The 57,199-nt window shown below is 34.6% G+C and overlaps 1 protein-coding gene across 2 annotated transcripts; it reads left to right on the top strand.

The window, feature by feature from the left end:
• Nucleotides 1-5,712: 5,712 nt before the first annotated feature.
• ARL6 (ADP ribosylation factor like GTPase 6) lies at nt 5,713-49,120 on the top strand. Of its 2 annotated transcripts, XR_008957310.1 has the most exons (9): nt 6,098-6,541; nt 9,220-9,369; nt 16,045-16,106; nt 16,549-16,617; nt 20,331-20,425; nt 33,595-33,724; nt 37,344-37,399; nt 45,180-45,374; nt 48,349-49,120. XR_008957310.1 is itself a non-coding variant. In XM_026491649.4 (8 exons), exons 2-8 carry the CDS (start codon nt 9,247-9,249, stop codon nt 45,203-45,205), a joined length of 561 nt encoding a protein of 186 aa, XP_026347434.1. In that variant the 5' UTR covers nt 5,713-6,541; nt 9,220-9,246; the 3' UTR covers nt 45,206-47,859. The 2 variants fall into 2 exon arrangements, 1 of the variants encoding a protein (XP_026347434.1); XM_026491649.4 differs by lacking the exon at nt 48,349-49,120 and having other exon boundaries at nt 5,713-6,541; nt 45,180-47,859.
• Nucleotides 49,121-57,199: the final 8,079 nt, after the last annotated feature.

Below are 57,199 nucleotides of genomic sequence, written 5' to 3'. Positions count from 1 at the left end.
TTGGGTATCTGTAGTTTAATATGAAGAACAACAACAGAGCATGATTTCTCCAAAGCTCTGACACTATGGGAAACAGATATAATAAACAAAAGAAAAAAAATTAAAGGAAGTTCTGTTTGCTGGTCCAAAATTGTATAATTCCTAAATTTTAAAATTAGTATATACACATACTGATTAAATATGTTTATCCATAAGTTTATTTGTTCCATTAACTAGTGTTTATTGAACACTGTCATGTACCAGTATCCTGTTCTAAGCACTAAAAATACAGAGTGACCAAGATAAGCAAAAGCCTGCCTCATGGAATTGATCTTCTAGTGGTAAAGGTACACAATAAAGAAATGTTGTGTTGATAATTAAAAGCAATAACATTACATAGCATGACTGTGGTTTTACATTAAATGGTAAAAGAAATTTTCTATGAGGATGTGACATTTAAACTGTTATCTGAAAAGCATGAAGGAACCAGTCAAGAGATGATCGGAGGCAAGAACATTCCAGGCAGAAAGACCAATTTAATGTGTGGACGTTTGGAGTGTTTACAGATAGAGAGAATGGTGTGCTTAGTACACAGTAGAAGAACTGAAGAGAGGCAAAAGGAGATAGGAGTGAAAGAACATTTATGAGGCTACCGCAGTAGTTTAAGCAGAAAAAACATGTTGGCTTTTGTTAAAGTGGAAGTAGTCAAGAGAGAAGTGGGGGAATTTGGGCTATGTTTGAACCCAGGGCTTCCTAATGAATTGGGTATGAGGGGTGAAAAAGAAAGAAAAATCAAAGATAAATTCTATTATTTGGGGAATGAGAGACTAAGCAGTGGTGGGGAGCAGGTTTGAAGGGAAAAATCAAGGGTTAAGTTTTAGCTACATAATGCTTGAGATGCCTGTTAGATATTCAAATGGAGGGTGAAGTGTATATGAGAGTCCCAAGGAGCAATTAGAGATAGACATCAAGATTTGTAAGTCATCAGCATATAAATAGTGTTTAAAATTTTGAAATCACCTGGGAAAAGGCTGTAAGAGAAGTAGGCTGCAATTGAGGTCTAAGGCATTCCCATGTGTAGAAGTTAGGCAGGGAAATGGAAGCCAATATAGGGACACTAAGGAGTATAAGGTAAGGTAGAGAAAAAAAAAACCCAACTGGTCATTTGGATTAAATGCTTATAAGAAGCCAAGATGAGAACGTACAAATGGCCACTGGATTTGGCACGTGGAAGTTATTAGTGACCTTGACAAAGACAGCCTCTATGAAGTAATGTAGTCAAAGCCTGATTGAAGTGGATTAAGAAGAAATTGTAGGAAAGCTGGTGGAGTCAATATCTATAAACAACTCTTTCAAGAAGTTTTACTCTAAAGGAAGCAAGAGAAACAGGGCAGTAGCTGGAGGGAGATATGGGGCAAGGGAGATTTTTGGTTGTGTGTGTGTGTGTGTGTGTTTTTAGAGAAAAGATGCTAGAGTATATTTATATACCAATGAGAATGGTCTAGTAGAAAGGGGAAAACTGATTATGATTATGTAATATAATTACAAAAAAGGTCTTGAGAGGTAGAAGGGTTAGGATCCATCGTGTAGGTAGGGAGATTAGCTTTTGATAGGAGGAGACACAGAACTGCAATGGGAGGAAAGGCAGAATTACAGATAGGTTGGTAGATTTGTGGTAGAAAGGTAAAGATGTTACTATGTGAATAGTCCTATTTACCACTGACATAAAAGTCAATACACAGAGTGGAAAGGGAGTATATATTGGAGGAGAGAGGTATAAGTAGTTGGAAAGGAGAAAAGTGAACTATATAACACACACATATATATTATACACACACACATACGCATACATGCATATATACATAAACACATAGTCAGTGGGTATTTGTGTATATGTAATACGCCATGGAAAAAAGATGTATAAAATATTTGAAAGCCATTCTTACTAAATATTTTTGAGACATCTTATTTGAAGGACCTGAAACAATTCTGTCCTTTCCAAGGACTCTAGTAAGTGTTCTCTTTTCCATAATGTAGAGATTAAGTGAGGACTTCTCAATGCCATAGATACTTCTCATGTTTTGTTATTTATTTTTGTCTATTACAGATTAAAAGGCAGAAATATTTTGTAGCTATTCTGTTATAATTCAAATCCTATGAACATTAAAATTAGTATAATCTTGAAAGGTATGTATTATATACTCAAGCTGGCAGTTTTCTCAAAATACTGTTTTGGAGGGTTTTGGGCCCCCATCTGAATTAAAAAAAAAAAAGGCAAACAGGCTCTAATCATTTAGCAAAACAATACTTTCGTTTTGTTTTCATATGAAAAAATCAGTACCATCTGTCATTTAGGAGAAACACATGGGTAATATCATTTTGTTCATTGTGCCCTCCCTATTGGAAGGATGTGATCTTTTGATTGGGCTTGGATCTTTATTTCTGGATAGGATGTATGTAATTCAATGTGTTGAATTTATAGGTGCATATGGATTGGATGTAAAATTAGATTGTGAATAATGGAATAAGATTGCTCTCCATTTTTTTGCTGTTTTAGCATAGACAAAAATAGAAAGATGTATGTGTACATATGAATATGTATTTGATTAAACACTTAATATTTAAATGGCCATGTCAAATATTAAATAGTAGATGTTGACAGTTGCAGTGTATTCAAATAAGTTATAAAAATCCTTGTAGCACAAATCCTAAAAAGTTTAATACTTAACAGTACATTTATATAAAATACCTAGATGACATCTGTCTAGGTTGAGGCATTTAATCCCTCATAGAGCAATATTTGACTAATGAAAAACTGCAGCTGAAAACATTTCTCCTTCCTATAAGTATGAATATGGTTTTTAAAATATATCTCTCTGTAACCTGTCATAAAGTTACTTATCATTAATTATGGATTTAGCAGTGTACCCATCTACTATTACAAAAGGGGGAAAAGATCTGTTTGTGAGAATAAGGAAGTGCAGCACGGTATTTTTTCTCTTTGTTATTACTGTTTCTCTTTGGGATCTACTTAGAGCTTCAATATATTGCCTTCCACTCAGGTTCCTTACACAGACTATGTTCTCTTTTCTGGTTGTATAACAAGATTGTAGAGAGATAAACACAGTAAAAGGGTGTTAGCAATTGAACTGCAATCCTACCTATTATCTACTTTGCTATAACAGCAAAGTAGTCCAGATTTACTTAAAGGCGGTATTGTTTTCATCTTATAAAAATCTACTGTAATATTATGATGTTCCATGTAAATTTTCATGTGCTGGCATGCTTACAAGTTAATAGTGTTATAGAATGCTCAGCTCTCAATGAGGGATTGTTTGTGGTTAACTGCATTACATATGTCATCTATCTATTTGCTGAAAGAATATGGTGTTTAGCAAAACTACCTGCTGAGCAACATAATAAGATTTTTGTACAAAGTACAAATTACTAATTATTGTATTTTATTTTTCTATGATTTCCTAAGAGGCATTACCAGGGTCTTACAGATGGAGTAAGCCTGTTTATTAAAATATCTATTAGCAAATAAAAGTTACAGTTCTGGTGGTTAAATCTGTGACTTTTTTGTACTGTTGTATTGATGAATATTTAATATAATTTATTTTTCAGTCTCTTAAATCTAGACGCTCTTTAGAAACATAATTCCGGATGCAAAATCATAGCTGTAATTTTTCAAAATAATTAATGTCATTAGCGTCAAGGCATAAAATCACATAAATCACTATAAATAGATGCACATATTTTGTAGTGATTTAATATTGGCAAACTATTTTGTGAGCTTAAGTAAATTAAATTGTTCATTGCAGAGGTAATACTGTACATAAATTGCAGATGACCAAAAGATATACATAATGTCCAGCTATTCAAATGGCTTTCGACTGTCAGCATTCATTCCAAAAATGTGCAATAAATTATGAATCAGGGATTTTCTATATTTTTTTTAATGTTGATGGTAAGAAAATACATAAAAAGTTCCTCAGTTAATCAAAATAGTGTTGTAGTCATCATATTTTAGACTTAACTCTTTTATAATTCTTCTACTACAGTTCCAAAAGCCAGTATGAAATTAAATCTGGTTATAACTGAAACTTCCTTCTCTTCTACAGAATATCGTAAGTAGCCTTCAGAAAATCACATGCCATTTTTAAAGCTTCCCACCCTCATAATAAAAATGAAGACAGCCAAACTAACTTATTAAATCAAGTGGAATAATTTTTATGCTGGGCCTGTCAGTACTGAAAAGGAGTTTCAGTTGGCAAAGTACCAAAACACAGATTCAACCATATGAAATATTTACATTTTTTAACTTTTACATATTTTTAAAACTGGCATTTTTTCTTGTTATTGAGTATACTGTGGGTTTCACTAATCTCTAATGATAAGCCATCACATCAACTACACTTATCTAAGATAACGATTTACTTAGCTATTTTTTTGTCAAAGAATTATGTATATGCCTAAATTTACTGAAAAGTTGGATATCTAATCTCCCTGTCCTATTTCCAGTTTTCACCAAATGTTTTATACTAAGCGAAAATAGAACTCAACGTAAGGGCAGAAACTATCAACCCCAAACAGGAAAAAATTGTTTGTGCACTAACATTTTCTGAAACAAAAGATTTCTGCTTAACACTATGAAAAAAGTCATATTCAGGCTGGAAGGAAATTAGCTTCCATGTCTCATCAAGATGAATCACAAATGCCCAGACACAAAGTAAAGGAATTAATACCTTCCTGTAAATGCATTTACACTCAGAAGTTAATGAACCGGAATATTTAGGAATTGGGTCACATCCTATCCACATAATAAAAATTTCAGGACAAAGGAAGACAGGAAGTTATTTACTGAACACCTACTATGTGCCAAGCAATATACTTTTTAAAACTATTCAATCCTCAGAACTACCAAATGAGATAGTGTAGTTTTGAAAGTGAGGAAACTAAAGCATGGAGAAGGGTTAATTGGCCTAAGGCCATAGTTAGAAAGAATATATCCGGTACTCCGTTTTCTTTTTTTTCAAGGACCTATGTAAATATTTTGGAATATACAACTATGGGTTGTTGTTAGTTTTAGCCTTTCAGGAGTCACTCACTCAGAACCACACTTTTTCATTGTAAAACAACCACATTTGCAAATTCGGAAACGGGACAACAAAAACAACACCCTATAATCATCCACATAAACACCCCCATCATTAATTTTATATAATTCTTCTGGTCTCTTTTTTCACCCTCCTAGTCCGCTTAATAGGTAAAATTAATTAATAGGCCAAAGATCAGGCTGGGTGGTAAACATAACCCTAGCTAGTGCGTTTGTTGGGGGTCGGGGGTCCCATACTCATGGCCAAAAAGGAAACTATAGATGAAAACTTAAGAGGAAGGGTTTCATCCATGAAAAGCATTCATTGGTGTGGGGGGTGGAAGGGCTGAGGCTTGGTAGGTTGAAAGATTACTCCAACTGTAGTCTGTCCATTGGAAAGCGTGGTTATAAAAATGTGGAGAAATGAGTATATCTAAGTATTTTCAACTAGAGTACCATTGTTACTATAAAATCCCAGTGCAATTTTAGAAGGTGGTTAACGTTAAGCATTCAGATTACTCCTTTCCTGACCACGTACTGATTTGATTCTGGGGACAGTAATCTAATTACAGATTATGGCTAGTGGAAATCTCTTCAGGAGATCAGACAGCTAAGAGTACAGGCATATTTCCTCTGCCGAGTCACGCTTCCGACTTTTCACACCAGTTTTATCTCCACGCCCCACCTACACTAACAGTTTTACTTCAGCACTCCTGGGTCTGAGGCCTATAAGACCCCGAAAAGCCTCCGTGGGAGGGGCAGCAGGACTCCAGCGCACGCCTTGCCAGAGTGGGCACAGCTGTGTTCTTCGGTCGTTGCCACCAAGCTGCGCGCGTGCCGCGTAAAGACGCAGAACTTCCTCGTCGCTCTGGGAGCCACACGGCGCACCCTCCCCGGCGTGCGGGAATTGCTGATATTCTCCCGAGACGCTTGGAGAGACGGGGCGAAAGAAGCGCACGCAGCAAACGCAACGCCAACTGTTTCCCAGCAGGCTCTGCGTACGCCTACAACTCCCATCATGCTCCATCCTGGACAACACTGCTCCTCGCAGAAAGGCGGCAGTTCACCCCGCCGCCTGTCTTCACACCTTCTTTAATACTCCTCGGTGTGCCTCTAGCGTTTTCGGGAGCTCTTCAATGCCATAAACAAGAGCACCAAGGCTACTTCCTAAGACCTCCATGGAGGCGTGGCCTCGGGACCGGAAGAGGTTCCGGTTGCCAAGGGAACGCCAAGCGCCTAGGCGCCTGCCCAGCCACTGATGCTCTGGCTGAGGCACGGACTGCTACCAGTTCGTCCAGCTTGTAGAAGCGGCTTTGCTCAGGAGCAGGGATTCTTAAAATGGAGGCATAGAGACGAAGGCTGAGAGACGACCGATATTTATCCCCCCAGAGACGGATACGAGCGAGTGGTCCATTCCTGTTCCTCTTCAGCTCCTGGGCCCGCAGGACTAACTTCAAAGACCAGGTATCTCCCCGCCCCCCCCCACCTTGTTTGTAGCCCGCGCCGCCGCCGCCAGCCACCACGACCACTCCCGTAGCGTTTTAGAAATGCTCTTTACTCTTTTCTATGGTTTTCACTCCTTACCGTTGTTTCTAAAGTGTAAGAGGGGGGAAAGGAGAGAGGATTTATGCGGTTAGTACTAGCGACCCCAGAAGACCCATCGTTTGGGTGAATTTGTTCGGTTGGTTTTATCACCGCCCAGCTTGTGTTTTTATTTGGTGTGTGGGAAATGTTATTGAAATTCTATCATCAAAAACTGAAAGCCGAATAAAAATGTTTGAAGTACTGAAAGTCTGCTATAATTCACTCTAGGAACTTTTTTTTTTTTTTTAAGTTTACAAAGTACCATTCGTGGTGTTTCTCTCTGCCCCACCACTATCTGCAACTTACCACCTTCCAAGCTCTTTACTGTGGATAACATCCTAATTCTTCAAGACTTTTCTGGCAACAAGTGATCCTTTAGAAAACAGCTTCTCAGATAATAACCAAGAGGTTTGATTGGCTGGTAGAAAAGAAAGAAACTGGAAAGGTAGATCAGAACCAGATTGAACCTTAAAAGCCACGCGTGAACATTTGGACTTTATTCTGAAATCCAGCAGTTTTCAATAGTAACTATACATCAGAAACACCGGTTAGCTTTTTAAAATAATGGATGCCCTAATCCTATCACCAGAAATACTAATTCAGTGGTTGATTCCAGTGTATACCCAAAGTTGAGAATCATGGCTTTAGGCATAGGGAGCTACAGAAAACTTTGTATCTCCCACTGTGCACATAGGGCATGGTAAATATATGATGAGTGGCTTAAATTGTTATCTTTCCTTCTTTCATACATGGAAAAAGTAAACTTAAAGAAATGTATGATTACTAAGAAATAGAAACATAGATGTATAGGCTATAATTACATCTTTTAGAATAACTGACTTCTAAATTGTACATCCCAAAATATTTCATTAACAAGCATTAGTTTTAATAATCCATGAAAAAGTGTTGGAAAATCACAATCCAGAGTTCTTTGGAAAATGAATATTCAAGCATCACGTTTTTGACTATCGATGCTTTATAGTGGATGCCCAGAGGATGATGATGTGAGAAGTGGTCATATTTTTTTTAAAATTTGTTCAAAATTGTATGGAAAATGGAAAACAAGATATTGTCTATTTTTTAATTAACATAATGTATTATTTGCTTAAAAGTAAGGTACTGTCTTTATCAATATGTTTAGTACAATAAATAACAAAGTGAGAATAGTAGATCTACTTTGAATTAAAATGGTCTGTGCTAATTGTTTCATGATATCAGAAGGCTAATTTAGATTCTACAAATGTTCCTTATGCTGAGATTTAAAGGAATGGACTGAGTGAGATTTGAATCTCCAACACAAGGAGAAAAGTGGCACAAATGGAGTACCTGAAATCAAACCCATCCCTTGGATAAGACAGCCGTGGCTCTCTTGTAGGCCCCATGCTCTGGTGGGGCACTGTGCCTGCTCTTTTCTGCACATCATTGAAATTTGGTTTTGAAATTTCTGTCAGTATGATCGCCCAAGGGGCCTAAGCAAAATCGATGATGCAGCCTCCTTTTGATGCAGTTGTCTTGGAAACCTTATCATTTAAGTTACTGCAACGCATCCTTCAGGGTATGTTCTTGCCTAGGATAGGATGGGATAAAAAGCACTGAAGGAGTTGAGGGATGACAGGCTCCTGGAACTTTAGATGGAAATGAGAATAAATCAATTAAATGAGATAATATTTAGAGAACTTTGAAAATGATGGTTAGGAGAGTAATAGGAAATATTTGGGACATAGGCAGATTGTAGTTACTGCTAGAGCAGTCTCTGTAGCAGTTGAGGGCTGGCAACAGGGATATCTGTCTTATCCCACGATAATGTTTTGGGGAGTGATGGATCAAAGGGGAGCACCTTGGAAAGTTTCATTTGCAAAGTTCATAGGTTATGAGCAAGCAATATGTGTAGCAATATATTATATATTAAAGTAAATATATCTGTTAGTATTCTTTGTTCCTCTTGATAGAAAATGCAACTTAAACTGGGTATAATCAAGCAAACAAACAAAAACAGTGAATTTAATAGTTACTACTTCAGATTATTGCATAATACAACAATGGGGCTGGCTTCAGAAAAAGATTTAACCAATTCCTCAAATAGTGTAGCCAAATCTCAGTTTTTCTCATTTCTGGTCTGCCTTCTACTTTCTAAGCTTCAGACCATTTTAATTCAAAGTAGATCTGCTATTCTCATGAACTCCTTTGCCCATACATTATTCCAGATTTCTAGAAAGGCTGCAGATATTTTCAAGATCACAAGTGGCAGACTCCACACGATACTGAGTTTAACCACATTTTCTTCTTAAATATTATAATTTACCAGAAGAAATATACAGCTATTTCAAGGTCATTGTTCTTTGTGTTCCCTAGGGTTATAAACTGCCAATCTGCATTTCAGATCAGGCTCCTTTGTGCTAATCAGCTTAAACTTTTGTTTACTAAATACAAAGCTACATTGACTTGGTTTTCATGATCTTGTCTTTAAATTATTAAATTTTTTGATGCACAGGCTCATATTTTCCATACCTAAGCTGCCTGTGATTGATATATCTTTTTTTTTAATTTCTAACTTGCAGCTGTTTTGTAAATACTTGAATCACGTTATGGGATTGCTAGACAGACTTTCAGGCTTACTTGGCCTGAAGAAGAAGGAGGTTCATGTTTTGTGCCTTGGGCTGGATAATAGCGGCAAAACAACAATAATTAACAAACTTAAACCTTCAAACGTAAGTATCTTTGTTAGATGTTTTATGTATTTTCTGCTAGAGAAAGTTAACATGCAGAATTATTTTGTTTGCCATCATTACTTCATATAATCATGTTATGAAATCCTATTAACCATGTAGTACCTTAAAGTAATAAATGTCAGTCAGCCATAATTTGCGGTGTATTTTATGCAGATATATGGGTGAGTCTTGATTATTTAAACTGGAATATTTTCCAAAGGTCTTTTTTTCTTAAAAGATCCTCACAAATTTGCCAAGTTTACTTTTAGGTAGCATTGCCTTCTTTTTGGCTCCCCCTTTACAAGAGAAACAAAACAAAGGGAATGATGAATCATTTCTGTCGGTTCAATGGATAAATAGCTTCCCAGGAGTGTGGTATGCATATCAATAGTAGTAAGCAGAACGACTTTAAGTCATTTAAGTAATAAGTATATGAACATATAGTTTGAACATTCAACACGTGGTATATAAGTTAAAGTTAGGTTTTGTTACATATAAAGAAAACCCACGTAACAGTGGACTGAATAAGATAGAACCTTCTTTTTCTATCGTCTGTACAGAGGAGGTATACCAGGGCTGGTACTGCAGCTATGTGGTCATTCATGAGACATCCAGGCACCTTCCATCTTTCTGTTCTGCTGTTCTAAGTGCCTGGTTTTCATCTTCAAGATCTCCACACGGTCACCTTGATTAACTGTATTCTAAGTCACAGGGAGGAGAAAAGAACAAGGCAAAAGAAGAGGCCTTCTTGCTAAATAAGCCCTCTTTAAAGAACTTACCCAGAAGCACCAAATAATGATTCCTAACTTATATCTCATTGGCTACCCCTATCTGTAAACGAAGCTGGATTTTTTTTTTAAAGCAAGGCATACTGCTGCTTCCAAAAATAATAGGGGTCCTGTAAGTATGGAAGAAGAGAAGACTAGATAACTAACGTTTACAGTTATAAATATACTTATTTAGGTAAAAGCCATTAGTGAGTTAATGAAAAATGTAGAGTGAAAAAATAATATAGAGTGCATACAGATAGGGCAAAAACTAAGAAGCTGGTACTGTTAATGACTAAATGGCTAGAGAATGGAAAATATTGGTCCCAAATGTGGTAGTTTCCTCCAAACAATGTTTCAGGTTGAGCAGAATAAGCAGCGTACTACTCCCATTTTCTTTTGCAGCAGCTTCTGTTTTATTTCTGCTTAGTTGGAGATTGCTTTGAAATACAAAAACACCATTATTTCTTTTTTTCTGGTCATTATTCCCTTCTACATAGATGAGTTTACCACATAAGAACAACTAACTGCTGGTGTATTTTCAGGTGTGAGTTAGTGTGAGGGCCAGGATAAGAAACTGGAGATGGATTTGGAAGGCAATTTAGGTGTTTTAAGGAGTTCCCCAGCTGAGTTGGGAGTCAGCTGAGGTATACATGCTGAAGTCAGGCAAAGATAAAAAATACCAGCTTTATTTAATTTTAGAGGGCAAGGGTTAGGTCTGTTCAGAGGACTTGCTAACACTCTATTTTATTGAGATTGGCCTTCCAAAATTTCAGGGTTTCCTCCTCAGGGAAAGATCCTACTCTTCTAGGTTCATTGCATGGCTAAGATCAGATGAGAGTGCAGGCTCGTGATAGGGCTGTGGCACTCAGATGAGAGAGAGGAGAGAGATCAGAACCAAGAATGCTCAGTTCTGTTTCACAAACTGAGCAAAGGAGTAATTCTTTACCCACGGAGAGGAATAAATTGGAGGAGGTGAGATAGAGAAATATGGAGTATCATTTAATGAAGTTTTCTCTATATGTGAAGATAGGGGAAAAAAAAGTTTAAAAAGCTCACATGCATTAGAGTCTTATCTCCTGACCTAGGTGATTACAAGAAATTTCTTTATCAGTCCTTAAGAGGGAGATAAAGCATCCTACCCAGTTGGATGGGGTCCAGAACTGACCTTAGAGAACAGTGAGCATATGTTAAAGTAGAACCATACCCAGTTGTGCCTTGGCCCTTGTCAGTACTGTGGATCAGCTCTCAGCGGATCAGGCTGGGCTGGTGCTTAAGAAACTCGGTGACTGGTGACCTGCACTTCCGTAGGTAGAGCTATCAGTAGTAAGCAAGATTATAAGGAAGGTTTTTTTAGGTAAGGGCCTATTCTATCAGAGGTGTTTACATTTTTCTCTACATCAAGGAATTGCCTCAAAAGTAAAAAAATTTTTTTTGGTAAAACTAGTCTTGGGCCACCTGGGTGGCTGTGGGTTAAGTGTCTTGATGCTTGATTTCATCTCGGGTCATGATCTCAGGGTCATGGGATCGAACCCAGTGTCAGGCTCTGAGCTCAGTGTGGAGTCTGCTCCAGATTCTCTCCCTCTCCCCCTGCCCCTTTTCTCTCTCTCTCTCTCTCAATAAATAAATAAATAAATAAATAGACAAACAAACAAATAAATAAATAAATAAATAAATAAAATCAATCTTTAAAAAAAAAACAAAACTAGTCTCAAATAAGTACAAAATAACTGAAACCAGAGCCACCATTAATAGCCACAAAATGAGGATGCCTTGATGGCTCAGTCGGTTAAGTGTCCGATTCTTAATTTCAGCTCGGGTCATGATCTCAGGGTCATGGAACTGAGCTCAGTGTCAGGCTCTGCGCTGAGTGTGGAGCCTGATTGGGATTTCCTCTCTCCCTCTCCCTCTGCCCCTCCCTCACCTCTCCTTCTCTTAAAAAACATATGTAGCCACAAAATGGACCAGTCCCCCAATGCCTGCTGTACCCAAATTGGCAGAAATAACATTCAAAATACAAAACAGAAATTACAGTCTCCTTCCATCATCCGCAAAGTTTAGTGATCTTCCAAGACATGGTTATTACCATAGGAATAATCTTTGATATGAATGGGAACAGCTTTCTTCCCTGAACAAGGATGTACTTTTAAAGACACTTGCTCTTATTTTTTAACCTACTTAGGGATTTTTTTTTTCATAATTTTTCTGTCATTTCTAGGGATTTGGGGCAGAAAGAGGAGACATCATGTGCTCTGTCTGTGATCTTAAAATACTCTAATACCCCCATTTCAGACTGGTCTTGTGACCTATTAACCCTAACACACTACATTAGTCAGAGAAAGCCTCCAGGAAAACCTGGGTACACAGCCAATAACTAAGGTTTTTTTAATTAATCTTCCAGTGCTTTCCAACATCCCTGTCTCTCTGTTATCTCTGGTGAATTATGGAACTAGTCTAGACTTGCTACTTTCTAACACCACTTCCTGAGACTTAATGTTAAGGTAACTATCCTGTCTCCACAGAACAATTGACCTCTAGATCCTGAGAGCACAGTAAGTTGCTTTGCTTTTTTTTTTTTTTCTTAATTTGCTGCTGATAGCCAAAAGACCACTTGAAATAGAATTTCTTAAAGACCTCAAAACCTCTGTCACACAGGTATAGATAAAACACTTGTTTCCTCCGTGTATCTGAATTAAAGAAATCTTTATGAGCTTTACATCCATTATTAGAAACATTATTTTTACTGAATTAAATGAATTATAGAAATCTACAATGCAAAAAATTTTGCAAATCTCGTTTTATAGTTATGTCTCTTATTTTTTGTAGATAAAATCAGTTTCTAGATAACTAGATACTTCTGGACCCAAACTGGCTTTAAGCTATCCTAATGCTTATTTATTGTCAATGTATTGAGGTTGCTGGTGTTTTCTAAACTGATGAATGAGGATGGGGAGGCATTTTAACCCGATCACTCAAGAATGTGTTCTTAAGTGTATTTTCTTAGAGATGCACCCTGTAAGTACCTTTTTTCCCCAATTTCCATTACCCCTCTTTGCCAGCATAGATCCTATCATACTACCACATCATCCAGATTTATGTTATTTAAAACAATTTGAAATTATCTTGCATATTTAATTGGTAGCTTGTTTATTAAATTTTTCCTCATTATAAATTTAAATTCCGTAAGAGCATAGATCTGATATTGTTCAACCCTAAATCCCTATAATATTGCCTGGTATATAAGTGTATTTTGGGATGAACTGATGGGTAATTTTTTAATTTTCATTTTGAGCAGGGAATGATGATTGATGGCACCAAGGATTTAATTTTTAGCAGACTTAATGAAACTAACCAAATAGGATCTTCTCTCAGAAATCCTGTTCTATTCTTGTTGATGTTAGTCTGTCCTTGGGCTATCTCAGATAGGCTATTCCACTTAGGTAATAATTCCCACAGTCTTTGCTTGCTTTGTACCATTCCCTAACCAATTCAGAGAATGACCAAATGTATTTGGTCCTAGATAGAGCAGAGGAAGTTTAATGTTGGAGATAATCTTTGGACTTCTTTGAAGGAAAATTAATCCCACTTGAATGTGGAAGCACAAGCTCACATATCTTGTTTTATCCTGATTAATTTGTGGAATTTCTTTCTAATTATGTTCCATTAGAACTTTAGAAGTAATGGGAAGAGGGTTGCCTGGGTGGCTTAGTCAGTTAAGTGTCTGACTTTTAATTTTGGCTCAGTCATGATGTTGGGGTTGTGAGATTAAGCCCAGTGCTTGCGCTGGGCGTGGAGTCTGCTTGAGATTCTCTCTTCCTCTCCCCCTGCCCCTCTTCCCACTCCTATGTACTCTCTCTCTCCTTAAAAAAAAAAAAAGTGATGAGAAGAGAAGAAAGTTGATTAATTTTATCCTTGTTAAGTAAAACAGCAGGTTAAAAGAGCAACTCTGGAAACGAGGGTTTGTAAAGAAGCTGGGTGATTGTGAGAGGCTAGGCAAATAATTATAGTTCAGTGAAGACAGGGCTACTTTTGAGGTATATTTTCTGTGATTTCTATACACATTTAATTTCTCACTTTTTTATTACTGGTATTTTTTCCTAATAATAATAGCTGATGATTTTATCATGATTGTGATCAAAAATCAAAACAGTGGAGTATTTTGGGACAACAAAAGTTAGGAAACTCTTTATTCCAAAGTTGCAATGGAGAAACCCTAAGGACTGAGGCAGGAACCTGAATGGCAGGAAATAAATTCTAACATAGAAAGATATTTTTGGAAGAATATAGGCAGCTCATAGGATGGAAAGAAAAGCTGAATAAACAAATTTTAGAAAGGCATCTCTAGGGAGGCCTTTTCACTACTACATTACTACTTAAGGTGACTAAGCTCCAGTGACTTTTCAGTTGCTGTCTTTTCATTTCAATTTTAAATTTCCAGAAGTGGACTACCAGATTGAACATAATGATGTGGGAGCAACAATTTACCTTCTACTTCTGTTTCCACACAAAATCAACATGATGAACTAAAGGGATTTTTTTGTTTCAAGTTACACTGAGTTACACTGTGGCTGTATGGAGAAAATTGGAAAGAGACTGAAATCAATGAAAGTATACTTATGATGTTTGTTGAGTATTTGCTGAGTATTTCCTTTAGACCAGACACTTTGTTGAGTATTTTGCATTCATTAACTCATTTAATGCTCATGATAACTTTACAAGTTAAAGATAATAATAGATTTCACATTTGAGAAAACTAAGGTTTGGAGAAATTGAATAACTAGTCTAAGGTAACACATTAACAATTAGGAGTAATTAGAAGGCTTTTGTAGTAAATCAAAGCAAGAAATGATAAGGCCCTGAACTAAGTTAGTGACATAGGACCAATTTGAGAACGGTTATATAAAAAATGTAAGAAAAGGAGGAGTCAGGAATAACTCAGAGAGTATCAGAAAGTAGACGGTGTTTTTTATTCAAAAGGAGAAGTAGTTTTGATGGTGGAAGTGTTAGGAGGCATTTGACGACTTGTCAGTTAAAGGCATTTTAATTGCCTGTGGGACTTGCTAACAGGTCTCCTGCTGTACGCTTGCCTCCCTTGTAATCTCTTCTCCACACAGAATTCCCCACCATGGTTTTCAAGGCTCTAGGCCTCTTTATTACATATAAATCTCTGCCTTACTCAGTACATGTTAGACATACAGGCCTTATGCTTTTCCTGAGTGGCAAGCCCCTGCTTGCATTGGGGTCATTGCACTGGCCAATTCCTTTGACTGGAATGTTCTTTGCCAAGATCTTGTCATAGCTTTTCTCCTTTTTGATATTCACTCTTGGGTCAGATGTTACGTCCTCAGAGAGGCTTTTTCTCAGCATCCTTTTTCCATGCCTCATACCAACCCTCCTCCCTCATTGCTGCCCATCCCCAAATCACCTTTCACCACACTTATCACTGCCTGAAATAGTGTTCACTTGTAGTTTACTTGGTTATTGCTGTTTACTTTCTCTAGATAATAAGCTCCATGAAAGCAGAGACCATGTGTGTTCACCATCTGGACATAAGAACAGTCCCCAGTGGTATATATATAAACTCAATAAGTATGTGGTGAAAGATTATAAAGTCCTGTATGTGAACTCAGAAAGGCTCATCAAACCACTTTACAGCTATGGTAACTTGCAGCAAGCCACAAAATGTGAATTAAGACATACACATTATGCAGATTCATAATTAGTAAACCTTAAACTTCTGTAAAGAATTCACACACAGTGATCCCACTGCAAAAATTATAATTTTGTTTAATTCTGTCATCTCCTTAGTGACAAATTTTAGAATTGGAAACCTGAATTTTTTTTTTAACCTGAGGAAAAATTCATCTTTGATAATTACAAATTTCTCAACTTATCTTTTCTCTTGAAGGCTCAATCACAAGATATAGTTCCAACCATAGGATTCAGCATAGAGAAATTCAAATCATCCAGGTAATTCACTTTATTATACTAAGAAGTTGTGGGTGAAAAGTGATAATATTAGATCTACCTAGTCATTCCTTCTATTCTTAGAAAAAGTAATTCGTTGTTTCAGAAGTCCATAGATGGTAAATTATTTGTACCACTGCCTCTGGATTATTTTTCAGAATTTAGACTTTAGACAAATTTTATAATCTCACTAGCAAGGAAAGCATCGTTTTTTATATGTTATTCATTACAAAATGCTATTTATATTAAAAAATTTATTTTATGGGACTCGTACCTGAAAATTGGCATAAGTTGAAAATTGTATAATCAAGGGTGGTTTCTTTGAACACAAAATTTTAAGTAAAAGTGACACTTTACGTTAGTATCTTAAAATGTAGTCATGGTTTGTTTTGTTTTGGTGTTTGGTTTTGTTTTGTTTTGTTTTGTTTTTGTTTTTTTTCTGTAGTTTGTCTTTTACAGTGTTTGACATGTCAGGTCAAGGAAGATACAGAAATCTCTGGGAACACTATTATAAGTAAGTATGTCTATAAATGTTGGTTAACTAGATGATTATGTTTTAATAACAATGATTAACAAATAAATCCAAAGGATTATATGGGCTAGGTTGCAGTATTTTTTAAAAAATATTTTTAAATATTTTATTTTAATATATTTTTAAAATATATTTAAAAATAATTTATGTTTTCATAAATTTAAGCACATTTTCTAATGAAAAAATGAAAATGTTTTCTAATAAAAAAGTATAATCATACTTCATATTATTTCTCAAATGCTTCAGGCCCTTCATGACCTTGGATCTTTGCTATGCTTTTCTGTTTTTAATGCCCTGTTCTGTTTTTTTGCAGTTCAAAGTTAGTATAGTCAGGCTTGAAGGTTAACTCAAAAGTCACCTCCTTTGTGAAATTTCACCATTTTGCCCAGTTATTCTGTCCCGTGTTCACACAGTACTTTACCATACTTACTATGTTTTAAAGTCATGTACCATAGCTGCCTCTCTAATGAGGATGTGAGCTGCTCAAGAGCAGGGATTATTTCTTACTCAGGTTATTTCTTCAAGGCCAAGTATGATGCTAGACAGATAGATCAGTAAATATTTATTGAATAAATTTAGTTAAAATAACAGTATTAACTAATAGTTGATCCATTTGTTCTACAACCAATTCTAAACAAGATATTTTCACCATATGCAAATAAAGTGCTCACTAATTACTTCTGATTAAGAACTGTCAAGTTACTAGAACGCAAATTATTATGCCCTCTCAGGATTTGCATGTGGTAGTAAAATGAACTCATTAACTGTTCATATTTCTAGGACTTCTTCATGTAAAAGTAATGTAACTTACTTTTGGAGTCTGACACTTATAACCAGTATCCCTTGACTAAATGTGCTTTTGTCGTTATAAACTCTTGCCTTGAAATGGTTATAAGATGACTGCCAGATCAGATTTTAATTTTTATTGATTAGTTCTTTCCTTCTTATGTGGGAACAAATATTGTATTCCTCAGATTATGAGCCAAAGGAGATTTTTTTCAGATATTCTTTTCAATGAGTGCTTTAATAGATTGAAGTCATATTTAAATCATACAGATCAGAGGACCTCTGAGGTACAGAGAAAAGAGTTCTTCAGATTTGAGAGTTAATTTGGTAAAGGAAAAGTGACATGTTTATGGTAGCTTGCATTAAATTCTCTGGAGAAACGTGAATTGTTTTTTGGGGTTTTTTGTTTCTGTTTTTTTAGGAAACCTGAGTTTCAGTATAGGATTTTTTTTATTCTTCCTCCAGTTAGTTGATAATTCTTTTTTTAAAAATTATTTATTTTAACTACTATTTTAAAATTACAGATAACAAAAATACATAGAAAATAGTTTCAAGAAAAGGAAACATTTCTGATTTTAATTCCTTTTTCTTCAAAATCCTTTTGGAAGAAGTTAATTAAGAACACTATAGCTAAATCGTAGGTTGAATAGTGAATAGGTTACTATAGAGAATCTACAATAGTAAATTTATATCCTATATCTATATTTTTTTAATATGAATGAACAAGTGAATTTTAATCTATTAGATTGAAAGAGGTTAAAAAGATTAAGTCTACAGCAAAATAAGTCACTCTTATAGTGGGAATGTAACATCTTTTCAGGAAAATTTATCAATATCTTTTAAAATGAAAAATGTTCATGCTCTCTAGCCATCATTTTGTTTCTTGAAAAGTATCCTATGACTAGCACGAGTAGACAAAGATATATATATAGAAGAATATGTTTTGAATACTGTTTATAATGACATGTGTCAATTATAAAAAGAAAAATACTGCTCTTAACAAAAATATGTACTAAGAATATATAGAGAAGAAAAAAAATATAGTGGCATGTGCACCAAACCATTAATAGCATTTGTTTTTGGAACAATAAGATTATAAGGGAAGTTTACTTTGTCATTGCATATTATCTTTATAATATGAAAAACTAATAAAGTATAAAATATAAGGAATATACATTTTTTAATATTTGGAAAATATAGGAAGAATAAAAAATTTTTCTATAAATTTCACTACTAATAAATTTACCATTGTTAATCTCTTTTGTGTTTTTCTTCATTTTTGTAATATAAAATATATGCCTTACATAATTGAGAAGGGAGTCTTCTCAATTATGTACCATATATAGTTTTTTATCCTGCTTTTTCAGTTAACATTCAATTATAAGAATAAATCAGGAAAAACATACAAAGAATATAACTAATGCCTGGCTGCTTATTATTTTTTCATATGCCTATGCCTGTTTTTAAAATCATTCTGTTATTGGACATAAAAGCTATTCTCAGTTTTTGAAGATTATAAACAGTCCTTCAGTTAACAGGTCTTACTGCATAGATCTTTGTCGTAGTTCACGTTTCCTTAGAATAAACTCCAGAAATAAAATTACTGGCTCAAAGAGATTGAACATTTTTAAACTGTTGGTAGATATTTCCAATCATATCAGTTTCTATGGCTACTAGTAATATATGACTAGTGATAACCTATGTTCATTTTTTTAAAGTGATAGAAGATGTTACTCAGTTATTTTATTTTTATATTCATGTGATTGCTAATGATATTGAACTTTTAAAATCTTAATTTATAACTGGAATAAGTGATTCACAGAAAAAGGTAAAATGTCTATTAAATATATGCAACGATATTGAACTTTACTAGCAATGAATGAAATACAGTGTAAAATATTATGCTGTTAGAATGGCAAAAATGGAAAAAAATGTTAAGAGCCATGCTGGAAAGGGGGTGGGAAAAGTACTGGTAGTATAAATCAATAAAGTATTTCTGGAATACAGTTTGTCAATGTTTATCTAAAACTTTAAATTTTACATGTATTCCTAGAAATTTTATTCCTAATTACAAGTCTTAAGATACCAAGAAATTTAAAAAATGTATTTAGGAGGATGTTTATTCCCAAGTTTTCCACAGTAAAAAAAACTAAAATTCATCTCTAAGTCCACAGTATTTGATGACATATCCGTGCAATGGGATACTTTATAATCATTAAAAGAAAGATGCAGAGGGAATCTGTGATAAATGCCACTGTGATCTGTAAGTGAATCCATAAGCCAGTTCAGTGGCTGGTTATCAGCTTTAAAAAAATCGAATAGAATAAAATAAAAGCTATTTGTAAGTATTATTTCTGGAAACTTATTTCAAATACAGTTCCATATACTTAAGTGTCTACTGCATCTTAATGTAAAATGTATTTCTCACTATGGTTATGACAAGAAATATTGGAGAAACACCGATATAGAGGCTTAATGTTTCATACAAAAGTAGTTCAAACTATACTGCAAAAAAAAGATCAAGGAAATATATATATATCCGAAAGGCAAGGTATAAAATAGCAAGATTCCATTTAAATACAAATGTAGGTACTCATATGTGAATATACACAAAGAAAATGTCAAAATTTATTTACCCCAAAATAGTAATAATGATTGCATCTGTGTAATAGGATTATAGTTTTACTTGTAATTTTTAAAAATTATGAAATAAGTCATTAAATTTACCATATTATCAACCAATTGAGAAGAAATTATTTTATGTGAAATGTGACTAATGGTAATATATTAGTCACTCATATAATCTAACACATAATGAAAAGATAATACACAGGTTAGGAAATGCAAATGAATGCTAAACGTGGAAAAATGTATAAGTTCATCTTTAATTTTTCTCATTCCTTATATAGAGAAGGACAAGCCATTATTTTTGTCATTGATAGTAGTGATAGATTAAGAATGGTTGTGGCCAAAGAAGAACTTGATACTCTGCTGAATCATCCAGGTATATGTGTATGTCTGTGATATCTGTGCTTTAAGGTCTGTTTACATAAGATTTTTTTTGTTCTTTGGTCTTGGCAGAAAGTGTTGTTTATTCTATGTAATTATCTCTTATTTAAAATATTTACATATTTTTAATTGAAACATAAATACAGCATTCTACTAGTTTCAGGTGTACAATATAATGATTCAGCAGCTCTCTACATTAATGAGTATATTACTCCCCTTTGTTTTTGAATTTTAAAATACAGTAATTATTCAGAATTCATATCTACCTCCATAGCACCATGTATTTTTTAAATTTCAAAGCTTTTTGCAGTGTTTTTCAGGTCTCCGACCTTTATTTCCCCCAAAATAAAAATGTTCCTCTGATTGCATAAATAATATTGTCAATAGCAAAAAAATGGAGACAGGAAAAGAAGAAAGAAGGAAGTAAAAATCCATGTATTTCAATACTCATTAGAATTATTTTGGTTACCATCTTTTCATACATGTATATATATGTATGATTACACAGCATTTCTTACATATTCTGAGAATTCTTCTAAAATGGATCTTTTCTATTTTTAAACAGTAACTGTAACTGCCAGCCCTACCCTCTTTTCAAGATACCAGTATTAACCATTTGGTACTTTTTCTCATTATTATTTACTAAAATGGGGTCATATTCTCTACACTCTTCTGCATCTACCTATTCTCGGAGAACACTAAATGATGGAAATCCTTTCAAGTCAAAATGCATATATGTAATTATTTTTTTTAATAGTGCCTAATATGCCATACTATGAATATACCACCATTTATTCTATTATTTACCTATTATTAGGTATTTTTTTTCTCTAAACACAATTCTCCAGTGAGTATTGTGGAACTCTGCATTTCTAGCTTTACTCATGGGAAAAGATTTAAGTGGTCTTTGTGCTATGACTTTTAGGAAGAGGTGATGGTTTAAATGAAGTGTGGATTTGTTAGAAATAAAATGGAAATAGTGTGGGACTTTCTAACAGTTCTTCCTGTTTAACCACAATAACTGGTATTTTTAGTGAACAACCTTAAGCTTATTCATATATTTGGGGTAATAATTATCTAGCCTGTACATTTTATGTGACTCTCTCACTTTTAAAAATTTAACAATCTTTTATCTGGGTTGAGAATGCATTTTTGATTATGCATTCCCTTTGTGTTAATCTTTCCACTTTCTCCTCAAAAACTGTTATAATGTTGACCAGTAAGATGGAATGATTCCTATAAAATCAGTTTCAAATAAAATGGAAACCTTGGTTTCCTCAACTGAAGCCTTGTCCAAGTAAGTTATCTTTATGTACTAATGCATTAATTTTGGGGGATAGATTCCCAAAGAAGGATTTCTCAGCTGAGGTATACATGAACTTTAAAAATTTTTTAATTTAATTTTGCTTTTTTACTGAAGTATAGTTGACATACAATGTTAAGTTAGTTTCAGGTGTATAATATAGTGATTTAACGGTTCTATACGTCATGTGGTGCTCACCATGATTAGGGTAGTTACCGTCTGTCACCGTACAAAGTTTACAATATTATTGACTATATTCCCTATGGTGTACTTTTTATCTCGGTGACTTATTCATTTTATAATTGGAAGTTTGTAGCTTTTAATCCCCTTCACCTATTTCACCCATCCCTCCCACCTCATCCCCTCTGGCAACCACCGGTTTATTCTCTGTATTTATGAGTTTTTGTTTTGTTGTGTTTTTGTTCATTTGTTTTGGTTTTTAGATTCTGCATATAAGTGAAATAATGGTATTTGTCTTTCTGTATCTGAGTTAATTTCACTTAGCATAATACTCTCTAGATCTACCTACATTGTCACAAATGGCAAGATCTCATCCGTTATGACTATTATTCAGTTGTTTACCACATCTTCTTATCTGTTCATCTGATGATGGGCAGTTAGGTTGCTCCCATATCTTGCTACCGTAAATTATGCTGTAATACACGTAAGAGTGCATATATCTTTTCAAAATAGTGTTTTTGTTTTCTTGGAATAAATACCCAGTACTGGAATTATTGGCTTGTATGGTCTTTCTAAGAATTTTAACTTTTTGAAGAACCTCCATACTGTTTTCCACAGTGGCTCCACCAATTTACATTCCCACCAATAGTACATGAGAGTTCCCTTTTCTTTACATTCTCACCAACACTTGATATTTCTTGTTTTTTTGATACTAGCCATTCTGGCTGGTATGAGGTGATATCTCACTGTGGTTTTGGTTTGCATTTCCCTGATGATTAACTGAACATCTTTTCTGTTTGCCATCTGTATTTCTTCTTCAGAGAAATGTCTATTTATGTCCTCCACCCATTTTTAAGTTGGATTATTAGTGTCTTTTGGCGTTGAGTTGTATGAGGTCTTTATATATTTTAGATCTTAATCTCCTATCAGATATATGATTTGGAAATATCTCCTCCCATTCAGTAAGTTACCTTTTCATTTTGTTGATGGTTTCCTTCACTGCGTAAAAGCTTTTTAGGTTAATGTAGTACCAGTAGTTTATTTTTGCTCGTTTCCCTTGCCTGAGGAGACATATCCAGAAAAATGTTGCTACAGCTGATGCCCAAGAGATTACTATGTCTTCTTATTGGAGTTTCATGGATTTGGTCTTCCATTTAGGTCTTTAATCCATTTTGAGTTTATTTTTATTTATGGTGTAAGAAAGTGATTCAGTTTAATTCTTTTGCATGTAGCTGTCCAGTTTTCCCAGCAGCATTTATTGAAGAAACTATCTTTTCCCATTGTATTTTCTTGCCTCCTTTGTTGTAGATAAATTGACCACATAAGCATGGGTTTGTTTCTGGGCTGTCTATTCTGTTTCATCATATTTTTGTACCAGAACAATACTGTTTTGATTACTATAGTTTTGTACTGTAGCTTCAAATCTGGGATTGTGATACCTTCAGCTTTGTTCTTCGTAAGATTACTTTGGAGTCTTTTGTGGTTCCATACAAATTTTAGGATTATTTGTTCTATTTCAGTGGAAAATATTATTGGTATTTTGATGGGAATTGCATTAAATCTGTAGGTTGCTTTGGGTAGTATGGACATTTTGACAATATTCTTCTAATCTATGAGCATAGTATATCTTCCCATTTGTTTGTGTTGTCTTCAGTTTCTTTCATCAGTGGCTTACAGTTTTCAGAGTACAAGTCTTTCACCTCCTTGGTTAAGGTTATTCCTAGGCATTTTATTTTTTTTGGTGCAGTTGTAAATAGGATTGTTTTCTTAATTTCTCCTTCTGCTGCTTCATTATTGGTGTTTAGAAATACAATAGATTTCTGTATATTAATTTTGTATCCTGCAACTTTACTGAATTCATTTATTAGTTCCAATAGTTTTTGTTAGAACTTTTGGGTTTACTGTATATACGATGTTGTTTGCAAACAGTGAGTGACAGTTTTGCTTTTCCCTGCCAGTTTGTATGCCTTTTATTTCTTGTCAAATTACTGTGGCTACAACTTATAATACTATGCTGAATAAAAGTGGCAAGAGTAGACATTATTGTCTTGTTCCTAATTTTAGAGGAAAAACATTGTTTTCCACCATTTAGTATTATATTAACTGTGGGTTTTTCATATGTGGCCTTATTATGTTGATGTATGTTCTCTCTAACCCCATTTTGCTGAGAGTTTTCTTTATTATAAACTGATGTTGTATTTTGTCATATGCTTTTTCTGCATCTGTCATATGGTTTTTATCCTTTATTTTGTTCATGGGCTGTATCATGTTGATTGATTTGCTAATATTGAACCATCCTTGCATCCCTGGAATAAATCTAACTCGATCATGGTATATTGATCCTTTTAATGTATTGTTGAGTTCGATTGGCGAATATTTTGCTTGCATCTGTGTTCATCAAGAATATTGACCTGTAATATTTTTTTAGAGTGTTTTTTCTGGTTTAGGTATCAGTAATGCTGGTCTCTTAGAATGAATTTGGAAGGTTTCTTTCCTGGAATAGTTTGAGAAGGATAGGTATTAACTCTTCTTTAAATGTTTGGTAGAATTCACCTGTGAAACCCACTGGTCCTGGACTTTTGTTTATTGGGAGTCTTTTGATTTTTGATTCAATTTTGTTGCTAGCAATGTCTGTTCAGATTTTCTGTTTCTTCCTGATTCAGTCTTAGAAGATTTTATGTTTCTAGGAATTTATCCATTTGTTCTAGGTTGTCCAGTTTGTTGGCATATAATTTTTCATAGCAGTCTATTATAATCCTTGGTATTTCTGTGGTTCTACTTCAGTTCTTCTCCTCTTTCATTTCTGACTGTAGTAACTCCTCATAACTCCTAGTAACTTTGGGCTTTGTTTGTTGTTCTTTTTCTATTTCTTTTAGGTAAAGGATTATAATGTTTATTTGGAGATTTTTTGTTGTTGTTGTTTCTTGATGTAGGCCTGTATTGCTATAAACTTCCCTCTTAGAACTGCTTTTGTGAGGGGTGCCTGGGTAGCCACCCAGTTGGTTAAGTTTTGGACTCTTGATGTCACCTCAGGTCATGGTCTCATGGGTCATGGGAAGTGAGCCCTGCTTCTCTCCTTCTCTATCTTCTTCTGCCCCTCCAGCACTCTGCATACTCTCTCTCTCAAAAAAAGATATCTTAAAACAGAAATCTTAAAAAATAAAATAAACCGCTGCTTTTTCAGGGTGCGCAGGTGGCTCAGTCAGTAAAGTGTCTGACTCTTGATTTTTGGCTCAGGTCATGATTTTGGGGTTCTGAGGTCAAGTTCTACATTGGGCTCTGCACTCAGTGCAGAGTCTGCTTGAGATTCTCTCTCTCTCCCTTTGCCCTCCCCCCACCCTCATGCTATCTCTCACTTCCTTAAATAAAAATAAAATCTTTATTAAAAAAAGAACTGCTTTTTGCTGTTTCCCTAAAATTTTGAAGCATTGTGTTTTCATTTTTATTTGTCTCTAAGTATTTTTTTATTTCCTTTTGGATTTCTTCATTGACCCATTGGTTGTTTAGTCTCCGTGTAGTTGTGTTTTTTTCTGTTCATTTTCTTGTAATTGATTTCTCGTTTCACACCGTCGTGATCAGAAAAGATGCTTGCTATGATTTGAGTCTCCTCAAATTTATTGAGACTTGTTTTGTGGCCTAACATGTAATCTGTCTTGGAGAATATTCCATGTGTACTTGAATGTATTCTGCTGTTTGGGGATGGAATATTCTGTATATATCTATTAGACCCACCTGGTTTAATGTGTTCATTCAAAGCCACTGAACAAAGTTCCTTATTGATTTTCTGTCTACATGATCTATCCACTGATGTAAATGGGGTCTTAAAGCCCCCTACTATTCTTGTATTACTGTGAATTTCTCCTTTTATGTCTGCTAATGCTCACTTTATATATTAGATGTTTCTATGTTGGGTGCGTTGGTATTTAAAATTATTATATCCTCTTGTTGGATTGATTTCTTTATCATTATGCAGTGCTTTTATGTCTTGTTACAATCTTTGTTTTAAAATGTATTTTATCTGACATAAGTCCTGCTACCCCAGCTTTCTTTTCCTTCTATTTGCATGGAATATCTTTTTCCATGATTTCATTTTCAGTTTGTCTGTGTCTTTAGGTTCTGAAGTAGTCTCTTGTAGGCAATATATAGATGGGTCTTGTTTTTTTAATGCATTCAGTCACCCTATATATGAATTTTTTTAAATTGAAGTATAAACTGTTTACAGTCAAATGCTCATATCTTAAGTATATAGTTCAGTAATTTTGACAAATGCATACACTCATATAACTACACTGCCTGTCAAGAAACAACATTTTCATTACCCCAGAAAGTTCTTTCACACCCCTTCCCAGTCAACACTTTACATCTCGTACCAGAGAACTAATCTGATTTCTATCCCCAGATTAATTTTGCCTGTTCTACAGTTTCATATAAATGGGGGTAAAAGCACATACATTTTCATACATAAGTTTTTTTATTGGCATAATGTTTTGGGAAGTCATCTATGTGGTTGTGTATATCACTTGATTATTCCTTTTTATTCCCATGTAGCATTCTATTATGTATGTATACCACAGTTTGTTTATCCAGTATCCTGTTGAGCGACATCTAGACTGTTTCTAATTTAGGGCTAGTATGAATAAACCTGGTATGAACATTCTTGTAAAAGGCTTTTTATAGACATGTGTTCATTTCTCTTCAGAAAATTCCTAGGAATGATACTGCTGGATCATAGGATAGATGTATAGGTGATATTTAAAGAATTTCAAAGTGCTCATACTATTTTACATTGTCAGTAACATAAATGAGAGTTCCAGTTTCTGCATATCCTCTCCAATGATTGATGTTGTTGTTTTTCATTTTAGCCTTTCTACTGAGTATAATAGGATCTCATTGTGCTTTAATTTGTATTTTACTGATGATTATTAATGTTGAGCACTTCCTGCATATTCTAGTAGCCAATCTTGTACATTCTGTTATAAAATGTCTTTTTAAATCTTTTGCCCATTCATTAATTTGGTTGTTTGTCTTATTATTGAAATTTAACATTTCTTTATAAGTTCTAGATAGAAGACGTTTGTTAACTATATGTGTTTTGAATTCTCATCAGTCTGTGACTTGCCTGTTTATTTTCTTCACAATATCTTTTAATAAACCAATATATCTAATTTTGATGAAGTATAATTTATCAATTTTTTCTTTTAAATATAGGCTTTCTATGTACTCTCTAAAAAATCTGTGCCTACCCTAAGATTACTAACATACTCTCCCATGTTTTCTTCTAGAAGCTTCATAGTTCTGGCTTTTATGTTTGGCCTGGCATCCATCCTGAATTAATTTTTGCACTTTCTTCTTACAGATATCCAATTATCCCAAAATGTATTTGTTGGAAAAAAATTTTTTTTCACTGAATCACTTGTCAGAATCATTTGACTTTCACACTTATTGAATTTAATTTGACTGTATATATGTGCACCTATTTCTGGACTCTGTGTTCTTTTCCATTGATCTCTTTTATGTCCTTTTACATTTGGCTTGTTACCTTGGATTTATAATAAATTTTGAAGTCAGATAGGATAAATCTTCCAACCCTGGTCTACTTTTTCAAGATGATTTTGGTAGTTCTAAGTATTCTAATATTTCAAAGAAGTTTTTAAATCAGCTTATTAATTTTTTTTAAAACCTGAAATTTTATTTTAATCATATTTGGGGATAGTTGACATCTTAATGTTGGACTTAACACTGAATGTTCCAACTGATGAGCATGGTATGTCACTTAATATGTTTATGCTTTTCTCGATTTCCCTATCTTTTATGGTCTTCTGTAGAGGTCTTACACATCATTCATTCAATTTATCCATAAAGTTTTTATTTTTTTGAAGCTATTATAAATAGTATATTTTATTTCATATTCTAATGGTTCATTGCTAGTATGTCAAAATACTGACTTTGTGTTCAGGGATGTTGTTAAATATATTTATTCTAATAGTTTTTCTGTAGATTTCTTAGAATTTTCTATGTCTAAAGTCAACAACAAAAAAAATTCTGCTTCCTTTTTAGCCTTTATGCCTTTTATTCTTTTTCCTGTCTTATTGCACTGGCTAGGACCTTCAGTACAGTATCGAATAGAAATGGTAAGTTTTGTCTTATTCCTGCTGTCTTCCTGCCCTAAATCCTGGCGCTTGCTTCTCTTCCTTACTAATGAATGTCCTCTGTGGCATTTTTTTTCCAGAATAGAGTACTTTTTCCTGCATTAAAAACCTGTTCAGGTGATATCCTTTTTTCCCAGGAATTTTCTTAATGGCATATGGAAATTCTGTCTGTTACCTCTTGGAAGGTGGAAGCTGCTTCTCCTGTTATCCTGACATTTTTAAAGGCAGACCTCTTTCTAAACTTGCCAAACCATTTTTAATTAGCATTAAATTCTCCACCTTCCTATTGCTTTATGTTCATATAATGTCACTTTTTCTTGAATCATATTAGAATCTATAGGTATGCCTTTCTTATAGCAATTCTGTACCCACATAAAAGCTACATTTTCAATACAAGATAAAAAGGTATTTCATGAAAAGTACAAGATTTTCACACCTGCTGGTGTAACTATAGCAATGGCTTCATGAATTTCCTTTTCTTTTTTCACAGTGGCCCTTATACTGGGTTCATTTATCTTGAAATGGTGGGCATCCACAGCTGCAGACCTCAATCTATGGTACATATTAAGCATATCAACCTTTTCTTGTAATGTCATGACTTTTCTCCAGTTCTGGAGAAAAGCACTTCCAGCATGACTGGTGGCACTTTGTATGGGTCCCATGGTGTAATTCAGGGTTTACAGTATTACACAAAATAAGATGAAAAAATATGTGAGAACTGTGGGAGATAGCTTTCTGTGATAACATGATTTACTGGAGAGAGGAACTGCTCACATAGAGATGATTAGTATCACATGGCATTTTAAGCAGATAGTTCCAACACTTGAGCTCACTGCAATAGCTACAAGAGATGGCTATGAAATTATTACAGTGGTACAGTATTACTACAGTTAATTTTATGCAGTTATGATTTAATACTCTATCTTTACACTTGTTTGCGTTTCTCTCAACTGTGAATGCTGCCATATTTGGTCTATGTGTGTATAAGTATTGATAAATTTTAACTTTTTATAATAGATTTGTATACCTTTTATGGTAGCAAGTGATAAAATCATCTCTATGTATATTTTATGCATTCATGAGATGCCTAACCTTTTCTTAATTTTCTTTCAGTGTTTCTAAGCTTCGTGATTTGTTTACAGGATTTTTCAAATTGTTGCAAATTTCCAAAATGTTCTTCAATATATTTATTGAAAAAAAAAGAACATATAAGTGGACCTGCACAATTCAAACCCATGTTATTCACTATCATTATCATTCATCCATTGATAGACACTTAGGTTGTTTCTGTATCTTATTCCCATTCTTTACATTTAATATTTTACCATTAATTTTGGTGCTAACTAGGGTTTTGCTTATATCTTTATTGGGTCAAGGAAATTTTCTGTTATTCCTAATTTTTCAAAAGTTTCCATTATAACCCAGTGTTATTATTTACCAAATGCTTTTTCTACATCTGTTACAATGGTAATATTATACTGTATTCACATATATTAAACCAAACTTACATTGCTGGGTTAAACCTCATTTGACCATTGAATATTAACATTTTGATATATCATTGAGTTGGATTTGCTAACATTTTATTAAAAATTTTTGTTTTTGTGCTCATAATGTTTTTGGTTTATAACTTTCTTAAAATGCTTTTAGTCATCAGGGCGATAGAGGCCTTATAAAATGAGTTGGAAAATATTTACTCTTTCTCTTTTTATTTTATTTTTTGGATTGGATAAATGTTGGATAGAATATACAAATGAATTGGGATTTTGTGTGTGTGCAGGAGTATGGGGGAGTAAGAGGGACTAAGAATTAGGAGTTAAATTTCATTAAATGATATAAGGCTATTAAAGTTTTGTATTTCTCCTTGAGTCACTTTTGGTAATTTTGACCAGATTTTAAAATTTGTCTATGTTGTCAAGTTAGTGACATAAAACTGTTTATAATATTCTCTCACTGTCCTTTTAATATCTGTAAGATCTGTGTATCTTCCTGTATTTCTGATATTAATAATTTGTTTCCTCCATTTTTTCTTACTCAATTTTTAGAGAGTTTGTTGGTTTTATTAACTTTTTAAGAACTCTGGCTTTGTTAATTTCTTCTGTTGGTTTTTTAAAAATTTTTGTTAATTTCTGTTCTTTGTTTTATTATGCTTTTTCTATACTTACATTATATTTCATTGTCTATTACCTTTTTCAGATGGAAGTGGAAATCATTGATTTTACACCTTCTCTAACATGAGCATTTAAGGCAATACATATTCTCTAAGGATTTAGTTATATGTCACAAATTTTGATATGTTTGTTTCCTTTATTAATTTAGTTTGAAGTATTTTCTAACTTACCTTGTGAGTTCTGTTTTGGTCTGTAGATTATTGAGTAGTGTATTTAATTTCCCAAATATATGGGAATTTTCTAGGTTTCTTTTTGTTATCGATTTCTAACTTAATTCCATTTGATGGAATAACATAGTCTGTATGATTTCATCCTTAGAAATATCGGATCATCGTATGTGGTCTGGCTAGGTGAATGGTCCATCTGCAATTAAGTGAAATATGTATTTTGCGTTGTTGGATGAAGGATCTATAAATGTCAGTTGATAGTGCTCATTTATTAGATGCATATACAGTTAAAATTGTTTTGTCTTCTTAAGTGAGTGACACTTTGATCATTTTTAAATGCCTGTCTTTTTCAAAGAGAGAGAGGCAAACCAAGAAGCAGACTCTTAACTATAAAGAACAAACTGATGGCTACCAGAGGGGAGATGGGTCGGGGATGGGCTAAATACGTGATGGGGATTGAGGAGGGCACTTGTTGTGATAAGCACTGGGTGTTTTATGAGCACGGAGTGTTGTATGGAAGTGTTTCATAATATAATGAAATCCCTCTTTAATGTAAAATAGCATTGTATGCGAAAGAAAATAAAGATAAATCAACTAGAGGGAAAAAAAGAAAGTGTTGAGTCACTATATTGTACACCTGAAACTAATATTACACTGTATGTTAACTGGAATTTAAATAAAAACTTTAAAAAAGCACTGACATATAATAAACTGCACAGCAAACAACGACAGCAAATGCCTGTCTTTTTCCCTTCATCTTGAACACTACTTTTTCTGGTAATAGTGTAGCCATACTAGCCATCTTACATTTAAATGTATGCATGTTTTTCCATCCTTTTCCTCTCAGCTTGTTTGTGTCCTTATGTTCAAAGTGTGTTTCTTGTAAACATCATATAGTTATGTGTAGCTTTTTTATCCATTCTGACATTCTCTGCTCCAGGGTAAATTCTAGCTGGACTCAATATTTAAATGTAAAAATCACACCAATGCAGCAGTAGAAGAAACTATGGGAGAAGTTTAAAATAATTCTGGGGCAAGAGGAGGCCTTTCCAACTATAACACAGAACCCAGAATCCTAAAAGAAAAGATTGATGAATTTGACTACATAAAAAGTTTTTAATTACAAAACAAACCATGAGCAGTAAAAGACAAATGACAAGCAAGGGGAAATATTTGCAGTTCATATCACAGCTACAGGACTTTTTTCTTACTACTTATGGTGTTCCTACAAATCAATAAGAAAACAAAAAGTTAGGGGCGCCTGGGTGGCTCTGTCGGTTGAGCATCTGCCTTCGGCTTGGGTCATAATCCCAAGGTCTTGGGATGGAGTCCTGCACCAGGCTCTCTGCTCAGCAAGGAACCTGCTTCTCCCTCTCCCTCTGCCTGCCCCTCCCCCTGCTTGTGCTCTCTGTATCAAATAAATAAAATCTTTAAAAAAAAAAATGAAAAGAAAAACTTAATTGAAAAATGGGGAGGGGCGCCTGGTGGCTCAGTCATTTAAGTGTCTGCCTTCGGCTCAGGTCATGATCCCAGGGTCCTCGGGTGGAGCCCTGAGTCGGGCTCCCTGCTCAGAAGGGACTCTGCTTCTCCCTCTACCCCTGCCCCTCACCCCCATTCCTGCTTTCCCTCTCTTTCTCTCTCAAAAAAATAAATAAAATCTTAAAAAAAAATGGGGAGAAGGCAGGATAAGATAGTTCATAAAAAAAGAAATACAAGCATCTTTTGAATATATAGAAAAATTATTGACCTTTATCAAAACAAACATATTCTGATATCCCTTTTAACTATCCTCTATCAAAAAGAACAACAGGTTTGATAACAGTCTTGGCAAGGGCACTGGAAATGTTCGTTCTTACATATTGTTGATGTGTAAATTGATACATTTTAAAGGAAGGCCTTTCAGTAATCACTGTCAAAATAGCAATTTACATATCCTTTAACCAGCAACTCTACTTCCCAAATTTATCCTACAAACATACTGCCCATGTACAAAATTTGCTATGTACACTTTTATTCATTTCAGCATTGCTTATAGTTTTAAATGTTGGCAACAATACAAATATATCTCACTGGGTACTGATTAAACAAATTATGGTACATATACTAAAAGGCAGAATATTCTGCAGCTGTTAAAATAGTGAAGAAACTGCTCTTTATGTATTGGTATGGGACAGGCTCTAAGATATAAAATTAAGTGAAAAGCAAAAGATATAAAACTGAATAGTCTGCTACTATTTGTATAAAGAATAATATATAATAAGTCTGCAAATATTTCTAAAGAGATGTCAAGTAATAGGTGATATAGGTTACCTCTTCTAGAGAGGACAAGTAGATGGCCTGGAACAGGTGGGAGGGAGATTCTTTTACTGTGTACCATTTTGTGTCTTCTGAATTTTGAACTATTTAAATGTATTAGCTATTCAAAACAGTGAAAATGTTTCCAAAGTTGTAACAAGGTAAAATATCTTGTTAAAGTATCTAGTTTAGGGGCGCCTGGGTGGATCAGTCGTTGAGCGTCTGCCTTAGGCTAAGGGCGTGATCCCAGGTCCCTGGGATCGAGCCCCGCATTGGGCTCCATGCTCTGCTGGAGGCCTGCTTCTTCCTCTCCCACTTCCCCTGCTTGTGTTCCCTCTCTCACTGGCTGTCTCTCTCTGTCTGTCAAATAAATAAAAATCTTTAAAAAAAAAATAAAATAAAATAAAAATAAAGTATCTAGTTTATCACTTCTAACCTGTGACTAAAATCTAAAATCAAGATCTAGTTTGTCTCCCTTCTATTTTCATTTGAAGTTTGACTCCTTTCTATTGACAGTAAAAACAAAACAAGATATCTGACCCCTGTGTAGGTACTGCTGAGTAACTGCTTACTGAGCCCCAACTTCCTCCCACCTCACTCATCTTTGTTTTAAAGCTCCAACGAGAGGGCAGATGTCTTTTTTTTAATTTAAGATTTTGGCAGATGCTTAACGGACTGAGCCACCCAGGCATCCCAGAGGGCAGACAGTCTTAAGAAGAAGTATTTTGTTAATTCTCATATTCAAATACATTCTTGACAGTTTATGTCTTTAAATGTTTGCATATATGTGATACAGAAAGAAGTGGTTGGAAAACAGTTTCAGTGAATTTTAATTTTAAGAATTTGGGGAAATGACCAAAAAGCTGGAAGTGTGATGATAGTCTTACTTTGTCTTTTAGATATTAAGCACCGCCGAATACCAATCTTATTCTTTGCAAACAAAATGGATCTTAGAGATGCAGTGACATCTGTAAAAGTGTCTCAGCTGCTGTGTTTAGAGAACATCAAAGATAAACCGTGGCATATTTGGTAATGTTTTATATATACTATTCATTATAGCATTCTGAAAAAATCTCTGAGCTTCATTTCTTCTTTGCTAAGCACATTGTGTAAGTCACCTAACATAATAGGGTGTAAGCTAAGGATTTAGTTGTATAGAATTGTAGCAGTGCAGGTATTCATGAATGTATTATTGTTAAAACTTTTTCCAATCTTGGGGCGCCTGGCTGGCTCAGTCAGAGCTTGCAGCTCTTGACCTCAGAGTTGTGCATTTCAGCCCCACATTGAGTGTAGAGATTACTTAAATAAATAAATCTTTAAAAAAAAAAAACTTTTCAAATCTTTCTGAGGATACAAAAATATAAACAACTCTTTAAAAGAATAATTTAGCCCACTTAGTCACCCAGTTTCAAGCACTCTGATATCCTTCTGCACATTGAATCAGCCAACCACAATCCCATCTCAGGACTTCAGCACTTGTTAGTCCCTTTGTCTGAGTCAGTCTCCAGAATGATTTTCCTGGCTTGCTATTGTACTTCCTTCAGGAGAGAGAGCTCTTTTGATAACCCTCCAAAATACCATTATATCTTACTCCCCTGTCTCTTGTTTTTTAATATACTTTGCTTTATAATTCTCTTACGAGGTCTTCTTTGGGTTTTGCTTGTTTTATAGTCTGTTTTCCTATACTAGTGCATTAGCACCATGAGAGCTGGGATTTTCTCAGTTTCGTTCACTCTGTAACCCCTAGAATAATAATAGTACCAGGTACTTAGTATATACACAACAAATACTGGCTTATATGAGTATATAAGAATGTAAATATTAATTTTATTTGGATGTACTAATACAATTGAATTATTCAGTATTTAGTTTCTGAAATCATTATACATTGTTTATTTGGAAAGCAGTTTCTTATGGATATATTTAACTCTGATGTGCCTTTCTACCAAAATATTCCAATAAGGATAACCAGAGCTTATATATTAGATAGTATTTTAGTGCCTACCTTATATTAATTTGAACTTTGTTCTGTCCACCCACCTACTTCCCTCTGCTGCAAGATGTCCTTCTCTTGTCAGTTTTCCAGTTTTCCCTTTCTTAAAAGAAGGTATCTATGGAGAAAGGCCTAACAAAGAGGCAGAGAAATATACTGCCTCTAGAAAGAGAAACAAAATATGGAACAAGGAGATAGTAGAGCTCAGAAGAGAACTTTTAGAGCTAACCTTGGTGCTGAAAAAGGAATCTTATAGAGGAGAACTTGAGAAAGCCCTTGAAATGCCTCAGTACTCAGGGCTACCAGCCCCTCTACCCAGGAGTGAAACACTACATATTTGAGTAAAACCCTCCTTACTTTGGAATCAGAAGAAGAGTCGATTTTATGAAATGTCTCTTGATTTGGAATTTGTGGTTCTGTGATATTGGGTTGGTAAAGAAAGGAGGGATTTTAGGTAGAGAAGTATCTTAAGGTAGAACCTTTGTATTTCTCTAAATCATACCTAAATTAGTAATACCCAAAGTAGAATAGTTTTTAATTTTTGCATTCTATTAAGCATTGTGAATTTTGATAGAAAGTACAACATTAAGAACTTCAGGTCTAATTTGTAGTAAAAGATGCAGTCCTACTTTTAATTTTGAACTAGAAATTAATTTTGCAAGTGGAAAAAAATCTTTCCACTTAAAATCATCAGTGATTGAATTTTAACAGATTTCTTTATTCAGTTGTGACATCTGAATACTTCTCCATGAGAGAAAAGGTAATGTCCTGATGCTATAAAGATGTGCAGTATTATACTGCCAGGTTCTGTATTTTCTGTATAACTTACAGAAGGATGCCAAGTATTTCTTTGAAAGTTGTCTATAATTTTGACTCTATTCAAACGGTATCTCACTAAGTGCTAGTGTTTCATTTGTCAAGCTTGTTTTTTTATTTTTTGCTATGTACATTAAAGCATATATAAAATTGAAAATACACTTATTTTTCTTTTCCAGTTTTAGAAATAAAGGTAACTCAGTGATACGAAGATAAAATATTCTCTCTCTCTTGCCTTAGGTGCAAGTAAATTTATTGGACAATAAAGAAAAGACTATAGAGAAATGCACCCTGGAAAATTTTTGTGGTTTATTTTTAATCATTGTACTAAATATATAGCCAACTCCAATTTTCAGGGTCTGATTTTGTTAGCATCCATATTTACTATTTGCTTATTTACTATCTTCCGAGGGCAACAGATAACAAGATAGGTAAATAGATATGTAAAATATCAGCTGGAAGGATTTTGAAGAAAAATAAAGTAAGATAATAAGAGAAAGAATGAGAGGTGCTCCCTCCGTGAAATCTAACTGAAGTTAGGGAGAAATTCATGCAAAAGTTTGGAGGAATAGCTTTCCAGACAGAGAGGCCAGCCAAGTGAAAAGAAAAGGTTCTTAGATGAGAATGTGCCTCGTGTGTCCAGGAATAGAAAGAAGTCTTGGCCGGCTTGAACAGAGAACTAGGGGGAAATTGTAGGAGATGAGGCCATTGAGAAATAGCCACAGGCCATATCACACAGGTCCCAGTAGGACATGGTAAAGACTTTGGCTTTTATTCTAGTTAAGGTCTGATGATGTATTCAAAAGGAAAGTAGAATTCAAACATGTGGGAATTATTAGGAAAAGCTGCAGGGTTTTAGTATGGTACGAATGCCTCCAATAAAGGGGACAAGTTTTTCCATTTTATTGCTTGTTCTGGTTGAGACCATAGTCTTGTTTGGGACTGTAAATGTGATAAAAATCAATACATTGATCTTTCTTGATTTAAGCATTTCAGTTACTGATGTTTTACTACTGATATGGATAATCTGTAATTTACTTTGAATAATTATGTAGCACATGCTGTTGGTTTCTATTTTAAAATAATTCTATGATAAGTCATATTCATAATCTAATAAGTGATTCCTTAGAAGTAATTTCTGTTTTGATTAGAATCAAATTAATTATTTTAGGTAATTAGGTACCTTTTTAAACCATGCTTTAGCACACTTAAAAGGAAACCTAATCATTCAGAAAATCTAATTATTTATACTAATTGCTATCAGTCTATGTCTTGAAAAAGATTATCTGATACTATAAAAATCCTCTGCTTTTTATTATTTTAGTTTATTTAGCATCATTTTATAGATAAAAATAAAGACAGAGTTAAATAACCTATCCAGGTTCCTGAAGCCAGTAGATACAAGAGTATGATTGAAATCTGAGATTTTTTTTATTCTACCAATTTACCAAAGTTATAATTACAGGTTTATACCTTAGAGGTAGCAAATTCCATTTCAAATAAAGTCACTCCATCATGTGGCTAAATTACAACCTAAGTCAGCTATATCTAATAAATAAATGTTACTGAGCCACTGGGGCTGGGCAAAGTAGAATAGTAACTTTTTAGTGATAACGCTTTTCCAAATGTCTATTATAAAAAGTGAATACATTTCTCATGTCTTCTTCCTGAGCACTCAGACTTTTATTTCCTATGTATATTCAGTTTCAGTGCTTACCAGTTTTGCTCAAATATGTTACTAGACTGTATTAATTTGCCATATAGCAAAATTGTAATTATTTATTCTTATGGTTCTATGAAGTAATGAAATGGATATGTTTCTTATGGATTTTATTTCAGTGCTAGTGATGCCATAAAAGGAGAAGGATTGCAAGAAGGTGTAGACTGGCTTCAAGGTACATCACAAAATACTGTGCATCTTCAGCCTTTATTTCCATCCTATTCACATTTTTCTTTCCCTTTTTGCATTTCATTTTTATTATATCATTGCCTTTCTTGTTTCCATTTATTTCTGCTGTCAGAAAAAACAATCCAGTAAGTATCCAATACCTTGCTACATTTACTTCTTTTTTTGGTTTTGTTTTGTTGGGTTTTTGTGTGTTTTTGTTTTTGTTTTGTTTTTTTGGTTTTTTTTGGTGCAAAAAGTTGGTTTTATTAAAGCATGGGGACAGGATCCTTGGGCAGAAAGACCTGCACTGGGGTTGTGAGAAACAATTGATTATATACTATGGGGTCGAGGGAAGTATAAGGGAAAAGGGAGGTTTTCAAAAGAACTTTCATACTCTAAAGAGTATGTACAAGATACTGCTAGAGGATGGTATAAGATACCAGAGGCCTTGCCATTGTCAAGTTAAGGTTGTTTTCCCCTCTAGCAAGGCATTAACATTAAGATAATTAGGAGCTTCCTGGAAGAATGTCACACATATCTTACCCAGGAGTGGGGTGGGGGGGGGGGAGATTGCAGAGTGTCAGCTTCTGCTTTGTCCTCAGCAAGCCTTCTGCTCCCTCATCATTTCCCCCCTGAACAATTTTGACCCTGAAATCTTTAAGGTTCTTGAAGGTGGAAGGTCACATTCTGTAACTTCTTCCTGCTGAATAGGGGCGTAGAGATATCCCTACCTATGTGTCAATATTGGTCCGTTGGGGAACATATGGGGGAGTTACAAAAGGGGGAGGCAGCTGAATCCTACGTGGTCAACATATATGAACCTGCTTGAGTAGAAAGGCTCGTCTGTCAGCTGGAAGTTCTGGCAGTGAAGGAGTCTTGACACTAGGCAGGAAGATACCAGAAATAACAAAATAAGGTTAATAGAGTAATGAGAAAGAGAAATTGGAATAAAAGAACTTTGATAGTTGATCTTTGATAGTTTTCCTCCAGTCCAGGAGTTTAAAGCAATCAGTAAAGGAAAGAGAAGTCATATAAAGCACCAATTTGAGTATTCATTCAGTTAGAAACCCAGGTATATTTTTGTGGTAATCTGGAATGTATACACAGCATTTTGTTTTTATGTTAGCACAAGTTTCACCTTATGTAGCAGTTAAAACATCAAATGGCATTCTGTTTTGTAAAACTGTTTCATGCATTTGTATTACTTTAGTATTTAATAGAGAAATGCTATTTTGAGTGTCATTTATGGCTTTGACCATGTACTAATTAAGAGCTACCATGTGCCAAACATCCTCCAGTCTCGAAGAGGGAACAAAGATGGATGCTAGGTGGTCATACCAATATAACACAAAATGTGTCCACCATTATTTTAAATTTGGAAGGTTGACTGGGTTGGTAATAGTTTTAATAATGCGTCAGTGCATTCAGGTGACACCCAAAGTACAGCGGCCTATCTAGCCTGGGGGAAGCTATGAACACAAGTTAGAGCTACATAGTCAGTGGGTCCATTAGGAGCCAGTCATATAATTTTGGGCATCCTTTAACTAGAGTTAAGATAGCAAGGGCTATTCAGTTTTAGAGGGCCACCTTTTGAATTTGTTGGTCACTGCCATGTCAGGCTTAAAGATGGTCACTGTATGCTTGGCTAAAGTCTCTGCTTATAATTTTATGTTAACAGAGGCAGTTCCTAGGACAAATATGACTAAGGAATAAAACTGTCAAGAAGCCGTCTTTGTTTGAAGTCCAGGCTTAACAATATCCTAATTATAAGGAATCACTGTCAAGTGAGAGAAGACTTGTCTCAAGAGATAAGGGCATCCCCAAGTGCATCATCCAGTCCAATCATAGAGAAAATGGGGTCATCCATTATCTCCACAAGTCCATAGTTAACCTCATGGAGCAGGGTATGCTCCAGCTTTTAAGGAAAATTTTCATCATTCCTAGCCACACAGAACAGGTCAAGACGATAGTTGAGTTATACAGTTGTTGAGGGATTAATCCCATTTTCCAGTTGTTTAAATAATCATATGCCTATGGGGTCCTGTTATTATCCCCACAGAATAACAGGCAATAAGATTATCTATTTATGACCTATTGTGTAGAAATAGAAAAGCTATTTCTCTGAAGTTTACCTCAAGTTATCTAGCTTAAGCAAACAACATTTAAGGACAATCAAAACTAGGATTTAACATCCACAAAAGGTGGGTTATTGAACCATAATTTTTCTCTCTAAAATAACCCTCATTTCCGGACATAGCCAAATCAAGACTAATTTGTTTACAAAACAAGTCCAATTTTAATAAACTTAAACCCAGCAAGAATAATGATACATATAGCCAGCAAGAATAATGATCATATAGCTCTTTTAGAATCTGCTTTGCTGGAACTTTTATAAGCAATCTCTAGGTTGAACTTTTAGTAGCCTCACCAGGCCAGAAGCCAAGCCAAGTACTTGCCATCAGACATACCTTCAATACCTGTAGATTTGAGCGGATTCCTCTTTACAAGGTCCCCAGTATATCCTGAGGTTCCTGCACCTGCCAGGAAGTGACATTCTTTACTCACTTAGTGAGGCTGCTGGGAACTCTGTAAGCAAGGTATCAGGCCAACATTTCCAACGGGCTTTATGGCCCCATATTTCATAAAGTCAGCCTTAGCTCCTCAAAGCTGTTTGGTCATATCTCAGTCTATGCATTGTCTTTCTCTAATAGGACATTCCAGTCAAAACCTTGATAAATAACCGATGTTTCCAATGGTGTCCTGTTACAAAGAGAACAGAAATAATAATAAAACAAATTAAAGCATTTAACTTTTTTCTGTACCTGAACCCTCCAAAATTCAAAAGGTCTCAGTAAGTATTCTTTTTTCCATGGCAATCATAGTCATTTACATAAGTTTAATAAGAATCTCTTCTCCTTGTAACAGGCTACATTTACTTCTATTACATTTTTCTAAAGGGTTTATTTAAATAGAGAATTTACATCTTTACAATCAATATACGTGACAACTCTAGAAAATAATTTTAATTTATGGCAACAAATTTCTGTCAGATCTAGTGATAGAAGCAATTTGAATTTTGGGACAAATTTCAGGCCTTACTGTCAATAATTAAAAATAAGTTTGCATGGCATATATCTTCTAAGAATCATGCTGAACTCTATGTATCGCTCCATTTATACATGTTTACACAAATTTTAACACTCATTTAGTATTATAAATACCAGTATTCTATTGATGTTTTGTATATTACAGTTTTATTATTCGTCAAAATAGCTATCATTGATTTTTACGGTCTTACCATATCAAGGAATAAATTAAGATATATCATTTCCTCTAAGATTACATTGTTTACTAACCACAGGAATGGATTGAAGCAGTGACCCACACAGCAATAGATGTGGATGAAACCGGGTTCTATAGATCCTTCTTATTACAGGACCCTGAGTCAGGCTGAAAAATGTCCATTTGTGAGCAGAACTGGGGATCATTCCTATCAGGAATCTCCCAGCCCTGAACAAGGGTGAATAGCAAAATATTATTAATTCTAGTTGTAGTCTTGTGGCTGTAAATTTAATTTCTTCTACACCAACTTTTTAATTCCAGTTATGTCTAATTTTGTTTTCTCTTATGCATATCCTAGTGAATCTAAGAATAGCCTGCTTCACCATACATAAAGAGACATAATATCTCTTTGGTTCAGAGTATTAAATGTACATCTGATAAATATTTTTATATTGTTATTAGTAAAATATGGTATTTTAACAAACTGCACAAACTATTGTATTTCTTTCTTTTTTTTGTTTTTGTGTAGACATCATGACATTTATACCATTAAACTACAAAGAATGTTGTAGTCATATTTTATAATAAGTAAAACATAATTGAGAACCTCTAATGGTTTTCAGAAGAACTACTGGAATTTTTCGGAGCACACCAGCTTAGTTTCTTAGATGATGAAAAAAAACTGGTTTATACTTCTGATGATTTGATGGGACTGATTCCCGCATAAAACAGTTTAAGGAGCAATGTTCTACAGAAGACACCAGAAGCATATGTTCAGCCTTGATTTCTTATTTTACCAGTGTTTATTGCTCACAGTGAAGATATAGCATGGATAAAACCCTCCTGTTAGTAATAAAATTATAGTACCTACTGAAAATAGGTTGATAAATTGTAGTTCTCGCTTCTTCCTTTTTTTTGTTTTTTGGTATATTTTGTCTGTAACAATGAGGCCACTAGGTGTCAGTAATGATCCAACATCGCAGTGCCACTTTCCAACTCTGGTCTTATTACCTAATTTTTGTGTCTTTGATTTCTGATTCATTATTTTTGTATCTTCCCTTTTTGTAAGGAGGATACACTATCGGAAATGTTTCTGTGCCCTTGTATTACTATATTATTTTATGTAACTTTTAGAGCGGTTTTCTGTGAACAGTTTCCCTATTTTTATGTAGGGAGCATAGAATAGTAATTAAAAGCATTTGAGCTTTTGAGTCTAACAGAGTTATTCTACTACCTATTAACCAATTATTAACAATCTGTTATTTTCTTGTGAAGATAATTTTCATCACATACAATTAAAAAATAAAATGTCAAGAATTGTATGGATTAAGTGAAACACTGTGTTAAAGTGCCTAGCATAAGGAAAAACCCAATAAATGTCAGTTTTACCCTTTTACCTAACTACTCTCTATTTAGGAGAGGAGGAAACTTAGTACATAGATTATAAAGTATTATCAGCTTGTCCAAGGAAAGTCCAAGGAAAAAATTTTGAATAGGAGATCCTTTGTTCATCTTTCCTATATAATAGTAAATACTTTACATTTTGATTCTCCAGACTGTCTCTATGGATTTAAGAAGAGGTAAAAACCTATTTTGCAAATTGGGCAGCAGTAAATATAGGAGGCTAGTCTGTGCCTGTAACTGTTAACTTACTAGCTAAAGGTTTTTCTGTAAATTTAACTGTGAAAGATATTCTGAATTTATATCTCTTCATTTTGCTTGCAGAATTCTGAAATTTCCTAGCATGATAAACAAGAAAGCCTCTGGTTCATTTTTGACTAATTTAATCATTATTTTAAGGTTGAAAATTTTTGAGTAAAATATTAAGTGACATGTTTTGTGCCATGATTCCATTCTCTTTTGGAAGGATTTTCAATAATTACCTATACATTATAACCCAAACAGAAGAACCCCTGAGTAGACTAGGAAGTATTTTTTAAAACCACCAGAGAATATACAGAAACCAATGGAGAGGTATAAGTTGTCTTCTAGCTCTGAAACTTTCAAATGAGATATTTATAAAAGGAAATCTTTCCACATGACTAATGAAACATACTCATTTTATCACTTTATCTGTATGGGAAAAGTTAATGCTTCCAAGGTTTTAAAATAAGACTTTTATAAACTGTACATATGGGTATTCCAATGAAAGACAGAAGATTGAACACATACTTAGTTTCATCCCCTTTTCAAATCTCATTAACAGTAAGGGGACTTTTGTTTAAAGACATTAACCCACAAGGGCAAAAAAAATGCAAGTGACAAAAATGGCAACCAAATTTCGGAAGCTGGACGTCTGATAAATGTTGAATGACTTAACAGACCTGAGAAAGGTAAATTCTAAACTAGCACTGAGGAAAGCTGGAAGACATCCCACTTTATGTTGCAGATCCCCTCAAAGGCTCAGATATTGATGGAAAGTGGAAAGAAGGATGAGGTGGGGCTGAAAAGAGAAGACAGTTACACTTTCTTGCCCTCCAACAAGACTGAAGGTTCATTCTTGCAGAGAGTCAAACAGAGTATTTCTAGACTGGGGGATACCAAGCATAACTGTATGTGGCAGTGCTGATCTGAAAATGAGGAATAACTGAAAGTTTTTATACAAAATATTGTAATCCTCTTCTGCCTTCTCCTACTTCTCCAAGAAGCCACCAGCGGTAGGCAGGATATAGAAAGTCATCTGTGAGGAATCAGACCAGCGAGAGAAAAGACATGAAGGTATTAACATCAAAGATTCCCAAGAAAATGGTGTAGCTAGCTACACAAGAATAAAGACCACATTTGACAAGCCTCACACACATACTGAAATTTGTGTTCATTCATATTTATGAGAAGATAGCAAAGGATCACCAGGCATTTGAGGACCAAAACGTAAAGTATGGAACATCAACAAACCAGAAAAGCAGATTAGAGGAAGTAGAATTTATTTAGGGAGAATATTTGAAAAAACTATTGGAGTATCCTTAAAGAGATAAGAAAAGATATTACTTTCATGAATATGACCAGGGATACTACATGAAAAGGACCAAAGGGAAAAAAAAAATAAGTTCTTGGAAAATAATGGAACAGAAGAAACAGAAAACTCAATAAAAAGAAGATAAAATAGAGGCATTCTGTCAGAAAGTAGAGCAAAAAGATAAAGAGAATTGGAAAGAAAAGAAAATAGGAGGCCCAATATCCAAATAAGATGAATTTTAAAATAAGCAAAGAGAAAATAGAGGAGAAGAAATTTATCAAGTAAATCACCAAACAGTAGTTTCCAGAACTGAATGATGAGTTTTTAGTTGAAAGGCGTCTTGAGAGCCCAAGGCAGCAAATGAAAATATTCCCACATCAAGGCTCACCATTACTTAATTTCAATACTGAAGATAATGGAAGATTCTACAAGCTTCCTGGGAAGAAAGTAAGTTTCATGTAAAGGATAAGGAAGCAGAAATACATCAGACTTCTAAACATCAACATTTGGAAACTATAAGATAATAGGGCAATGCCTGGAAAAGTCCAAGGAAAAAATAATGGAATTATATGCTCAGGCAGTATCAGTGTATTGTGACTCTAGAATTAAGACATCTTCAGCCATGCATAGTCTCGAGAATGTACTTTCTATACTTTTTACTAAAGTAGCCATTGAGAGGTATACTCTTCAAAGACAAGGGAGTAAACCAAGAGGAGAAAATAAGAGACCATGAAACAGGAAAACCAGTATAAGAGCCTGTGGGAAGGATCCTCAGGATGATAATGAAAGATCTCTTATGAAGATAGCTGGGCAAGCGTAGAGAACAACTGGTCCAGATTAGAGAGTTTTGGAAGACTCTAAGGGAGAATTCTTCAAGAAAGTGAAATTCATAGACTATGTAATGAGCTTCATAATAATAAAGGTTTAAACAGTGTGGGAGTAGTGGGAATGAATTAGTGTTAAGTACCTTAAAAAACTAAGCAGATAGGCAGAGTTGGAGAATGAGGCACACTTATTAAAACAGGGAAAACAAAATGTAGAAGAAAGGCAGAATAACGGGGAGAGGGATACCACCTGTCTCAGTTGTGAATAGCATGTACATAGTCGCCATATTGATGACTAACTACGGTAGGAGAATGGGAGTGCCGGAAGCATAATGAAGGTTTCAGGGCAGCAGCGTAGAGTGTGAGAACTGAAACTTCATATTACATTGAAGGAACTGATACTTCAAAAAGGAATAATAAAAGTATATTATTTAGAGCAATAGAGGTAAATCTCCTAAGAGGAGTTAGAAATGGTTGCCTAAGAAAGGAGAAAGAGGAGATGAACCAAGGGACTGCTGTTTTTCATATACAAGCCTTGGAGAACCAGTTGACTTAACTGTGTACAGGTAAATGACAGAAACAAAAACTACTGTGTGTTTGTGCTTTAAACAAACAGGTGTGTGCATAAGCTTCTACAGTGTTTTTATAGATTTTTCTTGGATTACTTTAGAAAATGGATTTTGTTTGTGGAGACTGGTAATTTTTTGTTTGGTTTTTGTTATCAGATCAGATCCAGGCTGTGAAGACATGAAAAGATAGTATTTGGAAACCTCAGCAATTTTCAATTCAAGGAATGTATCTTAAGGCAAACTGAATACTTCAAATTTTGTAAAAGATGTTTGTGCATCTAAGAATACTTTATAATCTTCTGCTTGCATTTATGGACTTTGAATGAACTTTTTAAGAACATAGGACTTCAGGTATGTTAATCTGACCGTTAATTATATTAAAACTAAATCTTTCCTCGGAAGGGCTCCTTTCCCAGAATTATCAACTTCTTGGTAAAAGTCTACATTTGGTTGTAATTAGAATATTTAAAGTCAAGAGTTATAAGCCATCTCAATATCTCATCATGATTTATAATATCTTTCATGCATTTTATTTTTTAAATTGTCTTCTAAAATTTAGTTTATGGTATGACTTTGCAGTATGATTGTGCTTGGAAAAAGAACTTTAAATATTTATAAGGGACCGTTAATATATACATAAAATTTTTACTATATGTCACTATTAATAAAACATAATATGCAATGTACCAACTAGTGTACTTTGTTTACGCTGAAAAGAATAATGCTGTGTTAATGTAATACTTAGTGTTTTATTTTCAAGCATTTGTAAATTATCTGAGACCAAATTAAGCTGAATTTATTTATCCAGTGAATAGTGTATTGAACCTCTCTGTACCTACACTAGTGTGGCATTGTCCCAGGCAATGGAGATACAAGGTAAATAAATGAGATATATCCCTTATCCTTAGAGAACTTAAAAATTTCATACATAGTATCTAATTTTATTTCATTGGCTGCATGAATACCTTGAATTTTAAGATTAAGAGGTATAAAAATGAATTAATGTGATTCTTCAATAATTATTTTAACTGACTTCTTGTTTCTTTAAAATACCTCCAATTACTATAGCACTTTGTTAAAATAGATTGTGACTCACCAAACTATGTTTTTCCTGAGCATAAACTGCTACAAAAATGTTCTTTAGAATTTTAGACACATCTCGGGCATCTACTCTGTGCAAATTGTGTTAGTTCTCAAAACTTAGAGACCACTTATAATTGTGAACTCTGAATAGAAGCTTTCATTTAAATTTACCACTACAAAACAGTATATAGAGCAATGGTGTCAATCCTGAAAAAAAAAATTGCGTATAAAAAACAACTATAATATACAATGTGTAGAACATCTTACATGTCCTTGGTTGTGAAAATGATAAAAACAGGAGGCAAGGGGTGCCCGGGTGGCTCAGTAAGTTCAGCATCTGCCTTTGGCTGGAGCCCTGAGTCGGGCTCCCTGCTTGCAGGGAGCCTATTTCTCCCTCTTTCCCCACTAGTGCTCTCTCTCGCTATCTCTCTCTCTCTTTCTCCCTCTCTCAAATAAATAAAATTTTTTAAAAAATTAAAATTAAAAAAAAAAAACAGGCAAAAGGTAAGTGAGTAATATTAGGTGTGTTATCGTAACTGTGGTACTGGTGTATATGTCATAGAGAGTTGAATAAAATCATTTTAGAACTACAGTAAAGTTCTGTAATTCAGTTTATCTTAGTCCAAAAATCCCAGTAGTTTGGAATTTGGCAAATTAAAAGAATATTCCAGTAGTCCACCATTTTAGCTAACTTGAGAGCCTCTCATAAATTGTTTTGATGATACAAAGTGAGATTCTCATTAATCTAGAGTTGCCTTAAATGTAAAAAGGATATGAAAACACTGAATGTAGTTTAACAAAATACTTTTATGCTGTAGTTTAGGAGGATAGGAGAAGAGTTTAGGAGGATGGAGAAAGGGTGTATTAGAATTCAAATCCTCATCCACCAGAATTATTATAACAACAATAACAGAAGAACAATAATAGCTATCACTATATGAACACTGTATTTTGAGCTAGATAGTATTACACATTACTGGATTTTACATTATTTAATTGTCACAATAACCTTGTGTGGTAGGTAGGTTTTATTATTTGTTTTATAGACAAGGAAACAGAGACCTAAAAAAGCTATTTGCTAAATGTTACTAGTAAATGCTGGTGCTGGGATTTAGAACCAAACGATCTGTTTAAGATAGATGAATTCAAGAGACAAGAGTATTACACATAGTAGAAATATAGAGCTGTCTGCCACAAGGATAGCTAAAAGGATGGAAAAGGCTCGCATTGGGGTGGGAGACCAGGATGGGGGTGGGAAAGTCAGAGAAAAGTGAATACTATTTTGTTTTGTTTTTAATTTTTTCTTGTTTTAAGTCTTTAAACACTTCAGATTTTCAACTCTGGGTATAAATGACTAACAAAAGTACTTCTTAAAACTATGCTGATACTAAGTTAATTAGTATTGCACAAACTATAGTAACTCACACCTATGCAAATATTTAGAAGAAAGAAAAGTACTGACTTTTTCCTTAGTTTCCATGATCTCCAAATCTAATTTATACTCTATAAACATCTATTCTGCTCTACATTTTCATGTGAAGATTATGTAGAAGCACATTGGGTTACAGGATACCATAAAAATGTGGATAAGCTGAGGTTATTGCATTTGTATTTAACGTAATATACAATTAAAATTTATTGCATTAAAGCTTAAGCAAGTGTTTTTTCATGTTTAGACATCACTCTATTATGAAGTTTAATTCATAAAGCTTTATATTTCAATATAAACACTTAATAAAATGTTCAAAACTTATTGTTTGTATTGTATTTAAATATTTATATATGGTCCAATTCAGCCTGTGCCTTGTAAATCACAAAAGAGCTCAGTTTCATATATATTTGGTTTTCATTTATAGGTTGTCTGCTAAAAATTGTGAATTATTTCTTGATTGCTTAAGTTATTTCTTTTTCTTTGGAATTCTTGCATAACACATTGTGATTTCCATAAATATACGCAATTACTCCTGAGAATACTAAGGCAAATACATCCTATGTGTAACTCTGGTATATTAAAATGCTGCAGCATTTTAACTCTCCATATATTCTGCTTTCTGATTATTCTCTTCTTAGTTTAAAAAATTTAAAAAACATTAAATGTTCACTTAAATGGATTTAAAATAGGTTTGTCCATTTCTGAAGCTGTGGAGAAATACTATAATAATAGAAAATTGGTTATTGTGTTTAATTAAATGTTTCAGGTAACTTAGTTAATATATTTTCATAGTGAATCTTTCTCATTAAGGATGCTTCTGCTGGGATTGCAAGGGACTACCTCAGGACCACTACTGACTCTTCCTTCTGATCACTCAATTTTAATGCCACACTTGGAGTTTCATAAATGTTCAGTGCTAAACTTTTTCTGGTGATTTAGAATAAACCAAGAGGGACAAATTAAATCCTCCAAATTTGAAGTCACCAAGTAATGCTACATACAAGTCATAGAGGAATAGTAGGTATTTTGAAATCATAATTTGGTTAAATATGTAGTATTAATAATAAACATTTTTGTAGCTTTCACTATGTGCTGGGAACTTTCTAAGCACTTTACACATACTAACTCATTTCATCTCTTGACAACCCTATGAAATAGGTGTTATTATCTCTGTTACATAGATCAGGTGTCAGCAAACTACCAGTCTGGTTCTGTATGGCCCTTGAGCTAATAATTTTATATTTTTAAAGGATTAATTAAGAAAAAAAGGAGCAACAGATACTGTAATGTGGTCCACAATGCATTAAGTTATTTACACTCTGGGGCTTTACATAAAAATGTTTGACTCCTGTTATAGTGCAAATAAATGGAGGACCCTGGATTTTGAGCCTAGACAATCTGGCTCCAGAATCTATGTTCTTAACCTCTGTGAAGTTTGTCAAAAAGCTAAAGATTTTCTAAAATGGAATAGAACACTTTGAAATTACTTCTTTCTTCAATAATTATATTAAGTATGAAAAATTAGATTCAAATGCCTAAAAAGTAATGCTCTTTGAAATCTTTTTTCCTCCTCTGGTAAGATTGATGTCCTGGCCTTCTTGAGTCTTTTTTCTTCCTTTGCTTTAAATGAGTAGCAACGTTGGGCAGATTCTGAAACATCAGACATGTTAATATCTTAAAAATTTATTTATTTATCAGAGAGAGTGCATGCATGGTGGGGGAGGGGCAAAGGGAAAGGAAGAGAGAGAGTCCTAAGTGGACTCCATGCTGAGCATGGAGGCCAATGTGGGGCTCAATCTCACCATCCTGAGGTCACGACCTGAGCCAAAACCGAGTCAGACGCTTAACCCACGGAGCCACATAGGCGCCCCTGGACATGTTAATATTTTTTTTTAAGTTAAAATTATATCATTTTATTACTCTCCAAAAAGCACTTTAGGTGCATACATATATACACACATATAGGTTATGTTGGGTACAGTTTTGTAATCTGCTTTTCAGCTAATAGAATATAGTAAGCATTTCATAACGTTACTTTTATAAAATAATTTAATAGCTGTAAATAATCCACTGTATAGATGTCCTATACCATATTTACCTACTTTCTTACTATGGAGCGTTTTTTCAAAAATTTTTAAGTATAACTTGCAATGGACACTCATCTGTATTTTGTATTATTTCTTTAGAATAGTTATTATAAATAGAATTAGCAGGTAATGGCTTATATTAATTGTTCTTCCTCTTGTGATCTTAGTGTTTGTTTTTTAATATTAAATAAGCATTCAGCATCTAGAAAGAAGTATAGGTTTATTCTTTTGTGCTCGTGCTATTGTAGTAAGTCACAATGGTGGTGTAAATTTTCATTTATCATAGAATGAGGTTTTGAAGGGAGTTTTGACCTGGCAAAAGCAATGTAGAAGTTCACATAAAGGATGCAGAAATAAGACACGCAATTTTAAGTAATCCTAATCAGTTGAAAGTACCTCTCTTTGTTGAGAAGAAAACCTACCCCTCATAAACTCTTTTGAGCCATAAAAAGTCAACAACCTGTCCTATAAAATAAACTTTGATGTTTCTTCTGAGTATATTCTAATTTCTTTTTAGTATATTCTTCTTAATATATAAATATACTAAAAAGTGGATTCTTAGTTGGACATGTTAATATTTTAAAGTATAACTACACAGACAGGTTATCCCCAAGCATGTGGCTTGACCTTCCAGATTTCCCAATGACTTTTACCCGTATTTTGACATAAATGTTAACTAGTGTTGATAGTCTTGAAATATATATGGTAAAATGTGGAGACATTTATGATTCAATTTGTGGATATGCATTTTTTTTTAAAGATTAATCTATTTTTAGAGAGAGCACAGGTCGGGGGAGGGGCAGAGGGAGAGAGAGAATCTCAAGCTGACTCCCCGCCGAGCAGGGAGCCCCATGTGGGGCTCGATCCCATGACCCATGAAATCATGACCTGAGCTGAAGTCAAGAGTTGGACACTTAACCGACAGAGCCACCCAGGCACCCTGTGGATATGCATTTTAAGTTAAGTGACCACAAGTAACAACTATAGCTAAAAATATTTTCTTAATTATAAACTTCATGGTTATGCTTCCCTCTTCTAAATTTTTGCCGTGTGACTGGTGATATAGCATATATCCATCCATAAAGGATGAGGCTCCAAATTTTTTTTATAAGATTTTTATTTATTTATTTGACAGAGAGAGACAGCGAGAGAGGGAGCACAAGCAAGGGGAAGTGAGAGGGAGAAGCAGGCTTCCTGCCGAGCAGGGAGCCCGATGCAGGGCTCGATCCCAGGACCCTGGGATCACGACCCGAGCCAAAGGCAGACGCTTAACGGCTGAGCCACCCAGGCACCCCAGGATGAGGCTCCAAATTAGTCAGTCTTTCTCTCTCTCTCTTTCTCATTCTCTTTTGGAGAAGTTTATAAATTCTTCCAAGTATTTTATACGTTTATGTAGTAAACTATTACTGAAATAGGTTTATGCTTCTTCCAATTAAATGTAATCATTAATGTTGGCAGTTAAAGCCAACTTCACATTCAAGCTCTATCTTAGCCTTTAGTGTACTGTGAGTGTGTGAGAGAGAGAGAGAGAGAGCATGAGTGCGCATGCTAACACTTCACTCACCAGTGATCATTAACTTTTCCCCATGGGCTTTCTTGAGCAGATTCATAGATCTATCTTGCAAATATGTTATTCTTACCGTGTTTTAGGGTTTTTAAAAATTTTGTTATTTGTTTTTATAACTCTTAAATGTGATATATATGAGCTCTTGTCATTTCTGGAAACCTTATTGTTTATTTGATAGAGTTTTAATGTATTTTTAGATGCTGGATTATTAATGTCTTAAATACTGTCTGCTAATTCAGTAAGTTTAATTTATACATTCCCAAAATATAACTTACCCTTTCTACATTATAAAACCCCTATACTATAAATAATTTTATTTCATTTATGGGTAGCAGGACAAGATTTTTTAAGAACAAATAAAAAAATTTTCAAAACCCTATGTCAACATGAGATCTTGTTAATGTTAAAAATCAGTTTTTCTATTATGAAATACTGTATCTAAAACAGGACTGGTTTTTAAATGTCAATGATATGTTTTCTGATTTAAAGGGGATGTTGGTCTCTATAAAGGCAAGAGGCAATGTTTTTCTGTTAATTAGATCTTCAGATATAACAAGCAGAGATATTCAGTACTCAACACAGAACTTTTCTGTATGGGAAATGAGTATAAACTTAAGAAATAGACTATAGTTCTTTCTTAAAAGAGATTAGAACAAGCCTGAGGCTTCCACTCAATAGTAAGTGGGGATTTTCATAGTCTTTCTATGAATAGGGTCCTACATAAAATATCATTCAAACAGCAACTATGGTTAGGAACCCTATAATTGTATGTCCTTTTAATGTATCAGCAGAATTACTAGCACTGCAAAGAAGACCTTATTTAGGTTAAAAGATTAAATAGTACCTGTGTTTAACTTAATTACATCCTTATTTTTATTAGACTTATTTCAGTATCAGTCTTACATATTCTTCCTCCCAGAAACAAACTGAAAAAGAGTAGCTATATTCTAAGGTCACTTTACAACAAAATGAAAAATCATAACACCAGAGTGTCTTATTCTAAGGAAACCTTGAGATTATTCAATTAATTGATTTTTTTTCATCTTTTTTCTTTAGCCCTACTTCAAATTGTTTTTCAAAAGACCTGAATTAATATCAGTATATATGCATTTACTGAGATAATCATCTAATCAACTAAAGCAGAAAAATGTAATACTGTAACTGCAAGTGTAAACTCTAACTATGAAGAAAGAACCCAAATCCTTCTCTACCTTCTTACAGAGAATAGTATGGAGTAGGAGAGGGCAGTGGTGCCCTGGATAAAAGTCTGATCTGGGCCAACTTTCAGAAAAATTATTTCAGATTGCTTCCAAATCTGTGTAGACATCAATGAATAGATGGCTGATAATACATTTGCTTGTTCCTAGTAAGCCCTGGGCACAGCCTGGAAGCCAGATAGTGAACACACTAGGGATTGACAGGCTCTGCATAATAACATAAGGTTCTTTACAGCCTATGTTATATTTAGAAAAATGATTTTGTTTTCCCCAAAATTATTTTAGACTTTGGCTCTATTTATTAACTTTAGGGAGGTGTGCATGAGCTTCGTTTAGAAGGGCAACAATTGTGTTTTGAATGTTTGAGTCTCTTACTATAATCCTTTATTGAGGAAGCTGATACATTTCATCATTTTTGCACATCTTGGTCATTCCTGTTTTGAATATCCACTCACCATCCAAGATCCTGTTCTCTGCTGATTTCTATCTTAAATGTTTTCTAAACAGATGTATCGGTTCCTAGGGTTCCCTATGGAAAGTCTTAACATATTCTATTCAATTGACCCATGTGACATTGCCATTGTGTAGGCCCAAAGCAGCTGAATGATACCACTTTAATGTGGTTCACTTGAGATCACCTGGAAACTTCCAAGTGGCTCATTTCTTCAGTAAGGGCCAAAGAAATTCCCTGGGAATAACTACGTAGCCAGAACCTAGCCTCGCCTAGAAAGAACCCATGGTGAAAAATGTGACCACAATACTTTGTAGTTCCATACCTAAAACTAAGCAAGTAATCTGACAGATTTCTTTCTTTTTTTTCTTTTTTTTTTTTTTTTTAAGAATTTTATTTACTTGAGAGAGTGGGAGCAGAGTAGGGGAGAGGGGCAGGGGGAGAAAGAGAAACAGACTCCCTGCTGAGTGGGGAGCCCAACTGAGGGCTCACTTCCAGGACTCTGGGATCATGACCTGAGCCAAAGGCAGACACTTAACTGACTGAGCCACCCAGGTACTGCAATCTGACAGATTTCTTGACTTTTTTTAAGGTACTGTTTTAGATGTGTTTTATAAGCCAATTCAGATTCTCTCAGGCTCACTCTTGTTTCTGCCGCTACTTGTAGGGTCTAGTCATCATATGTAGGTACAACTTGACAGTGCCCTGTATCCCCCATTTCCTATTTAAGTGCTTCCTATTTTTGCTTCCATGCCCTCACCACTACCGTTCCAAAACATACATGATCCAGCAGGGGAACCACTGGCTAGTGGGAGAAAGGAACCAGTGAATAAACTCTTCCATCTTTCTATATTTCCCATTTATCACGGACAGTCTTGGGACACTATATATAGCTTCTGGGTGATTCCTCTGAATCTAACAATTAGTCACACTTAATGGTCAGCTCAGTAACCCTCAGATTGCCTCTCCTATCCTGCTTCATTCTCCTTTTTCCATAACTTTACTTCCTAATAAAGGAATAGGGTAATGTTTCTCTGCCTCAACAATGCTTTCTGAGGAACCCAAGCTATATCAAATACTGTTCTCAAATTTTGATCAGTCACATTTGGTAAAATACATGCACTGAAGTTTGAGAAGCACTGCCCTACGATTTTTTTTTCCACTTTTAAAATAAACTTTATTTTTAGAGCAGATTTAAGTTCACAGCAAACTGAGTAGAAAATCAGAGATTTCTCACATACTCCTACTCCCACTTCCACATAGTCTCCCCCACTATCCACATCTCAAAGCCCTAGGATTTTGAAGAACATAAAAGCCACCCTCAAGCATAGTGATAGTCAGTTGATCAAAAGCAACCTTGGAAGGGGACGCCTGGGTGGTTCAGTCTGCTAAGCATCCAACTCCTGACTTCAGCTGAGATCATGAGATCAAGCCCTGAATGGGACACCATGCTCAGCGGGGAGTCTGTTTGAGATTCTCTCTCATTCTCCCTCTGCCCCTACCCCTACTCACTAGCACTCACGCTCTCTTCCTCTCTAAAATAAATAAATCTTTAAAATAAAAAAAAAAATCTACCTTGGAAGTTCTAGTTCTGGGTAAGGTGGAGTAAGCACACTCCAGCCTATCCTTCCTCTGAATGCAATGGTAATGGTAAAATGTGCATAGACCAGCTTTTTGAATGCATGGGCAGCTACTTGAGGACTGAGAAGGAAATAGTAGTGGGAAGATTGAAGAAGACTAGAATTTAATGTGCCACCAGCCAACAGTGACTATGCCCTTTTTTTTTTCCTGTGGTGTCTCCACTATGTGGGCTTAAAGCTGCTTAAAACCCAGAACCGATCATCTGTGCAGAGCTCCAGGAGAAATTCCAGCTCAAAGAGTGGGAAAGGAGTTTGCTAATGATCAGCAAAAGTTAAGGAAATACTGCATTCTTTTCTACCCTTTGTTGTGCATGAGCCCCCAAACAATCTCAAGTACGCAACAACAACCACAATAGCAATAGCTGCAGTGGGGAACTCACAGCTAAAATTCTGAATAGGGGAAACAGCCCTCTACAGTCAGAGTCCTTGTGGTCCTAAGAAGTTGTGGCAAATGCTCATTCCTTTTGTTCTGTTTTCCCACCAATTGGCCCCAGACAAGAGCACATTCAAAGGAAGAGTATGGCAGAATAAGGTACACAAAGCACCACTTTCTAGCTGGCAGATCAATTAAAGGGAGTCCCAGAGAACTGGAAAGTATAGGGGAGATTGGAAGAGACAGGGGATCAGCAAAGCAACTCCATAAAGTTGTTTAGAGACTCAGCCTGAACCTTGGTGTGGGTCTGAGTATAAATAATGTGTAGACTTTGAGACCAAAACTATAGAATAGACTATGACCCAAATTCTAGATTGGCCACTGAGTGGCACATACATGGACTAGAGCTGAACAAAACCACAAAGGTTTTTGAAAACAGAAATAATATTGAAACTATAATTGCTATGAGGCTGGTTGGAACTTTTGACCTGAATTCAACAAGGTGGAAGGCCTGCTAAAACAAAATGATCAACAAGCTCCATAGAATTGAAATAACACTCAGACTTTCATAATATTCGAAATGTCCAGGATACAATGCAAAAGTACTAAGTATGCAAAAGCCAGGAAAACATTCACATGGGAAAAGAAAAAGCAGCTGATGCCGATGTCAATGCCAATGTTAGAGTTATCTAACATATTTATCTAACTTGAAAATAGCTATTATAAAAATGCCCAAAGTAGAGATGAACATTCTTGAAACAAATAGGGAAATAGAAAGTCTCAGGATAGAACCAGAAGATATAACAACAAAGATGAATGAACATTTTAAGACTGCAACGTACAACAGCTAGAATATAAACTCACTGGTTAGATTCAATTAAAAAAAAAACGACATTGATTTATTTTTGTTGTCTGGTTGCTGTGGCTTGGTCTTCCAATACTCTGTTAAATTGAAGTGATGAGAGTGCACATCCTTGCCTTGTTCCTGACCTTAGGGGAAAGCTCTCAGTTTTTCCCCATTGAGGATGATATTAGCTGTGGGTTTTTCATATATGGGCTTTATTATGTTGAGGTATATTCCCTCTAAAAGCACTTTGTTGAGGGTTTTTATCATGAATGGATCTTGTACTTTGTCAAATGCTTTTTCTGCTTCTATTGAAATAATCATATGTTTCTTATTCTTTATCTTACTGATGTGACATGTCACATTGTTTGACTTGTAAATATTGAAGATCCTGGAAACCCCGGAATAAATCCCACTTGATCATGTTGAATAATGATTTTTTAATGTGTTGTTGAATTCAGTTTGCTAGTATTTTGAGGATTTTTGCATCAATGTTCATCAAGGATATGGGTTTATAGTTCTCTTTTTTAGTGATATCTTTATCCAGTTTTGGTATCAGGATAGTGCTGGCCTCATACAATGAATTTGGAAGTTTTTCCTTCTTTTTCAATTTTTTGGAATACTTTGAGAAGAATCAGTATTCTTCTCTAAATGTTTGGTAGAATTCCCCTGGGAAGCCCTCTGGTCCTGGACTTTTCTTTGTTGGGAATTTTTTGATTACTGATTCAATTTCTTTGCGGGTTATCAGTCTGTTCAAATTTTCTATTTCTTCCTGTTTCAGTTTTGGTAGTTGATATGTTTCTAGGAATTTATCCATTTCTTCTAAGTTGTCCAATTTGTTAGCATATAGTTTTTCATAATATCGTCTTATAGTTGTTTGTATTTCTGTGGTGTTAATTGTTATTTCTCCTCTCTCCTTTGTGATTTTATTTATTTGAGTCTTTTCTCTCTTTTTTTCTTGATAAGTCTAGCTGGAGGTTTATCACTTTTATTGACTTTTTCAAAGAACTAGCTCCTGGTTTCATTGATCTGTTGTGTTTTTTAGTTTCTATATTATTTATTTCTGCTCTAATCTCTATTATTCCCTTATTTCTGCTCATTTTAGGTTTTGTTTTTTCTTTTTCTAGCTCCTTTAGGTGCAAGGTTATGAGACATCTTTTTGGTTTCTTGAGATAGGCCTGTATTGCTATAAACTTCCCTCTTAGAACTGCTTTTGCGGAGTGCCTGGGTAGCTCAGTAAGTTAAGCATCCCACTCTTGATTTTGGCTCAGGTCATGATCTCAGTAGTGAGATCAAGCCCCGCATCAGGCTCTGTGCCTGGTGTGGAATCTGCTTAAGATTCTCTGTCTCTCTTGCTCTGTCCCCCTACCCTACCCACTGACCCTTTCACTAAAAAAAACAAAAACAAAAACAAAAACAAACAAACAAAAAAAAAAAACCTCCTTTTGCTGCATCCCACAAGTTTGGACCATTGTGTTTTCA

The sequence above is a fragment of the Ursus arctos genome, unplaced genomic scaffold (genome assembly GCF_023065955.2).
Source record: "Ursus arctos isolate Adak ecotype North America unplaced genomic scaffold, UrsArc2.0 scaffold_4, whole genome shotgun sequence".
NCBI classification, from domain to species: Eukaryota; Metazoa; Chordata; class Mammalia; order Carnivora; family Ursidae; genus Ursus; species Ursus arctos.
The sequence above is the reverse complement of the archived record's forward strand: the minus strand, read 5'-3'. Positions and strand labels throughout refer to the sequence as shown.

Coding starts and splice junctions, on each gene's coding strand:
- ARL6 (XM_026491649.4), top strand. CDS start 9,247: ATGGGATTGCTAGACAGACTTTCAGGCTTACTTGGCCTGAAGAAGAAG. Junction 16,107..16,548: donor GAGAAATTCAAATCATCCAG/GTAATTCACTTT, acceptor TTTTTTCTGTAG/TTTGTCTTTTACAGTGTTTG. Junction 20,426..33,594: donor TACTCTGCTGAATCATCCAG/GTATATGTGTAT, acceptor TTTGTCTTTTAG/ATATTAAGCACCGCCGAATA.